General features: G+C 39.7%; 1 protein-coding gene across 1 annotated transcript; it reads left to right on the forward strand.

Annotated features, from left to right (window-relative positions):
- Positions 1-6430: 6430 nt before the first annotated feature.
- MYRFL (myelin regulatory factor like) lies at positions 6431-45342 on the forward strand. Its single transcript, XM_064733536.1, has 25 exons — positions 6431-6476; positions 13046-13136; positions 16087-16154; positions 16244-16502; positions 17297-17388; positions 19228-19375; positions 22521-22716; positions 23175-23251; positions 23761-23871; positions 24442-24532; positions 27307-27507; positions 28514-28622; positions 29080-29189; positions 32596-32759; positions 33363-33426; positions 34140-34225; positions 35009-35080; positions 35203-35249; positions 35361-35525; positions 39923-39997; positions 41532-41619; positions 41887-41961; positions 42928-43036; positions 45088-45162; positions 45256-45342. Exons 1-25 carry the CDS (start codon positions 6431-6433, stop codon positions 45340-45342), a joined length of 2706 nt encoding a protein of 901 aa, XP_064589606.1.
- Positions 45343-72089: the final 26747 nt, after the last annotated feature.

Consider the following 72089-nt stretch of genomic DNA (forward strand, 5'->3'; position numbering starts at 1 on the left):
CTTCGTCCAGCTGCAGAATGCTCTTATCTTCTTTCTCTCGATCTCCTTGGTTACGGCCTTGGAGAAAGCTCCTTATCAGCTTCTTCTTCTTCTTACTTCTTGCTCCTTTAGCTAACAGGCCCGCTGCTAGCCCCTTCCACAATTCCCCCTTTTTTGTTTTTGAACCTGACGTTTAAGAAGTCCGTGAGCTCTTTCAATAATTGCTTGGCCCGTGGGGACATGTGGAATACCTGTTGAATGCTCAATGCCCCAAGCACGAAAGAATGCTTGCATTTTGTGCGAAGCATATGCTGGGCCGTTATCTGTTTTTACATGACACGGAACACCTAGAATAGAAAAGGCATGATAAAAATGACGAATAGCATCTCGAGTTTTTTCTCCTGTGAATGCTGAAGCAACCATTGCATGAGAAAAAGTATCAACTGTAACATGAATATACTTAAAGCGACCAAATTCTGGCATTTTTGTAACATCAGTTTGCCATTCTTCTAATGCAGAAAGACCTCTAGGGTTGGTACCATAATACTGAGTCTTCTAGGGTCTTTTTTGCCGCTGAGGTCAATTGCCTCTCATCAGTGGAGGAAGTGATGCCTGAGAGCAAATCAAACAATGGCTGCATCTGATGATTAGTTATGCCTAAATATGATGGAATCCAACCTAATAAACCAACCAATTTCTATACATCAGTAGCAGTTTTAACATCAATGTCTAACTTTACAGGTTGAGGCATAACTTGAGTGTTGGTCAGCAACATACCTAGGTATTTCCAAGGCATGTGTTCCTGCACTTTCTCTGGAGCAATGATCAAACCAAAGGCTTTCAAATTTGTCACAGCACATTGTCTAAGAGCTGACAACTGTTGCTTGTTGTCAGATGCCAACAAGATATCATCCATGTAATGATAGCAGTAGCAGTTTTTAAATTGCTCCCGCACTTTTGACAAGGCCTGTGCCACAAACCATTGACAAATAGTTGGCGAATTTTTCATGCCTTGTGGGAGTACCTTCCATTGATATCTTTTATCAGGTTCCGCATGATTTATAGAAGGCACCGTAAAAGCGAATTTTTCTTTGTCCTGCTTAGCCAATGGAATAGTGAAGAAACAATCTTTTAGATCAATGACAACTATTTGCCATTCCTGTGGAATCATCGTGGGTGTAGGAAGGCCTGGTTGCAAAGCTCCCATTGTTGCCATTACAGCATTTATCTGCCGTAAATCATGTAAAAGTCTCCATTTTCCCGATTTCTTTTTTATTACAAAAACAGGGGTGTTCCAGGGACTGAATGATTCCTCAATGTGTCCTGCTTGCAATTGTTCTGTAACTAATTCTTGCAGGGCAGTAAGCTTTTCAGTAGTCAGGGGCCACTGGCGAACCCGGACAGGCTTATCTGTCAACCATGTCAGGGGTACAACTGGACGTTCATTGCCCTGCAACACAGTGGCCCCCATTAAAAATCCGTAGTAATTTTGACACCCCATTGAGATAAACAATCTCGTCCCCACAAACTTTGAGGAGCATCGGCAACATAGGGTCTGATGTTAGCTTGTTGGCCATCAGGATGTTTTACATTCATTACAATGGCTGACAGGCCACCTGTTGTAGCACCACCCAATCCCAGGAGTCCAAAACTTGCATGAGTAAGAGGCCAGGATTGAGGCCAGCAAAGTCGTGAGAGTATTGTGACATCTGCTCCAGTGTCAATCAAACCTGTTACTGATATAGTTCCTGGATAACATCCACTGGCGGTGAGAGTGCATGTCTTTTCTGGACGGCTCTCTGTTACTTTCTCAGTCCAAAACACTTGAGGTTCTCCTGTCGATCCAAAGCTTCCTGTGCCGCGACTTCGGTCCACTGTATTTGGAACAGAACTCAAAAAGGTACAAGTTGAGCAATACAAGTTCCTTTCTGAATAGTAACAGGAGGGTCATCAATGGATACCATAGCATGAATCTGCCCTAAATAATCAGCATCAATAAACCCTAGATGCACATGAATACCTCTAAGTGTAGTACTTGATCTCCCTATCAAAAACGCACTCAATCCCCGTCCTATCGGACCATAGGCATCAAGAGGCACTTTACATATTTCTTTTGTTAAAATGGTTACTGTGTCAGCGGTGGGTATATCAATCCCTGCGGACCCGCTTGTTGCCCCTGAGAATTGTTCGCAAATGGGTAGCTTTGCAGGGCTGGGAAGACCCGCACTTGCTGTTGTGGTTGTTGGGGTATTTGTTTCCCCACGCGCCCCTTCGCGCTCCTCTTTGGGTTTCCCGGCAATAGCTGACCATTTGCATGATATTTGCTCCTGCATTGCTTAGCATAGTGCCCAGATTTAGCACAACGGTTGCATACAACATCACTGCTTGCACTTGGCCTAAATGTTGTTTTCTGGACAGTACACTGTGACTTTACGTGCCCTTGTTGTCCACAATTATAACACTTCGCTGAAGGTCTTAACACTGCAGCAAGAGCTGCCATTTTATGTTCAACTGAACCAACTTTTGAGCAAGCAGTAACCATTTCAGACAAGGTGGGTTCCCCAGGCAAAGTGTCAATAATCTTTCTGCAGTCTGGGTTTGCATTTTCTTTAGCCAATTGTACACACAATTTCTCTCGCAAAGTTTCATCATCTACCTGTTTCTCAATAGCGGCAGCAAGTTTTTCTGCAAACTGCAAAAATGGTTCTCTCGTCCCTTGTTGTATAGTAACATATTTCTGCTTTGGAGCTGCCATTTCCATTGTTTTAGTTAAGGCAGTCATGCCAATTTGCTGAGCTTCTGCCAAAATCGAAGGATCCCACCTTGCCTGTAAATCTGGATTAGCAAAAGGCCCAGAGCCCAGTAGGGCATCAACACCCACAGCATGACGAGGGTCATGTTGAGGCAACTGCATATTTGTTAAAGCCGTGCGCTCAGCCACTCGCCTCCAAGTTTCTTGAAATACACCATATTGTACTGGCTGGAATAGAATTGTAGCAAGATGAGTGATATCATAAGGTGCAAGCAAATCTGCATTAATCACACGTATTAACTGCATTACCTCTGAGGAATTAATACCATACTGAGCTACTTTTGATTGGAGGTCTTGCACAACCCCCCAGGCGAAGATGTGATGACTGTCATTCTGTCCTGCTCCAGGAGCTGCTTTGAAAACTGGAAAAGCCATAGGGTTATCACAAGCAACATTTGCATTGGCACTGTTCTCCTGAGGTACTCTTGGAGCACCTAACCTTTCTATGATGTCCCAATTCTTTTCTTCAACTGCTTTCCTCCTAACAAATTCCCAAAACTCCTGAGGGTGTCGAGGAAGCACAGTGACTTGGCATGGAGGCAAAGTCCATGGGGCAGTAAGGCTAGAGCTCTTAGAAGATGAAGGGACCAGAGCTCCTTGCCCCAACACAGGTGTTACTGCGGGAGACTCATCACTTGACTCGCTGTTGCTGTCACTGTCAGGTAAAGGAGGATACATCCTTGCAGGTTGTCCAAGCATCTCAGAGGGGAGCGGGGGGGCAGACGGCTGGGTTTTTCTCTCTGCTAGAGACATTTCAGCTAACTGGCGTAGCGGTGTAGTATATACAGGCACCATCGCGAGCTGCTGCGCAGGTGTGAGATAAGGAGGCTTAGGGGTCTGATAAGAAGAGGCTAGGGCAGGTTGCCCAGAAGTTTTGGCAGCTTTCCCAGAAGATTTGGTAGCGTGCCAGGTAACTCCCATGGCGCCCGAACTTTCTTCACCAAGTTCCCCATCAGAGCCCCCTTCTACCTCAGAGGCCCCCTCTGCCTCAGCCCCCCCGTCAGGTTCTGTTATCAGCCCCGACTCTTCGTCCGCATCTTGCTCCGTTTCTCTCTCTACTTTCCATTCTTTTAAAGCCTCAAAGAGCGAGTTCCAGGTTACTGCTAAATCAACAGCTGTTTTATCTCCCGCTCGAATAACTTGCCAAAGTCTGTCCCCGACTTTCTTCCATGCCTTAACACTAAATGCTGTGTCGGGATCAGTGCCAAAATTCTGTGATTTAGCCCACAGCAATATATTACGAAGCGCATAGTCTGACGTATTAATTCCCTTATTTCTTAACAAAACTTTCCAGGTAGACAAAACACTTTCTTCCTCTTTAGATAAATTTTGTCCCATTATTACTAGTTGGTGGCTCACCTACTTCCAGGTGTCTTGATTGGAGGGAATCAGGTCCGGACCTCCTTGTGGCTTCCACCTGCCACTCTCAGCTGCACCAACGCCGCCTCCCCCACTACGTCCCAGTGGGTCACGGTTGCCAATTGCTAGGACCCCGTATGGGCCCCCACCGACTATGTTCTTATCACGTCGGCGTCACCAAAATGTCGCAGTCGAGGCGGTCACGACATAAAGCAGAGACCACAAGTAGTCTCAGTTGGTAACACTTGGCAACAGTTTATTAATGAAAATGGCTGATCTTTTATACACTTTCCAGTTGTTTACCCTTCTTCTACCTTAGCTATTGGCCACAATAATTCAATATCATGCCATTGGTGAAAAGTTACTCTGACTCCACCTAACTTTCTAAAATCGCTTCGTCCAGCTGCAGAATGCTCTTATCTTCTTTCTCTCGATCTCCTTGGTTACGGCCTTGGAGAAAGCTCCTTATCAGCTTCTTCTTCTTCTTACTTCTTGCTCCTTTAGCTAACAGGCCCGCTGCTAGCCCCTTCCACAGTTGTGGGTATGAACTGAACTTGCCTTTTTGGAAAAACATTGGATCTCAGTCCTGGCAACTATTTATCAGTTGCACACAAGATTAAAACTTTGACAGGTAAACTGACTAGAAGGTGAGCTTTATACAGGTTTTTTTTCTAACAAGCATAATCTCAGTGGATCTCTTTGGTGTTGAACAAAACCAACACTATTTGTCATTGTCTCGCTGCAATGTTCTCTGTTTTCATAAGCGTCAATAGAATGGGCAGGGAAATTTAATACCATGCTTGTGTTGCTTGTATATACAGGAAAACACTTTGCAAGTGTTGGCTTTGACCAGACATTTCAATGCTAAGATAAAAACAAACAACTGAACCTAGATATTATTAGTAATGGAGTATGTAGGTCCAAGCTGGGCAATTTTAGTACTGAGGGAATACTCCCATCACTGGCTACTACTTGCTGTTGTAGAAACCTGGAATATTTCTACCAGCAGTTGTTTATCCATTCAATAATGCTAAGGAAGTCTGGCTTTACTCAGTCTTAGAAAGCAAGCTGTGTTTATTGGTATTAATTTTTTATGTTAGGCTCATAAATGCTTCCTAAATGCTTGTTAATCCTTAGTTTATATAATGAGATAGAATGGTTTCCATCATTAGCAAACAGTAGGCAAATGGTAGCCAGTAGCTACCATTTGGACTTACTATAAAACAAAATCCTGTTGCATAGTTAAGCAGAGAGAAGGGGCCTTTTTATACATGTTGGTATCTAAAATGTACTATGCTGAGGTGGTTTTCTTGTACAAAGGTGTGCCCCATGTAGTGCATCTCACTAGTAATGACTGACTCAATTACATCAACATCTTGTAAATGCTGACTGACTTCTGTCTTCATGTCCTAATCCAAAATTATTTTCTATATTTTTCACATGAGCAGTTTATCATGAGAAACCTGTGTCACTGTGAGTGCCTGAGGCTTGTAAAAATTGGACAACTATTTGTCTAATGAATATAATTGCTTCCAAAAATGTCATAATGTCAGACTTTATTGGAACTTCTGTTCATAACCAAATGCCTTTTTTTGATGTCTGCTCAAAACACTTGAGTATTTCTCTCCTGTTTGCTTAGTGGTGACAGAATGGGCAGTTTTCAGTGTTTAAAGATGAACTAAGAGAAAGTGTAGTAGAGTTTGCTGCTGGCCTTAAAAGAGCTTTGTTCCATGTTCTGCTTTCCCATATGTTTTCCACTGTTACCTTAGACAAACAGGCTAATGTGTGATTTAGTTTTTTATATAATGGTAACAGCATAGAAGTTCTACTTCCCTACCAGTGATGGCTTTGCTCTTGCATTTTTGATTACTGTTGCTTCTATTGGTAGTACTAATTACATGACCTATGTGAAAGTACAAAGACAAGATAAGTAATTTTTATTGCTGCATTTTTTGCGCATGTGTAATTAGTACTGGGACCAAAGGTCCTTAAAACGAGAACATTAGACTTACTGACAGGCTAGATAGAACCCATATCATATTGCCTCAAAAGCCTTGTTAGATTCTCCTTTTTTGTAGTTTAAGTCCTTTACATAAAGCCTAAGTATAACCCTGAATCTAGTTACAGAGGAATGAAATCAGCTGAGACAGAGTCATTGAAATCCCTGACAAAATCATGATGTATTCCTTGGCATATTCATAATCATCTGGAGGAGACTACATTTGTCCCAGTGGGAGCTCTTCAAGTAGTAGGAAAGCAAAACACTTCTACTGGCTTTTCATGGATGTGGTGGGAGAAAATGAGGCCTTGCAGCAGTTCTTTGAAGGTAAGACTAGTTTCAAGAGAAGCCTTAACAATTTTTAGTGTCAGCAAAACCAATAATTGTTTGGGGGTAACTGAGGAAGAAAGGAGGAAGAAAAAATGCTCTGAAACCCAAAGCTGTGTTTACACTAAGTTATTGTGGAAGACAGTAGCAGAATGATTACAAATAGTACAGATGTGGTGCAGTGCCTTTTTCTTTGTGCTCTGGCCAGAATACCAAAGGGAAGGCACACCCAGCAAAATCTGCAGTATGGCTCGTTGCAGTGTAACACTTCTGAAATCTTAGTGATTTTCATGTGGTTAGAGATCTCACTTCCTCCTCAGTTTTGGCATGTCACGTAAGAGGGTTTTCTTTCCACCAACTGAAATGGCCTGGTTGTAACTGGTAAAATGTTAATTGTGTCAGTATCCTCAGGACCCTCCTGAGGAGTTAAACCTGGATATTTTTGTCTTTTGGCTGGGATCACCTGTCCTGCCTTTTTCTCCAAGACATTTTCTATTCAAGCTCGTCCAATTAGTTTCATCATTTTCTCTTACTACACAATTCACTTCCTAATAGATCCCACAATAAAACTGCATTTTTATTATTATTATATTTATTTTATTATTTATTATTATTATTATCTCTGATAATGTGTTCAAAGGCTTTTTACTTTTGATTTTTTTACTATTTTTTTCTCTCTCTCCAGTTTGCTTTTTGTTTTTAATATGTCAACTGTTCTATTCCAAGCTGCTTTTGTTGTATTTGTTTTCAAATGCAGGTATTCACTGATCTCAAAGTACCTTGGGAAACTACCAAGTTAACTACTTGGGAAAATCACTCTTGTGATTTGCTTTCTGTGTTATTCTTTTCCCTGCTTCTCTGTTGGCCTGGGTGAGAGGTGGCAACTGTAACTTTTAAATTTTAATTTCAAGCTAAGATATTAAAAAATTGATCAAAGAAATATATTTAAGCCAAGAAATTTAAATGGGTGAGCTACAGTCTAGAGCTGCTAGCAAGCAAATGTGTTGTTTTTAGGTGGTAGGAAATTCATACCATGTTCCTTAAGTTTAGTTTACGTCACAGAGTTGAAAGGCTAACAAACTTTTTTGGCTTTGCTTTCAGCAGCATAATACTTGTTTTTATCATGATTTTTTTTTTCAATTTTTTTTCCAACTGTTTCATTGCATACCAGTTAAATATCTAAATAGCGTTGAATACAAATTATATTACAAAAAAGCACATTTTTAATGAATTCTCTTGGAAAACATGGCTTTCTAGGGAAGTATAGGTTAGATTCTGTTGACTTTTGTGACAATGATACTTTGATGGTAGAAGGTGTGGCAGGGATTTTAGCTGTATAAGCTCTTTAATGAGAATTACTATTTTGAATTATATGATTATTACCTCAGCTCTTTTTTAGAAGGTCTTTTGGTGGTGTGTGCCAGGGTGAGAAGCCCTGTTTAATTACAGGAAAACCAAAACATCTTGGGATGTGATGACCTTCCGTAATATGTGATTGTGCTGTGTTCCATTGGAATGTGACAGAGGTCTGCTGAGGCCATACAGCACACAGCGATGCTGTTAGATGGCTGAATTTCATTATCTGGACACGGATATGTGTCAAGGCTGCAAGAGCCAATCATTCATTCAGTGTGGAATAGGTTCTCTTGCTTTTGTAAACCATAGGTAAGTCTGAAAAGGGAACAAACTGAAGTAGAGAGGTGGTTAGCCCTCTTTTCCAGCAGAGATTGTGTTTTCTGAGCACAAAGTCAGTTTCAAGTAGTGGCATCTCTGCAGCTTAGCACTACAGCTTGTGGGCTGGCTTTGTAACACCTCAATGAGGCAAAAGCTCATGAAGCAAGAGTCAGAAATTGCTAGTGTTGATTTGGTGGTCTCTGTGATTAGTCATAGCAGTGTTAGAACATGTTTCTCATGGCTAAGAAGAACTAGATCTTGTGATATCAAGTGGAGAATGGTGCTAGGGTTCCTCAGTGGTTCAGTTGTGCAGTATGCATCAGCTGGCAGTTGATGAATCTGTAGATCTGCTTGGTAAAATTATTTGAAATTCATGAACGAAAAGAGTCCCCTCTGCCTTGTGCTTTAGCTCCTTACACTCCATATTTGTTTAGACACTCACTAGTAAGACAAAATTGCATCTGCCGTATTGTGAGGGGACAGTCTGAAACAGGATTTTTTCTCAGGGAAAGTGAGATAATGTTTGTTTTCCTGGCAATCACTTCTTTGTATAGTTGACAGAACTTTTAGATTAGATATGACTCTGGGATTTGACCATGGCTTTTTCTCATTCAAGTAAATGGCTTTTGTCTAGTGTTGCTGGGAAGTTTTCACTTTTTTCTGTTTCATTTCACTTGCACATTAGAGATCTCATCTTTGATGCAAGTTTTTTTCCTATTATTCTTGTTGAAATGAATATTTATAATTAAAACATTCTGCATTTTAGAGTCTGTAAGTTCCTATTTGTCAAGGGAAGGTCAGAGCTCCTGATTAGTTCTTCCACCTGTGTGTGGCAGAACAATCTGTTCTTGCTGATGTTATCAATGAGAGAGATCTGGTAGAAGGTCAGCCTAGTTACTGTTGAACTTGGTGTTTTCTGTTGTAAGGTACTCTGAGGTGTCTGAAATGCATGTGCTTTGTCTGTGATCCAAAGAAATATCTTCTTTAGTGGAATCATCAGCTCTCTCTCTATACTCATACTTCTGCATGGGTAACGTGGAACATGGATTAGAGTTTGTGGTAAATAATGAAGCCACTGAAAAAACATGCCCTTAAAATACAAAACACTAAAACCTCAGGGGTGCCACATATAATTTTAAGGATGAGAGTTTGGAACAGGAATAAAAGATTAAATGAAATATATAAAATATTGATGGTAAGATTTTTTTCTATAGAAAATGTTACTTTGGGGGAAAAAGTGTATCTTAACACAAACTCGCTCCTTACAATTTGGAGTAACAGGTCCTTCTGAAGTTGAATAACCTAGGCTGTGATACCTCCTGGCTGGCTGCATCTGGTTTATACTTAGAACCTGTAGCTCTGCAGCTTGTGTCAATGACACCAGGTCTGTTCCAGTCATATTGAGCTGGACTTTTGTACACAATTTAAATGCCAACCAATCTTGGAGTCCATTACCATGAAAGAAGGGCCTATAAGCCCTATAAGTAATACTTACCTCAGTGTCAATGAGGTTCAGCTGGGCCATTAAGCCTGTACAATGGAGCTCATAAAGTGCTGAAGCTTCTTTTTGTAAAAAAATACTTATTTCATGGTAAAGCGTCTTAAGCTGGAAATCAGTTATTATTTCTCAAGCAGAAACATATCCCTCAAGTTGCAAGGCTTTGTAAAAGCAAGCTTGAATTTATCTGTTCAACAAGCATTGCTGAACACTGCCCATGTTCTCTGTGCTGTTTTTACCCCTTGAGCTGGTATATAAGGATTGTTTCATGTGTAAAGCAGGTGATATTTTAACACTGATTTACTATGGATAGCTGGACTTGGCCAGGAGCTTCCTGGCATCCTCTTCTAATGTCAGGAAATTATTAGTTTAGTATTGATTTTTAGTCAGTACTATTTCTCTGTCCCCCATCCTTCACTTTCCATTTAGATACCAGTGAAAAGGAGGCAGCTGATTTAAATGCAGATATACATAAGGCTACATGAAAGTATTCAGAGAATTGATCAAGGTAGGTTTTCAAGGATTGAGACTTGGTCACAGGACCATAGAGTCAAGCTGAGGAGCCAGGTGATGAGAGCCTCATGTCTGGAGGAAAGAAGGGGATGTCTGCCAAAGAGTAACTGCCAAATTAATAGGCTGAAATTCATATTTCTCCTTGGGAGCCTGTGGCTGGGTATTAGGGACAGGCTAGGTAAGAATGGACAGGAAACAGAAGACAGTGGTGCTACTGGCAGGTTTTAGACTTGGGGACAAAACAACAGAAGTACCAAGCTTAAAAAGAAATGAGAAAAATATATAATCATATGCATGCTGTGACTGCAGTGTGTGTTCTGCAAACATCTGTGTGTGAACCCCCTGCCATGGCACTGCTTTGTCCTTTCACCTTCATCTGTTGGTTGGGTAGCTGGTAGTGCTCTGCACAGTAACACCAAAGTTGAATGTGTCACTCAGTGCAGACTCTTCCAGAGACTTCTGGGCATATTGCAGCATAAACTAAACTGCAAGCAGAGCCAAGCTGATGATTGAGGCTGCTGACTCCATATATCCTCCAGCAGCTCTTAGCCAGGCACATGGTTCTGTGCTTCCCAGAGGCCTCACAGGGCTTGTCCTGCCACATACACACAGTTAGTTCCCTGCTCTCACAAGCATGTAACATCCAGGCGAGTGACTGTCTTGCATGGTGCCCATATCTGTAAGTACTTACTGTGATCAAATGCCTGTGAAATGGATGCCACCATTTAAAATAAATTTGCATATGATCCAAGAGGTCCTCCTCTGCTGGAACAGATGCTAGTACATGATGCCTCTGACTTGGAAAGTACACTAACAGAGTTCTACAGGGCAGCAAAATGTGCCCACTCTTCCGTGTACCTGCGTCACAAACATTCATTAGTGGTGGCCTGTCTTCCTGGTGTGTACTTCCTTCCTCTCCCAGCACTGCTTATTCTTTCATTCTCCTCCTCACCATTTAGCTGTTCATGCAAAGTGGAGAGATTAAGCAGAAATTATAGATATTTCTGTTATCATCACTTAGCAACAGAGCTAATATCTGAACTGTGGGATGTCCACTTGAAAAGCCTTGTCCATATTTGATTTAGAGCTGTATTCTTTGATTCAAAAGAACCTGTCTCTGATCTTGGTCAAAATAAAGGACTCTTGGTTGTATGGTACAGGAAAAACATTTTGTATTTGACTTCTGGCCTCAAGTTAGTAATCAAAGTATATCATTCTTGATGAGGGTTTGGTGGTTTGAACAGGAAAAACAGGTGGGGTAAAATAAGGAGAAGAGAATCATTTTCCTGTGGACGATGTTAGTAAAAGGAGAAAGGTTTATAATTCTAGGTAGGGGGACCCTACATTCAGACATAAAGAATGAAAGTATAAGAATCCAACAGGTTTGAGGAAGGCTGCTAAGGAAACCCAATCCCTTTTGCACTCTCTAGCTGGTTTTGCAGAGTGATCTGCTGCTGCTTCCAGAAGTTGTGTGTTCCAGGTTTGCTGAGATAAGCTAGTGGGCTGCACCTATTGAATCTGTTCTCTGGTGTGCGTGGGACAGTTTTGTTTCTATCATCAATAAATTGAGATGCAAGGATCTATCAGTAGCGCACCTCCAAGCTGCTATCCCCCAGTGAAAGGCAGTCAAAATTAAGGTTACAACACCAAGTAAACAGTACCTAGATTAATCTACAACCACAAAGCAATTTGGGAAATGTTTAGTAGCAATGTGGATTTATGTATTGAGGGAATCCTGTGCAAGGTGGTGGATTTTTAGATTCTGCTTGCATGAATGTCCTTTCTAAACACTGGATCAAGACGGAGCAGTATCAGACAAAGACACCAGAGAAGGAACTGAAGATATATTAGGGTAAGTGTCCTTTGCAAGGTAGTACAGTGAGAAGACAGCAAATGCACCAAAGGCAGTGACTACTCCTTGGCTCAGAGGCAGAGATTAACCTTTTGTGTTTTCACATGCTGCTGCCGAGCTGGGGGGACATGGTTGGTGTCAGACTCTAGGCTGAGCCTCACATCTCTGACTGTGTGGGATGGTCCATTTTGTCGTGTGTGAGTTGGGACAGAAGCACTTGCAGCTCAAGCAGGAATGTCAAGGCCCTTATCTTGTTTGCATTCTGACTGGCCACACCTGTATTTATGGAAGGCTTGCTGCAGAGGTGGGGAGCCTGCAGAGTAGGGCTCCATGGCTGGGTTTTTTAATGAGTGCCCGTTGACTTTCTACAAAAGTTGTCATGAATTCCGGAAACTTTATAATCATAAAATCTGTTTATAGCCTGCAGTTACTAAGCAACACAGGACAAAGTACTGAACTTTTCTATTCGCTAATACATTTAACATGTTAGTGGGCCGGTATTTTTACAATAAAAGGAAGCTACCAATCAAACATTTTAAAAGCTTTATTTGGACTTTATTTAAACTCAGATGGTGGATTTTCAAATGGAATTTTAGATCAGAAATTCATTGCAGTACCTGCGATTACTAATGCACCAAGTGGATCTGTGTAATATCTGAGCTTCTATTCAAAAAACTGTTTAGACCTCAATGTAAAGAAGTTGGAAACTATCTGCAAAACCCTTTTTCTCAGTTGCAGACTGGGGTTGTTCATCCTCCTGCTGTAGTAATTCCCTGAAGCCTTAATGCCATGCATTCCGTGGTATTTGCCTGGTGCTGCACTGTCATCTGCAGTGCCCCTGCACATTGTTAATTACTCTGCAATTTCTCATCATCCTTTTTCCCAGAGTAACTAAACCAGAAGAATAACACTTTTGTTACACGAGACAGGACAGATTTGGTTTTCCTTTGTGTAGGACCATTGGTAGCATCACTTATTCTAAAACACTGACAATGCCCTCTAAATTTCTGCCCTTTTTACTTTTAACCTTAGGGCAAGATGTCCATGGAGCCTTGGAAAATCCCATGGTGGATACAAGCCTGTTGGAAGAATTCATTAGTAGTGACGTAGAGTTTGGAACTTTGTAAGTATTATAGCAAAATGTACTTCCTCTCCTTAGCCACAGCTGTTGAATTGTTTTATTAGTAGATAAAAACAATTTATCTATGCCATGATGCAATCTGAGTTTCAAGAGGATTGTGCCTATCTTGGCATAGGTTCTTGAAGCTGCATAGGAGGACTTAGAAAAAATGAACTACAGCCAGTAATGGAAATATGGTAGTCTTCTGGTTCAATGGAATGAGTGATAATAAAGTCTGAGTTGATTCACAACTGTCGAGCTAATTGTGACATTAAATGCAGAGCTGTTACTTTAACTTTCCTGTAAGTGATAATTTACTGTTTATGTACAGAATAAGTGATAAAAGTGAGACTACTGTATAGTAAATTGAGAGAATAACAGAAGTCCCCCAGTCTGAAGGAAGCAGAGCTACTGTTTTCACCCTAATTCTTAGTTAGAACAGAAACTGTCCATCAGTCACTTTTGAGACTAAAACTATCAAAGGATACATAGGGTGAAGGCTTATGGTCTGGGGTGGAAAATTATGTAGTATAGATCTATCAAAGACTTAAACACCAAATCTTTCATCTAGACAACTGTCAGATGATTGTTGTTCAAGGCAAAGTACTATTAATAGGGTGACACTCGCACTTGCCAAGAAGCAGAGCAAGAAGGGATGTTTTAAAAATAATTAAACATTGAAGTTTTCATTCTAGACAGATTCAGCAGCACGTTTACTTAAAGTGAGCCAAATAGGCTCCTACCTGCTCTAAATAATGAATAATGAATTGATTCTCTTTGCCCACAGTATTAAAGTAAAGAAGAACGAAGAGAAGATTGTATGTAAATATCAATAACTTTTATTTTTAGAGTGACTAAATGTGTTTTAGGTTAATAAGATTATTGAACTCCTGTATGACAACTTAAAAATGCTATTATTTTGTTTTTATACATAAAGTATATCCAAAATGTAAATGTGTATATATATATATGCTATTATGTAGATTAAGTAAGTTAGATATTATAGTTACAGTGCTACAAAGTACTTACATGCAAGAAAACCATCTGTAAAACTATTATGTTTTCAAGGCTGAACAAGATTTTACGCTTACACTGGAGTTCTATTTTGTTACTTATGGGATTAAGAACATTTACTGAATCATTAGATCTGTACAGGTCAAATTATTAAGCATTTGTCTGTAGTGCAGAAAATTTGTGCATAAACAGAATAGAATATCATAAAGGGACATGTCAAAATACTTCAAAGGAGAAAAATATTAAAAGCCTCCATATATACATACAAAATGCAGAACTCCATAATACCATATGCAATGAAAAGGGTGCTGTTACCACCAAGGTCTTGGGTGTACCTTGAAATTTCCATTAAAGATCATCTTGCATCAGAAAGGGCATCAGCATTACATTTATTCTTCTGTTACATTACATGTGAAGCACCATGTGATTTCCTCATCTTTTGCCACATTATCAGTGAAAGGAGAAAAAGGGTTGCCATGTCCTTTGCTGAGTGGGCATTTCATTGATATACTATGTTTGTAATGTAGAATCATTTAAACTACAGATTATTTTCTTTTCCTTCAAAAAGCACAGTATCAGTTTCAGTAAAATTCTAACTTGGAGATATATCCCTGCTACCTATTTACTTCATAAATACTTTCTCCTAGAAGCATCTCTCTATTTTACTGAAATAATGTACCTTAAAGCAGAAATCAAGTACCAAGGCAACATTTGAAGCCAGAATATGAACTGAATGTGCAGAAGGGAAGTTTTTTAGACTTTTATGTATGTATCTTTTAAAATTTTACAAAGCAAATTGGAATTCAGTATATATGGATCTAATATCCCACAGGAAATAGAAAAAGGAAATATTTACTAACTATTCAAAGCTGAAAACAAGGTTTAGAGTGTTGTAGTCATGATATTTAAAAGCATCAGAGAATCTATTTTGAACGAATTTAAAGAATATTCTAATGTGGAATTTTAAAATTGATTTTTAAAGAGGAGCCATGTGGTTGAAGCTAACCCAAAATGCAGACTTGTGGACATAACATGTTAGAAGACCAGTAGCAATACCATTAAGAAATACTCAAGCAGATGTCAAAAGTAATAGGCAGTAGCCAAAAATGAAACTGCTCTCTTTAATTCTATCCAAACTGAGAAATATAAAACCTGCAGTAGAAACAATAGAGTGAAAATTTTCCATTGATGCTTGAAAATATTTGCTCTGTGTGTGTGATCATGCCTTTTATACATATGAGAGTGTCTCTTCAAGGAATTTTATTTTATTCAGCTTCTGAGAGAACACTCAGCTTTGGTACAGGAGCTGTTTCTCATTAGATTTCTGTTATCCTTCCTCTGCTGCTGCATTTTTAGCCTAACAAGCACCTTAAGACTTGTGTTTCAGATCAGGCTTCAGAGCAGTGTTTGAGCTGACAGTTCATAGGAAAGGATTGAGAATCCATTTCTTGAACCTCCATCTACTCCTAATTGTAACAGAGGAAGCCTCTGTAGCTCCTCTGAATGGCAGCAAGATGGCATAGGATTTTCTCTTCCTTAAGAGGGATGGAGATGCCACAGATTTTTAACCATTAGTTTAGAGAGAATGGGGCTTAAATCCCTTGTGAGGGCCATATGTTGAGAGTCACTGACGTGCCTGGATGTAACTGAAGAACCACTCATGGGAAGGAGGATTGAAACGAGCAGGTTGTGAAGGGGGATTTGGGTGAGAAGGGATGGGGATTGGGTCTTCCTTCATGGCAGAGAGCCACAGGAGATGGTCTGATGAAGTCTAGGTGACATTTCTCCTGTAAGAAGGGGCAGCAAACGTGGTGAGCAATGCTTCCTGATGACCCTTGTCAGTAGCCTGGTGGTCCCTCTCCACTTGCTTTCAGCATTTGCTGTTGTTGTCTTCTGTGTCTTGTTCCAGAAGAAATTAAAATATCTTTTTCATCCCCAGGCAAAGCCAGTTGCCAGACTCCCCACCGGACTCTGGCTCAGAACCGTGTTCCCCACCACAGCTACAAAGTAGGTGAATGAATTTGGCCTCTCCCAAGCCTGTAGAAGATCTCCAGCTGCTCTTCCTTGTTCTTATGTTGTCTGTTTATTTCTCTCAGCCCCATGGTGTGATGCTGTGTGGCCCAGTGGGCTGCAGCCTCCTCTCCCATGCCCATCTGTCAGGGCACCCAGCAAGCTTCCCTGCAGGTTCATGGAGACCTATCCTGACTCCAGTGCCACGGGGTATCCTTGCACCATCTCCCAAGGCTCCTGCCTGAAGACAGAAAATGCTGTGCCTCCATGGAATCACTCCACATCCTCCAGCTGTTCGGGTTTTAATTATTCATACTTCCAGCCTAATGCATCTCAGATTTCTGGGTAAATGATAGATCTTTTATGCAAGGGGTGAGACATGCAAAAACCAGTATAACTGGTTTAAGACTGGTTTTAAGTCCCTGTGGATGCAGGATTTTCCACAGGATGGCAGTGTTTAGACATTTTTGAGACACTTGTGATTGAGGGTCCTTTAAAATACCTTGATTGAAGTTTAGGTTGTAAGTAGTAGTGCATTTCAATTTTTAAAACAATAGAAGGCTAATGAGAAATCAAAGAGTTTTTCATAACTGGATTATAAAAATATTGAGGTGCTTTGCAATACCGGTTGTAGAGATTTGTGCATGAGGATCTTGTAAGTGTTCTAGGAAATAGCATAAGAGAAAGGAGTTTTCATATCTACGTAAGCAAGTGAAGCAGCAATCATATACTATGTGCCATATTAACCCACCAACGTGTTCTGCATGCTCAATTATTTTAAATGTTTTGGTATTTTAACATTAACTAGAAAAAAGGAAAATTATTCAAGATAAAAACTGTAATTTTAATGCAAAATGTCACGAAACTAAAGCCCTACCACCGATGCACTGTATAAATTTTAAAATTGAATCAGCTTCTTTATTCATGTGAAATAAAAAAAAGAAGATATTTTGGAAGGAAAAAATTGGATCATTCTGTTTTAAAAACCCACCAACAGTCTCCTCCCTCAGCAAATCAGAATTTGCATGACAGTGCAGTTATAATGAGATAAGAGGTACCTGGGTATTCTTTTGTTGTGATTCTATAATATCTGTGTTTAAACTTATAAAGGAGTAATGCAACATGTGTTTTCACAAAAGTATTTCTGCAGCATCAAGCAAAAAAAGGAAGCTCTCCCAATTACTAGGAGATGGGATTGATTCTCCAGTGCAATCTCAGGATTCCAGACAAGGTGAGCAAGTGTGTGAAGAGGACATTTAGTGTTTTATGCCATAGACGAGTGCATACTTGAGGAGCCCAGCTCCTGCTGGCTGAGAAAATGTAATGGTATTATTGGTCTGTACTCCACTACCCAGTTTGGAGGAATTTACCTTTTTGGAGAACCAGAATTTATTTCTATTTGGCCAAGAGAAAAGAGCTTTAGAGGTTCATGTTTCCTGAGGCTTTTCTTGATAGAACATTCTGCCTGTTTCCATATGTGAACCTCCACTACAGAGATGGTAATATATTTGGCTTACTTTACTTGGCACTAACTTGACTGGGCAAATAAACGATTTTGGGTCAGCTGAACAGGGAATTAGTGGGGTGCATGAGAAAAGAAATTGCCATTTCCCACTATCTGCTTCACTCCATGTTTAGTTTTCTACAAAGTGTGTGCATAAGCAAGCTTGGTAAAAGCAGCATGCTCTTTCCCACCTTGCCCATATTGCTTTTGTTCTTTGTTTTATCAAGATAAAAAAATAAGCTCATACTGATTGATACAAAAAACCTTATTAGGTATGTACAGAAATGAATGAGCTTCTGTGAAGTGTGAGGCTCTCTCTGAATGAACAGTTTGTAATGACCAATTTACCTGAGGAATTTTACCCATGTCTGTTAGTGAAAAATCTGAGTGGCTTGTTATTTCTTCAGAGTAAGTTATTTGTCAGGATTAAATCAATCTTTTGGAACACGTTTAATAAGTATCAACTGGATTTAGTAAGTTGCTTTTTCTTTGATATTTTTGTTTAAAGATTTTTGATTTTGTTTAATCAGTGTTTCTTGATTGTGACTAGTCCTCTAAGTAAACTGCTGAAAATAGAAGACAAGCAGACACTTCTATATCTGAAATTGCTCTTGCTGTTTTTAATACTGAAATATATAGCTTTGAAATAAGCTTTCTTTGGGTGTTGTTCTTAATAAAATCTCACTGACACATGCATTGGAAAAAGAACAGAGATATGGGTGAAAATGGCATGGGGATAATTTAGAAGTGAGGTGAGAATTTCTTTACTGTGGTGTTTTTCTATCTCTCTCTCTCTCTCTATCTCTCTCTCTTTGCTATATGTCAGAAGCAGGGACTTGCAAATGAAGCTTGGGCCTGAAGTGATTCTGAAGACTCTTTTACTGTGCTGTTGCTGGCTGTGGATGGATCTTAGTTATATGCTCAATGACAGATTTTCTTCTATCCTTACTGCACTCTATTTATCTGTCTCTCTTATCACATTCTCCTCTGTCTTCATAAAATGTATAATATCTCAGAGAATTAGGATTGGCCCTGTCTGTCAAAGAATTCTCTGATGTCTAGGCAGAAAGCAGTCAGGAGATTGACCAGACGTAGTGGTGAATGTGCTTGCTATTGGAAAACTGTTCCTCCTGTAGTATATTCTTCAATTCAAACTTGTGGTAGAGGGAATGGGAAACAAATGCAATTATTTTGCTTAATTGCTTCTTGCAGTGTTGCAGGTGTACAGTAGAATTCTAAGCTTTCGTTCTCTTCCTGCTCTCCCCCTCCCCTGAAGGAAACTATTCATCCTTTTGGAGAGAATAAAAAATAGAAAGTACTACTTGTCATGTCAATCAAACATTTGTTTTGCAAATCAGGAAGGCTGAAAAATTTATTTCCTAAAGCAAGAGAATATAACACAATTTTGTGGAATAACTGCAAAGGTTAATCACATTTAAATATACATGCAATGCATTTGTGATTTATATATATGTGCATTTGTGTAAATGTATTTGTAAAAACGTCTGTGCAGGATTTTTTGCTAGTCCCAAAAGAAATAACTGAATTATCACAATCTATCTACAGCAACTGTAAAGGACTATGCTGCTGAAGTGCAAGAATATGACAGTGATGGACAGAATGCAGCTTTGGAAAAATGCTGTCAAGCTCTTACATGGCAACCATATCAAACTTCTCAGTGGAACAGCTTATTTGACTCTAATTATGAAAAACTGTAAGCACTGATGTTTGCACTTGAAAAAAAATAGTTTCTTCTGCCTTTTTCCCCCCTTTTTTATCTGTTGTAGTTTTGTAGGAATAAATGATACATTTGGCATCCCTCGTTTTTATTGGAAATAAGAACAGAGAAGGAAGTATAGCAGGTATGATGAAATATGAACTTGCAGGTATATCAGATAAATTGAATTTGAAACACTGGTTGAAATTAATGCCAGTTTTTCTGATTTCCCTTCAGGGATTTAGAGGCAAATGAAAAATGAGTTAAGATGCCTGGTAACTTTTGTTTATTTTGTCAAATGCACTGGGGCAAGTAATTACAAAGCGTATGGTACTTTTCCCTCTAGTGGTCTAAAATATTAAAGGAAAACATTAGAAGTTATCAGTACTACTTCTGAGCTCATACAACTTAAGTCTTAATAATTATAGATATGTGGGTGACATGCAGCTGTTCAGTCAGAGATTTAGATTTTTGCTGTTTTAATCAAACTGTAAATAATTTTTTTTTTTGGCACATGATCTGGAAAAGGTAATTCCAAATTCACTTTACATCCCTGATTTTTTCCATTCTACTATTTAGCATATGAACCCTTTAAACAAATTAACCCTCTTCTACAGCATCTGGTTAGTTCTTCAGGATTGGTGCAAAATATTTGTCACTGTCTACATAGGACTTACATAGCACAGTAAATTTTAATGCTCCTTTCACCTAACCTGCCAAAATGTCCCATGGGATCTGGGTGTGTATCAGTGTCATTGCTGGACACGGATGTTCCCTGTTTGCACAGGGGCATAGGGGCATTGCACATCTTACCATGCCCCACACAACCCTTCTCCTCAGGTTGTGATTGACACGACAGGAGAGCAGACCTTTACACTCCTTGGGAGTGTATGGATGGACCCAGAAACCTCCAGCAGAATTTGTGATATGAGCATTCACTCTAAATGAAGGCTTCCAACTCCTGGCTGCACTTTCAGTCAATGACTGCATGAGGGCTGTGTGCTGATGGTGGGAGATTGGTGTTCTGCCACTACCCAGTTACTTGTTGCTTCCCATACACCTAAAATTAAGGTTCCAGACACATATCTTTGTGAACAAAGATTTTGTGATGCTTAGCAATAGAATATCCCAGTACACACTCTGTTGCCATTATTGTGAGAGTGGACTGAGGTGTTATTTGCAGAGGAAGTCAGTATTTCTTCTAAGTGAGGTCAATGGCAGTGCTCATGTTCCAAGATGCAGCACATTGCACAGATTTTCTGAGTAGGGATCCTGTATTCTGTTGGCCTCAAAACACTCACATGCTTCTCATTCCTTAGTGTAGATGAATTGATCCCATGCCTTCAAATTGCTGTACCCATTTGAAGGGTATTTCTCAGGTTAATTATTATTTTCCATTTTATTCATACAGTACTTGAACATTTTAGTTATTTCATTTTCACAACAAAAATGCTGTTAGCTGAGGTGGATTAATTAGGAAAGGTTACTCTACCATTAATTCTGCCATTCATTTTGTCTGCTTGGCACATTCTTGGCCCCTGATATTGGTAGTGCTCTGTCCCATAGGTGTCTGAAGATTAAATTCTGAATAGAAAGAGGAATTTGAAGCATATTTCTAGTAGGGATGCTTGTGTGACAGGAATATCTATTACAACATAAAAATTATTCCAAATTTCAATGTACTGCTTGGTCTGACTCATCATTCTTTGTGGACTAGGAATAAAATATATGTTTGTTCTTATTTACTATAAATGACACACTTAGAAAGTTATAATATGAAATTGCTCTTTGGGAGTCATTGGTCCAAACCCTGCAACTTGTGGAGATGTGGGCATTTGTAATTTTGCTTCTCAAGCTGTTTGTTTCCTGTGTGTAGGAAAATAGTCTGAAATTGCATAAAGAATATCAGCTAATGACCTTGCTGACACCTAAATATGAAAAACTACTCCTTTCCCTACTATTTCCTATATAAATAAATTAAAAAATACCCATTGTAGGAAAAACTCAGAAAGTTTTACTTCTTTAATGGTGATGATTTGAGGAGATGGTAGGAATCTTCATTATAATTTTAAATATGAAGTAACACATAATTTAGTAGTTTTGAGGTAGTTGCAAGGTAATTCCAAAGTAGTTTTCTCTTTATTCCCTGTCCCAGGTAATCGATAGTTGTTTGAAAGGGGACTTCTGTTCATAATTTATAAAACAATAATAAGGTCTGTATATATCCTATGAAGTTGGTACATTTTGATTTTTCCAAATAATAATGGAAGAGTAATGAAAATCCATCTTCAGTAGTTGTGTTAATGAGAGGTTCTCAGTAGCATCATACAAGATTATCATAATCAAACTTTCATTAACAAAAAAGAGCCAATGTCTATATAAGAGAACCTTGCCATGTAGTTACTGCAGAATTATCCATCACTTAAGTCAGAGGACTAGAAGCATTGTTGGGATGGTGAGTTCGCTGTCTCTAATAGAAAGACCTTTTGATACCTTTCCTTTACTGTGAATCACAGGCACACAATTCTCTTTCTCTTTGGGTGAAAAATTGGCCTTTGAAGAAATAAAATAGAGTTGCTTTAGCCGGAGTAGGATGGACAACTTGAAGTCAGGCTGTAGGGTTGGTACTGATGGCTTTTCTTTTAGCTTAAGTAATGCCTCATTCGAATCCCAGAAGCTTCTACAGAAGCACTTGCTGTGGGAATTTGTGAACAGCAAATTCCCACAGCAAAAATTCCCACTCCCCAAACAAAAAGTGGGGAGTCTTGCTGGCTCATTAGCTCATTGTTGTCTGGAGCACTAGCTGCAGACTGTGGTTTGCAGCACTGTTGTAATGAATGATTGAATACACTAAAAGGTTGGTTTGTGCTCTTAGGTGCACAGAGTTCCTTTATATCAGGTTTGTAATTGAGGATTATGCAAGCCTCTCAACCTCTAGTTTCCAAACATTTGGATTTCAGACTAGAATTAGGAGACATTTTATACCTTTGACAGTCTAAGAAGAAAATACTGTAGAACTGGTGATTGTAACATTGTATTTTTAGTCCAGGTTTGGCACTAAAAATCAGATGGAAAGGAGCTCAAGATATCACTTAAGTATGTCAGTACTTAAAGTTGCCATTCCTTCTCCTTGTTTTTGTAGACCTGCTGTAGGATATCACATTGTCACAGATAAAGGATTTAATTTTTCAACAACAGATGATGCCTTTGTGTGCCAAAAGAAAAATCATTTCCAAATCACAGTTCATATTAGAATCACTGGACATCCAAAATATGTCAAAACTCAGCAGGGGAGGAAACCAATAGAAAAGTATTACTTGAAAGCTTATGGAATTAAGGCAAGTGTGACTTCTCTTTGAGATTATTACTTTTAATTATCCATGTAATGACGTAAATAATTGAAGTGAACTCTTTTCTTAGTAATTTTTTGACAAAAACATCTAACAACCTTATGTAGGTTCTATTCTCCCATTGAATATCTGCACTTATACTTGAGCATGGAATGAGCTAATAACAGTCTGGATTCAGAAAGCGTTTTTTTCTTTTGTAAATTAATGCACTTTCATTTTTTTTCTCTTTCAAATTACATCTGCAGAAAGACTTGGGCCTTCAGATTAGATGTCAATTATCAATTGATCAGCAGTCAGTTCCTCTATTGATTTCTATGTCTTTCCATTAGAAATGAATGCATTTTCACTGTTTTAGGCACAATTTGCCTATTAATATCTATTTCAATTTTTATGTGTTGAAAAATTTTATATTCTTGTCATTTTTGAAAATTATGTTTGTTTTATAGGTGGAAGCTCCAAATGAAACAATTGCTATTGAACAGTCTCAATCAGATAGAAGCAAAAAAACTTTTCCTCCTGTAAAGTAAGATTTTTGAGAAAATTATTCCATTTTGTTTCAATGTGTATGATTGGTTTGAAATATGAAGTAGTTGTTTCTTGAAATCTTACAGTAGCTCTAAGCCAGTTTTCTGATTTTTATCCAGATTTCATTGTGGTTGCACACATAAAATCACAGTAGTAATATATACCTGGTCACAATTCATTAAGAGAAATTTTCTATAGCTTTACAGGTGTGTTAAGTATGGCTATCCAAAATATTTATATTCATCTAGAAACACTCTTTTACACTGCTTAGAGCTGTATGACAGATGCATTTTCAGTCTTAAAAAAATGGCAGAATGTTCCTGCCCTATATGAGCATGAGATACATTTACAGTGCTTTTTAAGGGGGAGTGCCTCTCAGAAACACTCATGCAGCATCTCTCTGGAGCTCTGCCATTCTTGAGCTTTTAACTCACTGGCAGAACCAATGTTTGTTCTTCTGATCTCCAAATATTAACTTCCCTGATCTTGTTTTCTTTTCTGTTTTAGAGTTGATCTGCCAGGGGACCAGATAACTAAAGTAACACTGGGACGGCTGCATTTCAGTGAAACAACAGCAAATAATATGAGAAAAAAGGGGAAACCTAATCCTGATCAGAGGTATTGCTATAGCTGGCTGTGTGTTAGAAGTGGAAAAGAGAAGGTCTGCTTTAGAAAGGAGCCAATGTTTGGGAAAAATCTCTGCTATCAGATCTGTGGGTTTTTTTCCAATTCTGTAATACTTTTGTAACACTTGGTATGTTCTTGAAAGCCTCTTTCTCTGCAGTCACAGAATGATATGCGAATAAAATACCCCTAATTTTATCCTTGTGGTTAGAGATAGTTTCAGGAAATCATAGCTAGAATAATGGCTGACAAAATCAGGAAGGAAAAAATCCCAAATAATGACCATTTTCTTCTGAGGCAGGAAAGGCTTTCATCTTTGAAGCTTCATTACTTAAATTTGTTAATTTAAATTATTGTATTCTTTGCTAATTTGTAGTCATTGTGGGATTTGTAAGAACATATTTCTCAAGAGTGAAGGAAATATTTTTTATTTTATATTGAAAGAAACACATTTAAAAAACATGGTCTTTTTCTGTATCAATAATAACAGCTGTATTTAAAACATTTTTTCTGTGAGAAAGAATTACTTCAATTATTGTCTTGATTAAATCAATTTTAAATTAGATACTTCATGCTGGTGGTTGGACTGTATGCTGTATCTCAGGACCAGTTCTACTTACTATCTGCAAATGTCTCTGAAAAGATCATTGTGAGGGTAGGTATAAATTTGGATTGCTTTCATGTACAAGTATTTACTGTTTTGATATTCACAGGAGATTGAGGGGTCATGATTCTTGGGGATAAAAGTTACCACTGAGTAAAAAGGATTAAGGAAAAAATCTACAGTTGCATATTGTATGAGTATGTTATCTTTTAATTATCAGAAATTAAACATGTTATATGTAGTGCTATAGAAGGATTTTAAAATAAAGCTTGTTATGAGTTCCAATACAAAATATCTTGATTTTTTTCCAGATTTTTTATTTGCAGTGAAACAATTTACTTCACTTCCCAGGAATTTTGTAAAAGCTTTCATTAGCTAGAGTCTTCAGTTTCCAAGGAGGATGAGAAGGAAAAAGAAATTAAGGAAAGAAGGTCAAGCAGCTCTAGGAAGTTTAAGACCCATAGCTTCACTTTTCCAGTGTGTTTCCACAGTGTCCCACCTCTCAATTTGATGGTAGTAATATAGGATTCAAATTAGCAAAAATGGAAGAATAATCTCTTTTCCTCTTAACTGTTATTTTTCACTTGCCTGGTTCACAGAAATTTTTTCTTTTAGTGCTCAGCTTTAGCCTACAGTTAGACTCAGAAAAGAGAAAAACCCCAGATCTGTAGTGTAACAAGAGCTATGGAGAATTGGAGTTAGGAGAGAAAACACAGACTCCCAAAATGAGTGGGATTGCAAGGTGACTGCCAAGAGAAGGTGGGAGCTGCTGAAAGCTTTCAGTCCTGGCCTCTTTTCCTTGTCCTCAGCAGGTGGTGGCTAATGTTTGAACTGGGCATAGTCTGGAGTTATAGTTATTTCTAGAGTGAGTATTAAGTTTACAACTTAGGAAGATGGGAAATATGTAAGGTGCCGTGTGGTGGGGCTGCAAAAGATGGAGAGGGCCTCTGGAAGATTGCAGTCCATGGAACTTTTTCATGTGGGTCTGTTTAAGAGCTGCTTCTTGTTTGCACGGACTCTTTCTAGCCCTCGGCTTATGGAGAGGAGCAGGCTTAGCATTTTGGCTTGGAGTCAAGCAAAGCTCTGGTGTATTAAGTGGAGCTGGGAAGATGCTTCTAAAGAAATTTGAGGGCTGTCAAGAGCTCTTGGTCCTGGCATTGTTTTGTGCAGGCCTTGCTTGCATCCTTTTTGGCAGCCCATCATCTGCTTAGGCTTACGACTGTGGTCTGGTTTAGCATTTGGGTTTGGGGAGAGCAAAAAGGCAAATTTCCAGCATGTGGGGTGTTGCTCAGGGGTTTCCAAAGGAAGATGGGGGCTTTCAGATGGTTTTAGTCCTGGTCCTTCATCTGAGCATCCTCTTGTGCCATAAACCCTCTTTCTGTAGTTATAGCTAGGTTTTGGGGGGTGTTATGGCCTGGAACTCCTTTCTGGGTGGAGCTGTGAAGAGACCTTGAAAACAATGTGTGGAGTTCAGCAGTTTTCTGCATGGCTGAGAAGTTTTATCATCCTGGCTGCTGCTGTGGTGTTTTTGCTTCAGCTGGATGCTGAAGCAGTGTGTTTGCATCATTCCTGCATATATAGTTATTTTCCTTTATTTGTCCATTAATTTCCACAATCCTGTTTTCATCTGATTTTCTTTTTCTGGATCTGACAGTGTTACAGATATCACATCATTAATAATTTGGGGACACTGTTGAATTCTCACAATGGTCTCATTCTTGTTACTTTACAAGATACATATTTTTATGTAAGATTTAGAAATTTACATTTTCCCACAATTTTTAATATTAGATTCTTTTGAAATTTCAATGAAGAGGGCTCCTTCAATGCATGTGAGACATGTTTTGAACAGGAATTCATGGAATGAAATTTTTCAAACCTGGCCACTATTTCAAACAGAGGAAAAAGAAGGCAGTAAGTCAGAAAGATCAAGAGGGACGGGTCTGAAGTGATGAAAATATCAACAGGAAAGATGGAATGGAAAAAAAGAAATTTTCTAGCTGTCTAACAGGGCTTCAGTGGCAGGGTAGAGCAAATCAGCCACTGGCTACCTTAAGGTGGCAAAGCCATGCAAGTGCACTGTGAGGAAAAGCAGCTCATCTTCTGGCCCTTTATACACTCCAGCACAACAAAGCTACCAGCTGAGTGGTGCTTGTCAGGCTTATCAGATCATGCTCTAATTGTGACAAACAGTGGTGAGTACACAGTGCCAGGCCCTGTAGCTGGCAAAGCCTTGTGAAAGCCTGGCTTCTTTTTATCATGATTGTTGGCCTGAATTCAAATTAAAAAAAAAAAAACAACCCAGAACAACAAACAACCCAAAATGAACTATTGGAATAAAATGCCTTTTCTTGTTATACTCATTCTGTTGTTTTATTGGTGTTCTTTAAAAGTTTCCTTAACATGAAATTTTCAATATGCTATGAAATTTTCAATAATTTAAAACGTTACAGAGGATTTTATGAATCACATATGAATCACTCTTTTCTGATTTCCAGTCTCAGCTAAAATTTAGTGGTAGATAAAGAATGGTTATGTGGTATAATGTTAAAATTAAAATTTGGAAAGCTTTGGACATTGCCAATTTAGCTTAAGGTGCTAATAAAGTGGAATTCAAAGCAAAAAAAAGCACGAAGCTGGTGCAGTGTGAGCAGAAATCCTTAGAAATAACTCCACTCTGTTTTTTTCTGTTAGTGTGTTAAAAACTTCTTGAATACAATTTCAATTGTTAAGATCTGGCTTTTCATTTTCCTTGTATATCTAATAGAATAAACAATAGTGCATCTATGCTATACTGTATCTTTGATTAAAACATTTCCTTGCAGGCATCCAACCCAGGGCAATTTGAGCACGACAGCGATGTGCTGTGGCAGCGAGGAGCCGCTCCAGAGACCATAGCGTATCACGGCCGCGTCGGGATTAACACAGACGCGCCGGACGAAGCGCTGGTGGTCTGCGGGAACGCCAAAGTGATGGGCAGAGTCATGCACCCCTCTGACAGCCGAGCCAAGCAGAACATCCGCGAGGTGAGGCAGGGCAGCCTTTAGGGCACCTCTGTGCGCTCTGCAGCACTGGGATGGGTCCCTGTTCCACACACGGAGCTGTCAGGATCTCTCGCTGGTCAGAGTGACCCCGAGAAAAGTTGGAAAGTCTCTTTCCCCAGCCCAGGGCTTGAAGAAAGAGTCAGGGCTCTTCATTTCTTGGCCTCAAGGTTGTCTATTGTATCTTATCTATAAAATTCTTTCTCCTGTCCTGCCAAGGTCCGCTCAGCACAACAGTCAGAGGCATTCTGCCTGCCCCTGGGGCGGTGTTATCTTTTTATACTAAATACTATGTATACAATGTTTACAATTACTTTCCAATACCTATCACCTATGTTAGACAGTGAGCTTCTACTCTAAACCAATCTAAAAGTGCCAACATCGCAGCAGAAGATGGAGGCCAAGAAGGAGAAAGGCAGGACATGCCCAGATCCCTCCATCTTGCCCCCTGAACCTCCATTCTAGAAAACCCCAAAATCTACTTTTTCACCTTGTGATGAATTCACTATCATTGTACTTAATTTTTCATGGCTTGCAGATCTTCATCTAAGGCTGGTAACTTGCTCCACGGGTCATAATCAAAACCACAGGCATTTTGGGCTCTATGCCAGGGTCTCTGAAACCCCTGGCAGGGGTCTTGGCTGCTCAGGACAGCCAGCGGGATGTCCTGGGTCCTGACAGAGCAGCTCTGTATCCTGGCTGTGCTGAAATGCTGGCCTAAAGAGGGCAGATGTGCCATTGTGCTCTGAGAACCATCCAAAGAACAGACCTTGGAGAAGGCTCTCTGTGGAAGCTGGGAGTTGTCAAACAGAGGTGTAACTGGCAGTACAAATGCAAATGGCGCTCTGGTAGAGGGGAATGGGAAGATTGTCTGTATTTTTCTATGTGATGATTGGCCAAATGACTGTGTCAGGCCAGTTGCTCTCTCAGTGGTGTCCTAGATGTCATGCTTAATGTTTCAACACACAAATCTTGGTATTTTTCCAACTAGGTCGACACAAATGAGCAGTTGAAAAGAATAGCACAAATGAGGCTGGTGGAATATGACTACAAGCCTGAATTTGCATCTGTTATGGGAATAAAAGATACCCATGAAACAGGTATAAAATCAGCTCTCTTCCCATTTTTCATTAATATCTACTGATATTTATTGGGCCATAGTGTCTCTTAATATCCTGCTATTCCGTCCTCATTTTTTAGTTTACTGCAATTTCCCACTGTTGTGTATCTCTTGTGGTGTAGAAATGCCAAAATTAGGTATTGCTTGTAATTTTATAATGTCTGTTTCAATTCTTAAAGATGGGAAGTTTATTTTCCAGAAGTTTAATGAGAATGAAGTATGTGCTTACAAACTATTTTGTTCTCTCTGCAGAAAATGAGAGTTCTAAAGGCTCCTGGGGTTTTTTTGTGGAATGGAGAAAGAAACCAGAAACCCTGGATTTTCTTACCACAGAGAAATTCTAGATAGTTTTTTTTTGCTTTGCCTGTAGTTTTTAGAATGGTAAGCAGGTATGCCAGTGTGTTTCCTGACATTAGTTTTTCTGAACTCCTGAACAGGAATAATAGCCCAGGAAGTGAAGAGTCTTTTACCTGAAGCTGTTAGAGAAGTTGGAGATGTTGCTTGTCATGATGGTGAAAAAATAGAAAACTTCCTCATGGTTGACAAGGTATGGTCTTGAGGGAGAAAGTGGGGATATGTATTCAGACTATTCTTTCCTGTGGGGAGCTGTGAACACATGCTGTGCCCCATAAAAAGCTGTAGCCCCCCACATGTGTTACAGAAATGGTGTTCAGTGAATCATTGAGAAAAACTGAACCACCAGCTGTTAGTAAAGGGCTGAATCTTTTAATAACAAGAAATATCTATATTAAAAACTGATTACAATACTATATACACATACAGTTAAAAAGTAAAAGCCCTAACTTTTCTGAATAGAAGTGGATAGTGATTTCATAGCATTGGTTCAACAAGTGCTACTCCAAAACATTATTTTGTGCTTAAGCATTTCAGTTAATTAAGTGTTCCACAAGTGAATGAGCAATGATGGCATTCAATTTGTTAAATAAAAATTTCCTGACTCTAATCCTGGTATAACCTCTGCATAGCAAATACAAGTGCTAGCTCTGTGTGTGGGGTTTTTTTTTGGGCAATCTGAAATGCTTTTTATAGGTTCAAAATCATATGCTATGAAGTAGCACACAAAATAGTTACCATGCTCATAGGCTGGAAACACTGCTGAGGTACTGTCCTGTGCTCTCTTCTCCTCCTTTTCCTGTGGAAATACAACTGCAAGGGACTGTCAGTCACAGAGTCCAGTCACACAAGACTGCAGACAGCACTTGTCTGAAGGCAGCCCCTCTGCTGAGTGCTGGTTCATGCCAAAGACCATTTCCCAGCTTTTTCCCACTTGCAGGTGATAATGAGAAGAGAGAGGTTTTAGAGAAAGGTGACCTTGTCTTGTCTGGATGATACCATGAACACAATCCTGCATTCATTGTCATAATGCATTCTTTCATTTTTCTATAGAAAACACAGGTTTACACCACCAAACTTGGAGAAAATATCTACAAAAATATTGCAGGTCACTTGTCATCTTTTGATAGGCTATAAATAATTGAAATTAAATATTCTAGGTCTTGTATTCCATATAAAAGAAGTACGAATTAGATACCTTAAATAAAACTGTGGAAAGAGTATTTCTGGAGATACTGTGGAAAAGGAGACTTCTAGAAAATTTGCTCTATTTGGTCAGGGTTCCCGCCTGTAGTTGTTTTCTATGCTAGTAGAAGAGCAGTGTTGGTAGGTGACTCCAAGTTAAATTTGCCCTTTAGGCCTTCCAATTATATGGTATGACACCTGTAGCATCATTTGCATTTTTGAATGCCTCCAAAATTTCTTTGGGGTAGCCTGGTTTTTCACCTGGCAGAAGTTTAGGTTGGAGAATTGAGCTTTTGATTGATATCTCTTCCTTGCTGAAATATCATACAAAACACCAACTCAAGCAGTGCCTCACAGCGCTGCCATTTGTGCCCATCGTGTTCCCTTTCTTCTCTGTACCTTGGGTCTCTGGAGGGTGCTTGCCAGTGCTTCCAGGGATGTGATCTACAAATGGAGAATGCCTACTTTCTATTCATGCCTGTAGGGTGTGATTCTGCTGTGTCTGTGGCCCAAGCAGGAGTGGATTGTTACAGCAATGGCTTACTTGCTGCTTATCATTTTCTTGACTACCTGTCTAGATCTGGGTCTGAGATTACTTCACAGGCACTTTGGTGTTTTAGTATGGTCAGGTGAATCTGTGCTTTCTCCTCTTTCTCCTAACAGTTGTGGTAGAGCATATGAAGGTCAATTCCATGACCTTTGGGGTGACAGGATCAAGAGAGATCTGTGTCTAACAGTTTAAGATGTATATTGAATGCAGGGATTTGTAAGGTGTTCAAGGTGTTCCATCTTGTTCAGGTGGAACATCTGATTTAAATTTCTGAAGCTCCCAGCTCCAGAATAGCTCAGCAGCTTGAATAGAAAATGGACAGTGCTTCATTTTCTTTTTTTTTCAATTTGGCAGGTGATGAGACCTTAAACTTTGTTATCTCATATTCCAAGTTTATATCCAGATAAGTACGGTGTTGGCTGGTGTTGTGTCTCTTTGTCAGGTTGGAGCTGTTGATCTCTGTAAAACTAATTGATTACATTACATTTGAACCAGGGTCTGCTGCTTTCTAGAGAAATGTCTCAACTATATGCAATTTGTTTTTTTGAGACAGAATCTTTTCTTCTCAGTCACACTGTGCTCAGTACTTTGTCACTAGAGGGGCAGTAAAACTCTGATCAGGTTTTTTCCTTCAAATAGAGTGTTCCTTCATTTTGTGAGAAGAGCAATTTTCTCAGCTAGTTGGAGCAATTCATACTTGATTTGAAGACATTGGAAAGGGCAGCTGCTGTGTATCATTGATACAAGCATCCATATAAGTGATTTCACAGTTCTAGTTACAAGAGATTATTTTGAAGTCACTTTTTATTTAAATGGGCTCTTGGTATTCTGGCAATAGGGAAGCTTGTGATTTGCCACTGATAGTGTTCTCTGACTCTGATTGCATGAAATGCTGTCTGATTTTGTGGAATGCAGTCACCTTTAAAAGAAAGGTGTGCATGGCTTTTACAATGTGAAAGGCAAAAGTGCTTTCATCTTCTGCATAACTTGACTTGACTGGAACACAGCAACATTAACTGCAGAAATAGCTTCATCCAATGGCACCAGTCTGGTTGGACTTTAGAATGAGAAAGCCATTCTTTCACACAGCAAACAAAGTACTTTTATACTATTCTCCTGCAGTGGATCAGTAACCATTTTTGACTCAGAAATGAATAACATGCTACCTGGATGATTATACTGAGAGCATTTCCAGCAGCAGATTGATACCTAGATGATAAGAATGGGTAGGAGAATAAGAAGCTTTTCCTGGGGAAAATATCCAGAAAGAGTAAATGGAGGATGTCTAAACTGTTTTAATTGCAGAGATGATCATGTTATTAGGACCTACAAGATTCCTGTAAGAGACTGGAGAGGCTGAAGGGGAGAGCAAAACTTTACACAATCACAGCTTGATATCTGGTTTGGTTTTTAATCTGTGTCACTTATGTCTGTGTGATTAATATTATATGTAAAACATGGATAGAAACTCTGATTTGTCTGAGCCTACCTAATGCGGTAGGAAGATGGTTGGATGTACATTTTGCTAAGGGATTCTAAAATCTATGTTCAGCTAAAGCACTGAAAATCAAGTAGTAGATGTCTGTTGGAACAGTTTTAAGGTTCCAACATAGTATGAAGGTAAAATACAGTTTAAATTCTTGGTACAAAAAGCCCTTTGACTTCAAATTTTTCTGCAAGTCCTCATTTTCAATTTACTGCAAATTAAATGTCTAGCAAAAGGGTTTTCTGGTCATACATCCATCCCATCTACAGTGAGATAACTTGTGTTTATATAGGTGAATTCTGCACTAATTTCTGCTTGTTACACCTGATTGATGAATATACTATGTATCTACTAATTTTGTCATTATTTTCTTCTCAGGATCAGATCTTTATGGAGAATGTCGGTGCTGTAAAGCAGCTTTGTAAGCTAACAAACAATCTTGAAGTCAGAATAGAAGAATTGGAACAGTGGAATAGGAAACTGGCCAGGCAGAAACGGATCAACAGTTTAAAGTCAACAGTCAGTGAAGAGAGCAAAGTCAGGTACCTCTGCCTGGGATGTTCTCTAATCGTTGTCACACAAGTTGTTAAAGGGATCTCTAAAGTGATAGAAGGGAAAACCAATTTTGCTTGACAGTAGGGTTCAGCTATTTTCCAGTATTTAAGTCATGCAAAAGACCCCAAATGTCTCAAATTGTTTTTAATCACTGATGAAATTAATCTTTGAAATGGCTGTTAAATTGCAGTAATTTTTGTAATAACTTCTGTTGCATAAAGTAAAGGGTAGATTATGTCCAGTTACAGCTCTGGGACTTAGAAAATTGCTTCTAAAGCAAATCTGCAGAGCTTCTTCTAGAAGAAAGAATCTTCACTGATGCTTCAGTGGAAGTGATGAGTTTTTCCTGTTTCTAAGCAATTTTCCCAAGTTTTCTTTCTTTCCAAATCAAATGTAGCATTTAAGAGCATTCACCTGAATGAGTTAACTGGAACCTTTATCCTTGAAAATGAATCTGCTAACACTTCTGCCTTTCCCTTTATAAATGTTAAAATTGCAAAAGCAAGTGACATTAACACGTTAAAAATGTCTTTTCTTCATTAATTACTTGCTGAAGCATTTGAATGTTAAAGAGATCTTGTCTCCTATAGCAGGTATAGTCGAGCTAATAGTCTCTTGCCATCAATAAAATCAGTCCCACTAAAATCCAGGAAGGTGAGTGAAATGAAATCCTTGTCTGAGTCATTCACTGTGATTTGCTTTCACTTTCTCTTGCCTGTATCGTGGTATGGGAAGTGGATACCCCTTTTCAAAGGGATCGTATGAGTGAAGAAATACATATATTGACCTTTTTCAAGACAGACGTCCTGGGGTGCCAAGCCCTGTCCTTTAATGTGAACCAATGCTCATTTGACTACTTTGCTTTTGCCAGTGCTAAAGAGTAAGAGAAAATAATAGGTCAAATGTGCTTTATACCATAATGACAGTCAAATGCTCCATCACCTAAGATTATCCTACTTGTTTGGAAAGTGCCTTTCTTCTGTATTTGTACCAGTCCTGCTTTAACGTGGTCTGAGCACATACTGAAACCTGCTGAGCTTTTAGTTCTGGACACTTACTGAGTTCTTTATTTGATTTTGAAATATTTCAAAAGTATGAAAAATGGCAGGAAGAAAGGACAAGGAACTGTTATTTTTAGCTATCTTTTCTTCCTCTATGTTTGTGCCCCCAAACTATCAACAATGCACAGTGACTGACAGTCTTAGAGACCTTTTAATTTTCTCTCTGTAGATGTTGACCCCCATATAAGGGTGATCATGAAAGAAACGAGGATGATGTAAAGTCAACCCAGTGTAGTATTTCTTAATCTACAAGTAGTTGCTTAGACATGTGCCACTTGAATTAACCAAACTCTTTTTTTACCATAGGTTTGTTTATCAAAGACCAAAGAATCTTGCTCCGTGAAGATTTTCCGGGTGACTATAATAGCTTTGATTGCTATTATGGCACTATGGTAAAAATTAATTAACAACAATTTGACTTGTTTCTCCCTTCCCCTTTCTACTTATCTGAAAGACTATAGCACTTTTTCTTCTTCTTTTCCCTTCCTACTTGAAGAACACAATGTATTAAAATTAACAATTAATATCCTTGGTTGCATTGTAAAGTTGAAACCATTGTATAAAAGTAAGGTACTCATGGGATGGACACCCAACTGATCTCTCTCCGTGTCACAATGTATGGTGCACCTTGAGTTTACCTCAGTGGCTTGTACTACAGGTGCTAAACTGGACTCTGCATGTTTTGTCCAATCATTCTGTGTCTAAGTATAATTTCTGATGTACAGAGTGATTCTGTTGTGTGAAATGAAGTTGAAACTGTTCCCACTGTGGTGGGCAGTTATGTGACTGAAGTTCAACTTGTGACATTGGACTTGTGGAAAGGAAAGTGTGCTCTGGACTCCTGAGATTGCTATTTTCTGTCTCCAGTCCAAAAACTTGTGGCTTACAATCAATCTCTTTGTGACCTGAGTACTTTGAACTGGTAGTGTGATTCTATTTAGGTTGGAAAGTGGCTGTATTTTGTGTTGAATACAAGTATAATGAACGCAATACTGTATACAAGTATCTGATCTAAACCCCATTAAATTCAGCTGAAATTTTTCCCACTAAAGGGAAAATAATCAGATAGTTAATACTTGCATCACCGCATTTCCCCACAATGCTGTCAAGGTGTTATTCTTTTTGTGTTGCATAAAAGATGGATGTAAATCTGCAGAACAATTCTCTTTCTACAGTGCTTTGGCAATATGGAGCCTATATTTACTTAGCATTCACGACAGACGTTTTGAAAAACATCCAGTTTACAGGCAAGTAGTTAAATTACCATTAGTGAATTCAGATTAGTAGAATCAGTAATAGACTGTGGATCAATTTGTTTTGGTCCTCAGCTCTAATGTCCATTTCTTAATGAATTGTTTTTCTTCCTCAGCAGCACCTCAAGTCCTGTTCCAGTCTCTCCCTCTACTACCACAGCAGGTACTGTGTCTCTGCTGGTCTGCCTACACATAATTGGCTATTATAAAATGCCAGTATGCAGCCTTTGTGAGAATTATATTTTGGTTTTTTGTTGTTGTTTGCTTTTTTTAGCATTACAGAGTGAGAGCACAGTTTCTCAGACCACACAGCCCATCAGCAGGATCCCTGAAGTGAATTTCTGTGGCATTTTACCTTGTGACAAGGTCTATTGTTGTCCAATTCACCAACCAAAAGTCAAATCTCTAAGCTATGAAAAAAATAATGCAAAGGGAAAACGTAAGTTGAAAATATAATTCTTTATAATTTGAGCAGAGACTGTATGGAAAGTATGGGGAAAGGGGCAAGAATCTTTAAAGGTAGGTAGCTTTCTACAAAAGAGCTCATTCCAGAGGATTTAAAAAATCTTGATATAACTAATCATCACTGCAGTCAATATGTTTTTGAAAAATCCAGTCTGGTTACCCTTAAGAATTCGGGGCCCTAAGATGTCCTGTCTGCTGTCACTGTTTTTCCTGGCCATTCTTGGTAAATGATTTGATGTGAACTGGAATATCACTAATCCATTTAATTGACCTTTGGCCACGGCTGGATGTGAGTTGATTAGGGGTAGTAGAGAATTGATTAACAGATGCAAAAACCCCCAAAAATGGAATTGTGTCACAATGTGGTGGTACTACATCTTTTCCATGGGCAGAGACAAAATGCCAACTGCCTGGAAACATAAAACTTGCAGTTAAAACTCTGATTATTAAGGCAGGAGTTTTGAACAGTAGTATTTGAAGGCAGAGCTCTATAAAATAAAATACTTTTACTGGAATTAATTATTTTACTGATACTGTCTGCCAGGTGTTGTATGCATAGTGTCTGTGAAGATGCATTGTTTACAACTTTTACAATATTTATAAGAAAGGGTTAATGCATAAAGGTATTAATAACTTGTGGGAATCTATATTCCTCTCTCCCAGTCCTTAACACATCCAGTGTCTGGAAGCAAGTGTTAATGTTACTAAACCAGCATTCACACTCTTCCTATCTTGGCCTTGGGAGCAATTCTTGCAGCACAGTTGACAAAGTGAAGTGAAACTGGGGCTGGATGCAGTTCAGCCTCTGAAGTACAAATGTCTGCCAGGGCAGGCTTTACCAATTGCCGTGACACTGTGAGCATGAACTGTTTCAGTGGGGCTCGCCCACTGGCCATTCTGTACTCTGCAGACAAGCTGTATTGAGTGGCCCTTGTGATTCTTGTGATCAGTGCTGCAGTAAGCCCTGTGGCAGATAAAACCCAGCACAGCTTTCAAGAGGTCATACCTGAGTGATTTGTATTGCTCTGAAGCTTGAAAGAGTGTTGATTAATTAAGAAGACATTAATCTCATTTATAAATAAGGGAATTGTAGATGGATGAAAATGAAATATGAAAACCTTCTGTCCTCAGCTGGCTGCTTCTGATATTAGGTGGAAAGAGAAGATAAGAATAAACACAAAGCATTACCTTCTCAAGGTTTTATGCTCCAAATAGCATTAAGAGTGGATCCAAGAGTGAAAAATCAGCACAGTACACATGCTACTGAAAGATTTCAGTTCTGCACAAGTTTAATGAACCTGAATATATTCCCAGATGGAAGGTAACAATGTCAATATGAAATCCAAACAGAAGGAAAACCACAAGCTGTTTAATGTAGCTGTAGCCAAGAAAAATGAAAAGGAAAATGTTTTCAGAAAAAAAGCTAAGCATTAAACATGGGGAATAATCATGATAAAAAGTGGATGCTTTAGAATCAGCTGATTAGTCTGATTCATGGAAAGGTAGAGCTGTTTGAAATTGCAATTAAATTAAATACTAATTTAGGATTTACTACAGACCTTTTGCTGCTCCACATGCAATACTTGAATTCTGTGGGTGCAGGCTACTGCATTCATTGTAGTTCCTAATCCTTTGCATCCCAGAGCTGTTGATGAAAAGGCTGTTTGGAAAGCTCAAGTGGAAGCAAAAGCAGAAAAATTATTAAACAAGAACTCAGCACATCTTTATGTCACCTAGCTTAATGTGACCTTTCTTCCTCATATTTTTTTTTTAAACTGATTTCTCTGAAGGGTTTAGGCTTCAGAACTTCCATTGGTTTCAGTGGGATTGAGGAATGTGAATACCCTTCAGTGTTTTGGCCTTTTCTGCTCTCTGCTTCCATGCCATTAGTGCTCACTGCTCTCCCCTTAATGTTAAGTGCCACCAATAACCAGGAGCTGTCCTTACTTGTTGTTTCTCCCCAGAGTCTCTCCCCTCACAATAAAAGGTTGGTGAGAGCTCCTGCTGGACTTTGGTCAGCCTCAGGCATTCCCATTTATTGCCTTCAGAGGGCAGTTAACAGATTCATAGGAACGTACCACCACCATGAGAAACCATCAGTAGATTTTTCCTGCGCTGCTTATGGAATATTAACAATCACTTGAATTAAAACCATAGAGTATTTGAGGAGAGAAAAAAAGATACTGCATTTATTGGATGAGTTTTTCTTAATCTTATATGAAGATGATGGTTTTCCTCATTATATTCTTGCCATGCTTGTAGTTCTATATTTGTTATTGAATTGGATCTTCACAGCCCACATGGGCCTTTGAGAAAGCCCTCAGTGTTACTATATGTGAAAGAGTGGAATTTTATTTACAATTTATTTAAGGTTGCTGTGGTGCTTTGTGGTAGTTCTTGGTGTTCTCAATTGGCACCTTGTATTCAAAATTTAGATTGCAATATCTGAAAGAACAATGAAATGGTAATTCTATGATGAGTAAAAACTCAAGTGAAAATAAAGTTCTATGCTGGTTACCGACTTGGTCTAAAATCTTAGTGAAGTAAATCTGTCTTTGTCCTGGTTTTTGTACAAAATTCTGATACTGCTTAATGCCTTCTTCCAACACCTGCAAAAGAATCACAATTTTAAGTGTTTACTAATTCCAAGTTTTAATAAATCTTCCTACCAACACTTGCATGGGCTGGACAATTTTATCTCCATAGAGCAATCTTTTACCTCCACTAGGGGATATAGGTTTTCTACAGAATAGCTGTCTCTTAATGAAAATTTAAAATTACAGTGTTTAATGCATTGCTAGCATAACTGGACTATTAAGAGAAGTCAGGAGAAAATGAATGTGTGACTTAGTTTGTGAGTTAATGGGAGGAATGAGAGAATGAACAGGCTTTTATTAGATCTGCCCCAAGATGACTGTACTGTATAAGTGATTGCATGTGTTCAGTAGCCATTTTACTAGGTGTGTGGAACTGTACAATGAAATGGGACAGCAGATGACTGCTAAATGCAGCAGTTACCACCACATCTGGCAGAACCTGTAGATCCGTATGATGAGTTAGTAAATAGGAAATGAATTCAAGGAATAGCTGGCAGCAGTATGAGAGTTTTATAAAAAAACACAAGACAGATTAAAATCCCAAAGATGATTTTGTATTACATTGCTTCTGGGCCTTTGGATTCCATTTCTTAATGTTGCTCCATGCTCTTGGTAACCTACTAGCATGAGAAAAGTCTGGATTTTCTTATTTCCCAATACTGAAATGAAATCCAAATCTGGAGTGAAGAAGAAAACAAAATGGTCAATCCAGCTGTCTTGCTTCAATCTCAGTAATAATGCATTTTGATCCCTGCTTCCTATCATGAAACAGTCATTCTGAAATCAGAAAATTTCCTTTGGAAAACATAGTAATGGAATATTTTGGTATTCTAGAAACGACATTCGATGGAGCATGTTAATTTAGGCAATATCAGGATTTCCCAGTGCCAGTTTCCTGGTAACATGTCTGAACAGATTCTTAGCTGGCAAGCTGTGTAGAGGCACAGGAATAGCATTAGACCATTACCCAAGGGCCTGAAGGGCCATTTGCCTTCCCCAGGTTGTACTATATGATGGTTATTCAAAAGATCTTTAAAATTCACTTTTCTAGGCAAGTGTTGAGCAAATTAATAGAATTACAATTAAAAACAGAAGTCATCAGCTTATATTACACAGCCTAGTTCCATGTTTGAAGTTACAGAGGTGATATCAGTGAACATGGGGATCATGCTGTTAGAGACATGTATTAGCTTTTTAAATTTGGTTATGCATCTTCTCTCTGTAGTACTGGCTCAGTCCTCAGTATCTTTACAACACACATTCAAAAATCTAAGTTGTTCCCTCAGCCTGTATTTAGGCATACCAGATGCCTAAATACAGCCTGTATTTAGGAATTATAGGCATACCAGATGCCTATAATTCCTAACACTATTTTCTCACTAACAAGAAAGATGTGACTTTATGTTCAGATTTGTGCTGAAGTGCCTGGCTGCATATTGACTTTCAGCTTGGCTCTCTGTTATAGAAATTGGTGATGTTCTCTGTGTGTGATGAAGTCTTTTCTATTAGGCTGTGATTTGGAAATGTTTTTGATATTCTGTAGATTTCAAAAACTTGTTTCTTGTTATCTGAAACTTATTTTAACTGTGTATATCTTCTTCTGAATGGAGGTGCTTTGTATTTCAAAGATCTCTCTCATGGTTATGCATATCTATTCAAGAGATAATTAACAAAATTATCTTCTGGTTATGTATGGTATACTTTGGAATATACTTTGCTGTTACAATTGTGCAAGGCTGATTTTGGTAATGTTTGTACGTTCACCCTTTCACAGAAAACAAAAGTGACATGTTACCCAAACGAGATTCCATCAAAAAACCTCTTGGAAGACCTGATCTTGGAAATGACTGTAAGTTCTATATTTAAATGAAAAAATAAAAGTTTACATGTATAACTTTCAAGATCTACTTTTAGGCTTTGAATTCTGCTTCTGGAATTTAGGGAAGTTTCAGCTGTAATTCATCATTTAGAGAATTACCACTTGTGAGTCTACTTCCTGTGAACAGCAGGAAACCTGTGATTCACTATAATTTTCAGTTTATTCTTACATCTTCATTAGATTTTTATAGACAGTCTGACTGCCCTCTCTAGAGAGTTTTTAGGCTTGGCTTCAGATACAATAAAATGACAAGTGGCATTTTCCTTGACAGGAGCTAAAATCTTGTGCTTAAGGATATGAATGTGATATTCATGTGCAGGAAACTCATGATACAGTGTGAAGGAAGTGCTTGGGGTTTGCCTCATCTCACCTAAGGAATTAAAATGTCAGCTGCTCAAAGGGGCCATCCCTACCTTCAGATCCTTACACTGCCTTCAGAGGAGATGAAATTAAGTTCCTTGACACAGAAAATTTGGCTTGATTTCAGGTTCCCCTTTTAGTGACTGTGCACTGCTGTCAGAGCCAGTCTGGGCTGAAAATATTGATTCTTTTATGTAAAGATGAGTATCTGCTGACTACATATGTTATAACAGCATGCTCTGGCATTCATTCAGTATGAGCAGGATTATGCCTTGTGTCTTTTCGGTTTATGTGGATCCTCTGTTTTAAGGCTTGGTTGTTTTTGGTTTTGGTTTTTTAAAATAAATATTTGATTAAAGAATAGGCAATATTTGGATGATAAAACATCTAGACTTAGACATCTAGACCATGCACTTAAAGCAGGTGAGGAATAGAACACAGATTCTGCTTGTTGCTGGGATGTACCCCAGTGGGATGATCTGGGAAAAAATCATTCCCCTTCTGATTTTTTGCATGTGTACACACACCTCAGATGAGTTCAGCAAGGATTTGGACAGCACTCTCAGACACATGGTGTCTACCCAAGGGAAAAACAATGTTACCATGGCTATATTCATCATGTATCTGCAGTATATTACAAATCTCTTGCAAAAAACTAAGTTCTTGCAAGTTCAAGGCAACATTATATGAAGAAATTATAATTTTCATTTAAGTTGGGTAATTTTCTTCCGCAGGGAATTAGAAAAAATTTTTGTTGCATTCCATATTATTCCTCTCAACAAAGATGAGGTTTTTCAACTTTATGGTTACTTGAATGGGTATGACTTCTAGCACATGAAAATGAATATTGACACATTTGAGTTTTACTTGGGTTGCCATCAAAGTAGCCTTCAACACCTGTGCAAAAGAAAATGGTGCAATGTTAGGTTCCCAGGATATTTGTCCTTGCAAACTGAACAAGGTTCTTATCTGCCATGGCACAATGATGGTAATCAACCAGAGGCTTTTAACCGAGTGCTAATTTGGACCTGGAGCAAGTCCTGTAGTGGCAATCAAGGCAGTAGACTAACTGCAGTTTTACTATGCTCTTATCTATTATTTCTGAAATAATCAAGAAAAAAATTATTCTTCTTAATATTTTTAGGGATTGATACAACAGTCAGTTCCATACAGATTTTGCAAACTCAGCAAAGCATTGACAACCGCTATTGTAGTAAAAATCTGCAGTGCAGGTAGGAGAAATTTTAATAATTATTATTTTATTATTCAATAAAATAATAAAAATAATTGTTTTATTTTGCTGTAGTAGGATAAAAGACCTAATATTTTTGTGGTCTGGCTGCCTGGCTGGCTTCTGCTCACAGTTATTTCCTCTTGGATGCAGTAGTCTTTGACATTTTTAAATTTTTTTTCTGTTTAAATTTAAATTCAATTTCCATGTTTTGAGGAAGATACTGTGTATATCAAAATCCCATGTGTATTAATACATCCTTTTTCAGCTCTGGAAACTACAGCTATGTTATTCCTATTAACAAATACACGCCCATGGATGTAGAAATCTCACTGGAAATAAAGTAAGTACAATTAAAAGGAATACATGCAAAAGACAATGGTGGTTCTTCATTTGATAGAAATTCTTGCCTGATGCTTATTGCTACACAAATCCATCCTGTTCAGAGGAGTGGGAAAAATGTAGTGCACAACTAAATTGTTAATGTAGACCTTTTGGGTAGATTCCTTGCTGTTGCATAGGTCCAATACAACTCTCAGCTCAAGGAAGATTTCACGTGATGTTGCAGGTATTGAAATCCAGAAGTCTTGAGCTTCACTCCTAATAAGCATTTGGACAGACACATATGTCTGTGTTGGCAGGATTGTGGTCTCTGGCCTAGGGATCAGAGTTTTCTTTTGTTGTAGAGAAACGTTATTAGGAACATAACATGAGTAACTCCAGAGAGTGCCTTCTTGGGGCTGTTGTGCCAACACTGTGAAAGGGGGGTTCTTGTGCAGGAACTTCTGGTGTTGCATAGAATTGCGACTTACAGCAGGGAAAAGCAGCAGACTTATTCCTTTCAGCAGCTTTTTCTCCTCAAAAGCTCATCTCCACCATGTTGTCCCAGAGGGAACAAGTAATTTAATTTGGAGTTTTATTCTGAGAAAGGCCAGCACTAACCAGAACAGCTGCCAAACAATCTGCTTCACAACAGTTCATGACTTCCATGTCTGCAACAAAGGACTTGTCCAGTCTTGGACAAGTTGATCTTCAATGTTATCCCTGTAAACATCTGCATTTTTCAGATAAGATGAAATATAACAGTACCCCTGAAGTGTCTACTTGTTTTGTACAGCCACTGAAAATTTGTCTTTTAAATGCATGCCGTTATAATCCAATAGTATAGCACTCTCATGTAGGGATTAATACATCATATTCAGAGTTTCACTGAGCATGACTGTATTTTGAATATTGGTTTGTGATTTGGGAGCAACTGATTTTATTTTTAATAAAGTCATTTATCCATATTTTTCTCTGTTTCTTGAAGCACCACAGAACCATTAATTATATTTCTCTGCAAAGTCACATTTGGAAATTTTTGCTCCCATTATTCTTCCAGCCAAAACAGTAGGAAGAATTTCCAAGAAACCACACAGGTAAGACTTGTATAGCAATACTCTGGGGTTTGGGAAAAATTGTTATGAAATTAATGGCTGCAAAATTCTGATCTTTGTTGAAGTGCTAGAAATCCAAATGCTGGTACTTTGAGTCTGTCAGTCATGGCTGGCTTTGGCATGACCATAATGAGATGCAGTCTTTTTGTTGGAGTCAGTTTTCTGCTGACTTTTATAAAAACCTGTCCAATAATTCTCTGAAAGAACAGTTTTGATTCTACTTCAGACTAAGCCACCACTACAACTCATTATAACTCCAGAGAAATGGAGTAATTTATCACTCAGAGCTTTAGGAAAGTCCTCCAGCCTCTCATCTACTTTATGGCTTCTATTATTATTTTATGTGTAATTAATTCCAGTTTTAAAGTCTAGAATTTGCTGGTAACAATGGTAGTGTTCTGCTTTATTTCTGTGTGAACAGGAGCTTAAAGGTAAATCCCTTAGGGAAAATTCTTCATTTTAAAAGCAAAATTGTTTATGTGTCATTCTCTGGATTCCCTCAATGGGGATAAAATCTGGTGAAACAGGGTGGCTTTTCCCAATAAAAAATATTTAGTGACCAGGTCTTGCAAATCTTGAAGCACCTCCAGTAAAGTGATGAAGGCTTTAAACTTTCTTCAGGTTCCCTGAACATACAGGCCTCCTTCAAGGCCCTCATTTGTCAATGTTTGTTTAGAAATGTCTATTCTGTCTAAAACAGTAGGAAAGGCAGAAGCAATGATAAATAGCATTTCTGAACACATTGTAGCAGAAACATCTCTGAATTTGGAAGTAATTTCCAAGTTCTTCTGGAGAAGAGTCTTCAGAATTCTGATCTATGATCCCATACATAACATGTTTTTAATTGATTTTGTTTGTTTGTTTGTTTTTTGTTTTTTTTGTGCTTAGTCAGATTACAGCACTTGAGATACCTCCAGCTGACTTTTTGCTCAACTTTTCAAATGTCTTTGCAAAAAGTTTCAGGATTCTTTGTAACAGTGGCATAGTCATCCAAAAGTTAAAATTTTCCAAGTTTTGACCTGTCTGCTGTAATTTCAACAGAATTGAAATTAAGTCAGACCTAGAGAGTTTCACAATGCAGAAATGTCCTTGAAGCTTACTGACAAAACTGGCCAAAGAGATTTCCTGAAATCCATATCAAAAGACTAAAGCTAACTAGCATCCAGCAGCAGTGAGCTTTCAGATTTGATGTGACTCAGAATAGAAATGCTGCCTTGTTGGAGAGGTTTCTTTTAAGAAAATTTTTCTAGGGATGGGAAGGCTTATTCCCTACCAAAAGGCAGAACAGCAATCATTTGGACTCACCAGTCCCACATAAGTTTTGTCATGTGAACATATTGTCTCCAGCAGAGAGCATGTGTCAGAAAGTGAAGTGAGGAGAGAAAGATGAAGGAGTTGAGACACTAGGAATATAAATTACCATGGATCATTAGGTGAAAGAGAGGTGAGGATTGAATTTTGTTTCATTCAATTTAGCATAAACATTTCAGGTACAAAATATGTTGTTTCACTTTTGCATGGCAGAACACTGTAATAAAAAATAGCATGAAACCTTGCAGGTATCTGCTTTTGAAATAGTGACTGAAGACTCTACCTGTATCTTTAGAATATATGGAGGAAATTCTGTCTACTGAGCACTGCTAAAGTTCCGGTCCCAAAATCAGCAGAACTGCCATTTGCTAGTATTGCAAATTAAAGCTCTCGGGTCACCTGGCATATCAGGAACAATCCCTATTTTTGGGGCATTTGCTTAGAAAATGAGTGAGGGAATCCATTTATTCAGAGCCAGCTGAGTGTCGCTGGGAGTCAGATGCCTACCAGTTCTCCTCCATGTGGAGCTGATCAGAGTAAACCACATTTGCAGGTTTTAAAGTCAGCACTTGATCTTTAAATGCATTTGCCTGTAGTTATCACGTCTTGATATCATGATTACCTTGTGCTGCATTTGTCAATGAAACATTTCCAGAGTCTGTCCTTCTCTCCAGTTTCCCCTGGAATGAGGTTGTCTGATCTGTGTCTCATTTGTCCCCTAGGGACGGCAGCACATTTGGGCTCTCCCCGTAGCTAAGCTGTATGACAGCGCATACTCTTTCCGCGTGGCCGTGCCGGTAAGCCTTTCCAAATGGCAACGTGGCAAAAGACAAATAGCATTTGAACTGAAAGAAGTTCCTCTATCAACCTCCTTTATTTTTCTTTTGCAGGGTTTTGCTAGCTGCTCAACAGACCGTTACTTTGCTGGAATGTTTTTTACTGATTATTACTTCTACTTTTATCGGCAGTGTAATTAAAATGTTGCCAAATATTCTGTTCTTTGGGGAAAAGATGAGGAAATGCTTAATATGAAAAAGAGACGTGAAAATAATCCTGGATATTTTTTAAAACTCTTTCTGGGTTGTATGGGACTTTCTTGGGTTTTTTCACTTTTAAATTAAAAAAAAAAGTAGAAAAATAAAGTGTTAACAACAACCATAGCTCTGCAGTTCCAGAAACTGTTTCTAAAAAGACACGAGGTAATGGAGTATATGATGTTGTTGTGGGTGGAGTAGGAGCTTCAAAGCTTATTCGAGAAGCCTTCCCATTGACTCACAGGGTGCAGAATGACCTCTGGTTTTCTAAACTCCTCAGAGAGGAGTCTGGGTGTGGTTGGATCCAATCTTTGCCCCAGACTTGTTTAATGGTTTAAATCTAAGGAATTACATGTGTGATTGAACCTTTGTACAATTTTGTCATGCAGAATTAAGGATAGCAAGCCAGATGTATCAAAATGAATGATTTATTACAATAAATGATTAGACAAAAAGATCTTAATCAGAATTACTACATGGTATGAAAGCTAACACTGCTAGTATAGTATATGATAATATATTATATTAAAGCAACAGTATTAAAGTCATCAAAAAAGAAACAATTATTGAGTAGAGATCAATGTTACTCACCCATACCAATGATGGTGGGCAAACATCTTTAGCTCACCTTAAGAGGCATCCCCACCCAAGGGAGGAATCTCCATACATGCTTCAAGAAGGAGTGTGCTAAAAATCCCTGCCATTTGGCACTTTTATAGTATATATATAAGCGGTACTCTTATAGTATAAAGTGGCTCACTGTCAGCCATATGTCTCCATATGGTTATGGCGAAGTCAGCTCAGCTCAGTGTCAGCTCAGCATCTTTAGATAAGGATACTTTACATATCTGCCACACCTTTACCTCACTATCAGGATGTTTAACTTTGGAATTGATGAGTCAGATTTGGTTTTGTGTAATTTTGCAGCAAAAGCTGCATGACACCTCCACTCAGTTCACCAGTGATAGCTTTGAAATGTTGCATTGCTCAAATCTTCACTGCATCCCAGACAGAGCATCCTGCTACAGGTGTGTAAATAAAATTATTGTATGGATCATAGAGAAGTTCTATGATATTGTATGTACAGCAGACAAGAGCAAATGGGTAGGAACAGCTGAGCTGAGATGCCCTTAAGTTTTCAGAAAATGGGAAGATTATTAAATTACTTTTTAAAAAAATATTATTCCTTTGCAATAAGGAAACCTGCTTCTGTCCTATAGGCATGCACCTTCTTTTATTATCTGCTGCCCTTTTTTAGATATAAATCCTTTTTTTTTTGCTAACAGAACCAAAACCAACCAAAACTCTAAAAGAGAAATGTAGCACTCTGCAAATGCCCTCTAAAATAAGTGTAAGTTAGGGAACAACAGTTCAGTTCAGTTGTCTAATGTTTCCATTTCAGAAAGCAGTCCCATCATTACCACCACAGCTGTGTGATTTCACAATGCTACTGCTATTTCAATGAGTTTTTTTCCCCCTCTCAAACAGGAATGAACTATTTACTACTAAATTCAGGTCATATTTTTTCTGGGTGTTTGTGATTTGTGTTAGATTGATAAAAGAATAGAAATATTGAAAAGAAGAATGTCTTGCCTTCATGGATTTCTACGTTGCGTATGTATACACACCTGCATGGGAAAATTCTTTCTATTTATATCTTGGAAATACATTTTTAAGGAAGAGCTATTCAAATGAAATTTTACATTAGTTGCTCAGAAAGAAATCAGATATAATAATCAGCCAAAGTGTAAATAGTGTTGTAGGGTATGTTTAGATCAATACTTTTTTGTGTAGAGAAGAGAAAGTAAATATAATAGACTGACTGTAGGCTTTTAAAGATTTATAGTATGAAAGCTACATTTGAACAAGTGTCCTCTGAATGAAATTATTTAGCAGTGAAAGGGAAACATTAGGAAGAAAAATTAATGTCTAAAAAAGACCTTGCCACAGTCTTTGTAAACACCAGTGTGCCTTAATTATGTATTTATTGCCTGACAATGTGATGGGAGAGTTTAATTTGTTTCTCTGCCTTGATTTGGCATTTCTTTTGTTGCTATTTTGGGATTTCCTTTAAGAATCTCCTTCTCACTGAATTTTTTTTTAGATGCATGTGCTTAGTTGGGGTCAATTGCAATGTCTGGCTTCTTTTCCTTAAATAACTAATTTGTAGGTGTAAGGGTTTTTCTGTGGTGTGGACTTTTTTTTTCCTGAGAAGAATTTGTGGTGTAAACCAGTGTTCTATAATATTCCAGAGACTAACTGGTGTTGGAACCGTAGATACAATATAATCTGAAATTTGTGCCTTTAATTTTTTGTAGTCCATACTGGAGGGTAGAGTCAACTTGTCACAGATGATAACGTGCACTTTGAACAGAAACTCTTCATTTTAGGCCCGCCTGGTTTTCATCACACTATTGTAATTCCCTTCCCAGTGGCTCAGAGCACTGCAGGAGAATATAAACTCTTAAGTGTTTCCTGTCTTTAAATGGCTTTCTGTAATTAGTCTAGGGTGAGGTGCATGTGGGATAGCAACTATTTTCTTTCTTAAAAAGCTTGTGGTGATTTAATTACACATCAGTTTGCCCATTTAAGAATTTCCAACTAGTTCTCTAGTCCTGTCATTTGTTTGTAGCAAAGTACTGTTGAAGATTTCATTCAGGTTTAAGGTGTGGCTGTATGAAGGCTGTGTTCTAACACATCTGAGATGAAAAACATCAATCTTGCCAAAAGCTAGGGAAGGCCTAGAAGAAATTAAATACTTGGTGTTTAAAGAACCGTGGCTGGGTGATGTTTAGCTGCTTACTGGGGTTAGACTGTGACACAGCCCCACCAGAAACTCAGTGAGTGACTGACCTTCGTGACCAGATTTTGATCCATTTTGGACTGGAAATATAGAAGCTCTAGAAATGATTCTCACTCCCCTAACTGCCAAGCCTTCACTTTATGTGTTTGGGGAAGCGGAACACATCTTGACAGCACTGGACTGGTGACATTCTTGGCCTCCTGCTGTCCTTCTCCCTTGTATGGCATTGAACTAGAACTACCAGAGACAAGAATACCACAGGGAAAATATGACCAGCAGCATTTTCCATCCTGTACCAACAAAGGAAGTATGGATTGACCTTTCCAAATAAATAGGTCTGTTGCTTTTTTGGTTTGGGGTTTTTTTTTCTCATTTCTGTGTCCTCAGTAACAAAATTACAACATTTTTTAATAGTGGTCATTCTAAGTTGAAAGAATTTTTGTGAATGCTGAATAATGAATTATTAATGGTTTACGTAAATTTTAGTTGGAACAGGAAATTCTCTTTCCCTTAGCTATTTTTACCACAATGTGGTTGTAAGAGACCTTCAGATATCCATCACTGGAATATGTCTGCCTAATTTAAGAGGGAGCTGAGGCAAGGCAAACTGCCAGGCTGGGTGAAAGTCACAGCTGTAAGTTGCAGAAGGCAAATGCAGGGCTAGAATGGGGTGATCTTGTGCCATCTGATCTGGCTTTCAAACCGTGCTGTGCATACCACATACATGATGTGGCACTTCATGTTTTTACTTGACTCTAACACAGATTACTTCACTGTGCTTTTTCTGAGTTTGATCTAGCAGTGGCAGCAGAATTTGAAGTAAGAGTCAGAGATCACTTCAAAGCCCAGTGCATTGAGCCAAGAAAAGGCAGAAAATCCTGCATGGCCACGTCATGGAAACCAAGGACAAGACAGAGGAGCAGAATGAGCGGTTCTGAGGTGTGAGTTTGCAGCTGGAATTGCTGGTGGCCTTTGGCACATCTGTGGACAGCTGTGAGCAGAGGCATTTTGGTCTCTTACCACAGCTCAGTTCGAGTGACTCTTTTGTTCAGAAGATGCCTGGTAGGTAGTGAGGAGGCTGCCTGGGGAGAGGATGTGAGCCCACCCTGAGAAGTCAGCAATCCCAAAACTGGGTTTGCAGTCCTGCACAGCACAGGTCTGAAGGAAGACCTGGGTGTGAGTTTTTATTTTGTCCTGATTGTCTACATTTTTCTAGGATTTTAGATTGCTTTATAAAATCAGAAAAATACTTTCATTAAGATTTGCTGTTGGGTTAAATTCTGCTCACAGTACAAGCAGTCCCTCACTCAGGAGTCACTGACTTCTTGATCTGTTGCACAGAACCTGGGCCAATGTATCTGCAAAATGCAAACCTGATTTTGAGTGCTACAGTGTGTTTTGAATAAGCCGGTTCATTTTAGGTATAGAAACTACTTTCAAAATACACAAAAAAATAATAAATATTTTTCAGTTGCAGTGCTGTAAGACTTTTATATGATATGTAGTGTTATATGAAGACATGGCTTTTATATGTGACATTATAGTATACTTGGAAGCTTTGAACAACGGATGGAAACTCATGATAACGAATCATTTACTCTATTAATGTCCCAGATAAATTGTGCTACAGAGAAATAACGTGTTTCAGATTTGTGTCCTGTATCACTGATAGTCTGTCACTGCTAAAATCCCAGCTGCTATGTTGGCTTTTGTGGATTGCTCCTCCTCAAGATGTTTGCTTCCTCCCTTGTTCCCTGCATGTTGGACAAGGCTTTGATTTGAGCTTTTCTCACACTGATGGTGTATAACGGGATGCTCCCTCACTCAGGGATTTCTTACTAGCCTTTGGAAATATTCAATTGTTCCTGTTTCTTTCTGTGGGCACAAGTTTTGTATTTTTCAGCTTCCTGGCTTCAGATTTTCTTGCATCCTAAAGAAACATAATTTGGCTGAACCTTTTTCAAATTTGATTGTAATTGGACAACACCTTAAAATTATTAGTAAGCAGAATAGTGAAGCTGATCATATCAGCTTGTGAATTTGATGTTGGGTTAAAAGCCAGGATTTAGTTCATTCCAGACAAAAGAATCTTGAGTAATGTCTCCCAGGTTTCTCAAGGGAGATGCTTCTTTTTGAAACAGGATATCTGGGAAGTTTTAGTTCATAGCTCCAAAGCTTTGGATAACATCTGTGGCACAAGGAGGCTGGGATGCAGTCCTGCTCTTCTGTAGACTTGGGACCACTGATGAAGCCTTCATGCCTCCATTGCTCACTAATAAAACTTTGCTAATTGTGTTTTTACTTCATGAAGGAGGAGAGGATTTGGAAGTGAGTCAGTGTTGTAAGGGTAAATGAATCAGGCGCATTGAGATGCTCAGATGTGTCAGGATTATGTATGTCTTGCACTAATCAAACAGGTCCTGTTTTGTTAAAACCATGTGCTCAGCACTTCAGAAAAATCAGGCCCAGTGAGGAGTGCACTAGGTCTAGATTTAGCTTTTCAGCTTTGAATGCTTGGATTCTGCCATGTTAATTCAATATCTTTCTTAAGCTACAGAAATATTTCTCCAGAAAAAGTATGAAAGGTTTTTTCTGTATGGTGGGGATCAACTAATTGAAAGAAACTGTTTCACTGTTACACTTCCACACCATATGCTTATGCATGCATAGTACTTGTGAAATTCTTCTAATATGGACATATTAGAATAATTTTAATTAACATCTGCAAACCATCACATAATACCTGGAGTGGCAATTGCTGGCTATGAGTCATACATTTAGCAGAAAGAACTGTGCTTTCTAAGGAAAGGCCAAGGCATAAGTATGTCCCAGTCCTAGATCACATATATTTGTGATCCAGTGACTTGCTTCTCCTCCTGCTTTTTTTCTGGGCCATGCTGGCAGGTGGTCAGGAGCAGCCTGGCTGATGCACCCAGGGCACTGTGGGTATTGCCTGGAACCTCAGTGAAATTCAAGATGTGTAATGGCACTTCAGTTAGTCCTAGTGTGTCTTGTCCAGGTATAGTGCCAGTAAAAAAAGAAAAAGTCATGCACTCACAGCACTTTGGACACTGATTTCCTCATAAGCAGTTTCCTCTCCCCTCTTCAGCTTCACCAAACAGCATGTTTTCTGTCAAAACAGCACATGAATGAACATTTTCAGTGCCAAGCCTATGTTCAAAGAGCAGGTTTTGCACTGGCAGTCCTGACCCAATTTTAGCTCTGGTTGCTATGGTGCTCTGCGGGCTGGGTGGCCAGCGGGGCAGGACGATGTGGGGATGGCACACAAGCCTTTTGTTGCTCCTTGGCCAGGGTCCAGCCAGCTTGTTTCCCCCCTTCTCCCTCCACCCCACAGCAGCTGGCAGCAGCCTGCATCTGCTGATGAGGAGCAGTGGTCAGGCTGCAGCCTCTGAGGCCTCTCTTGGTCTGTGTCCTGGAGGAGGCACCTTCTCCCAGGCACCCAGAGCTGCTCCTCTGCAGACCAGAAATCCCATCCTTTGGCTGCATGCCCCTCTATTGGATAAGCCTTCATCTTCCTGCTCCTGGCTTTTAAGCAGGCTCCCTCTCCTCATCCCTCATTTGCTGCTTTCCAGACATCCTGTGTCCTGCTTTACCCCCTCCAGAAAGGGAACTCATCTCAATACTTTTAAAGGATGAGATCTAAAATAGGTCATATTCTTAGTAACTGGTGGAAACTGACTTCTATGAACAGGATTTGAAACAAAACTCATTATTTTAAAGGCAGATTTAAAAAATTTCTGGTTGATGTTAAATGTATCACAATTGCCTACATGCAGTAATATAAGCACAGGATTTGCAAATATGAGTTTAATGTTAATTTAGCTGGTAGGTAGTCTGCAGGGTAATCAGTGCTTTGCATTTTTCATTTGATCTTAATGTTACACTTTGCCTTCTACAACATAATCCAAACCACAGACCAGCTGGCTGTGTTGATTAAAATCCTTTTTCTGCTTTTTATTAATCTTCATGGTTTTGCCCTGGAATTATGATAGACCAGGTCATGGTCTATCAAGAAGGAAATCTGCTGGGCCAGAATGCAATATTTGCAAGTTGAGATTTCTGCCTAAAGCATATTGCTGATTCCTAAAATAAGTTGTGTCCTGACTACTTTGTTATATCTGCAGAGCTTGACATGAATTTGGAACAAAGCTCTTTGGTAAATGACTTACAAATAATTTGTTACGCATTTGAATGACACATTTTCTCACTGAAAACCTAGATTAAGAGAATATCATTGGGGGGGTGAGGGTGACAGAGGACTTTTGTTGTCAGTAGGCCCAATCCTGCATTTTGGAGGCACAGAGTCATGTAAGCTTTTCCTGTGGACCCTCACGACCTTTTCATTGATGACAGAGGGAGAATGGTTGAGGTCAGGGTTGTGCTGCAAGGGGGACTATGAGAGGTCCTTCAGGATGCACAGCAAAGGGACATGAGCAATTTTCAAACTGGAAGTGATGGAGCAGCAGGAAGGACACTCCCAAAATTAGCCCAAAAACTGCTGGGACATTGTTTTGATCTTCCTTCCTCTGTAAAAGTCATTGCACAAAGGATGCTAGTTCAGACTTGGTGAGATAGGCCCCAAACAAGTAATGTGCTCTGTGTGTTGTTGCTTTTTTGTAAAAAACTATTTGATTTGATCGCAGCAAATTTAATTTTTAACAAATTTGATGTGATGATTAGGCAATCACTTTAGCACGTATTTTTTCAATTATCTCTTGTTAACAAAATGAGGCAGTAGCTAAACATGATCTATATTTTCTGAATTCTCACAGTGTTAATTAGAGACTGAATATTCTTGCCGATGTGATTGGATGTTTTTACATCTAGTGGTGGTTATAAAGGTTATATGGTTAATAGTTAAGTGTAGGGTCTTGGTCCACCCATGCATGGACCAAGAGCCTACACTTAAGGGTGCTACTCTGAGGATGTTGCACAGGGAGACAGATGTGCTTTCAGGGCTTTGCTGCACTCTTCCCTTCGCTGCTCTGTTGCTGCTGGGGACTGTGTCAGTGCATACCTTTGGGGCAGAAAGAACACATTGTGATAATGCTCATAAACAATGCCTACTAATACTTCAGGGTTTTGCTGCAGGGAGTTCAGTTTTGTGTTAGGCTTTACTCTTTTATTCCTCTAGTTGCATTTAACTGCAAACACCCATTTTTACTACTCAGAGTAAATTTCCTTTTGGATTTTGTACCATTGCTATCTGCTTTGAGCCTTAGCAAGGGGATGTGAGATGTGCAGGTTGAAGAGTCTAGGCCCCAGATTTTTCTAGAAGGTTTTCTTTCACTCTGAGGAATGATATGCTTCAGCTCAGCATGTCTCTCACCAGTGCAGGGGTATCCACCCTACAGAAGAGTAGGACAGAGATGGGCCAGGAACACATGAAATTGCTGCAGCCATGGCCTGCCAGATACCAGGGTGAATGAAGTTTCCTCTGAGCCAGGTCTGCTCTGAGCACAAGCTCTATCTGTGAATGGAGTTGTTCTCTACATTATTGCAGGTGTTGTAAGCCTTTATTGGGCACCCTTTCTGCAAACTCATGATTCGCAGTTTCTAGGCTGCTTGGGAGTCTGCTGCAGCCTTATGATTTTGCAATTTTAAACTTTAAGAAGCAATTTCTTTTTCTTCCTTTGGATGGTCTTGGCTGCAAAAAAGTGACTGTCATCCCAATTTACTTTGGTCAATGTTTTTAGGAAGTGATAATAGTTTTCTGATTTATCCAGGCAAAAAAACTTGCACTAGCAACATGTTGAGGTAATCTCATTGCTGGTAGGGTGCTGGTGAGCATTGCTTGGCTGGCTGCTGAAGCCTCATGGGCACTACTTAAAAAATAAACTATGAAAGCTATTGCATGGAACAGGTTAATTGCCTTGTTTTTACCCTCATGACTGCACAGCACTTACTTTCACTGGACTTTTGCCATCTCAGATATTTTCTTTACTAAAGTGCACATAACAGCTGGGCTCTGGCTGCAGAAGTGACTGTAGTGCTATACAGTTCCTTCTCTCCCCCTGTAGCTTCCTGTGTTCCCATCTAGCTCTCCCCTACAGTACCATGGCTGAAACGGTACCAGTTATCCTCTTGCCAGTTGTTTTTTCACTTTCCTGGGTGATCTACTTCCTTTAAGGATCTGACTATTGGCTTGTCTCTTGGTAACTATAATCCCAAAATTAAAATTCTTACCTTTATCTTCCAGAAATGTTCAATGGGCTTGGGATCTCTCTGCTGGCTTTTGTGTTTCTCCATCACTTTTGTCCCTACACTTTCTCGTGTAAATCCCTCTTTCAGGTCACTATTTCCTACAAATACTAACCTGTACTATACTATAATACTATACCAGCCATGCTACCAAATATGTACTTTGTGAACTTTCATACCACAGTTTTGTTTTTCTGACATTTTCTCTGTGCTTGTGATGATCTTATTGACTTCAGCCTGTGCTCCAGGCAGCAGTGATGGGCCTCTGGGAACATATAGCAGAACTCCAGGTGCTTTGTCTGCACCTGCTCCTGGGCACAGGGCACAAGCTGGACACTTCACAAGCAGAAAATACAAAAAAATAAAAAAAAGAATAGAAGTGCTTAACAAAAAGAATGGAAACTGTGTTTCTGATTCACTTTACTGTCCCTTATGGATTTATTTTTGCATTAAATCGTGTGGTTATATGTGTTTTTCAAGACAACAAAGAGTGACATGGGGGATCTCATTTAATCCATCTGTCTTGGCAAGGTTTAGTTTCCTCGCTTCTGTTCAGACAGCTACCAAGAACCATATCCCCTGTGTTTACTTATTTAAACTGAATTAGGTATGATGGTTATACAAATCTAAATAAAAATGGTCTAGGTATACAAGAAGCAACAATGCTCTGTTTCTGGAATAAGATATATGTAGAATTTTTTTTTCGAAGTAGAAGTAATTTAAAAAATTTGAATCTGTCAAAGTCAAGCATTCTAAAGCAGATGGCTGAAAGAAGACCCATATGCTGTACACAGCATACGATTTTCTTTCTCTTCCGTGTCTGCCCTCTGAGAGATGAAAAACTACAAGGGCTGATACTGAAAGCATCATTAAATGTTAATCTGCTGGGGCTTCCTTAGTGCTAGCGAGGTCAAGCTCTGCAGCAGAGCGCGGTGACAGATGGAGCATCCTCTGTGAAATCCCTGCGTGCTGCCAAACGCGGCGCAGAGCCGCGCCCTCCATCCCCGTGGCCGCGCTCCCCGGCAGCTCCCGGGGCTGGAGGCGCTCCCAGGGCCCTTGTGCACGGACACGGCGGCACGGACGGGTCGTGCCGACACCGAGCCAGGCAGGATGGCCTCTAGATTGGGGCCGGTAATGAGCTTTCTGCCTCTGTGAGCATATTGTAACCTGCAGGCAGGAAAATGCGGTGCTTGGAAGTGGTTTGCCCTGGCGTAGTGCTGAGCTGGGGATCTCTAAATCCCTCTGAAGGGCAATGTCCCTGCTGAGCCTGGTCACTGCATTTTTCATCACCTTGTATTAGAAAGGCTCAAGTCTTGGAGACTTATCATGCTTGCAAAATTAAGTTGAAAGCTGAGTGACAGCCTTAAGGGATTTTCACATAAACACATAAAGCTACGTGCAGCTTTGGCAGAAGAATAGGGTTTTGCTTGGTCTCCAGATACACCTGCTCGTGACCAGGCTGCCTGCGTTGCTGCACTTTTGGCATCACCACTTTGTAACTCACTGGCTAATTTAGTCATGAAGCTGCTGACAGGAAAACTAACCAGCTGAGTTCCTCCCTGAAGCTTTGGCTCAGCAGAAATGGAAACAATACCAAAATCAATGCCTGCCCCAGCTGCTTTTTGCCAAAGTCCTTCGCAGTGGAGAAGCTGAGACTGCTCCCCGGGGCTGCCATGGCAGACACAGTGCATTAGGTTCTGTCTGCTCTCGTTCAGCAGGGAGATAACATGAGCACCAGTTCAATGTGACCTCCCCCAGTGTCACTGCACACAGCTGTCTGCAAGCCTCATCCTCTGTTAAACTCTGCTGCAGTGTAAACCTGTGCCCTAAGAGTGAGTGTTCAGCTCCCTGGTGCTTTCCAGGGAGAAGTGGACGCGCCGGCTAGAAGCCCCCTCCAAAATTTTAGCAAGGTCTCTACAAATATTGCTGATGAGCAGTGTAACTAGTGAGCCCTGAGAAATTGTAAAAACTCTCCTAGCATTTCTATCAAGGATTAGGGAAAGAAGAACAGCCCTCTTGACTCCTTAGCAGAGGTCTTCTGACATCCACTGCAGGTTAGTGGTGGTCCTTATCACAGTTTCTGTAAGTATGAGTTTCACTTTTGGGAATCTGGGCAGGACAGCTTATGTCAGCCCGAGTATTGAATGCAATCACGTATCATTTTCCAAGCTAAACATCAGTTCCCACACCGTTAAGTGGCTCATTGGAGTTTTTCTTCTTGCTTGCATTGCCTGCATCTGAGCTCTGAGACAGAGAGTGCATCAAGGTGACTTCTGTGGGGCACAAGGGCCACTGGGAGCCACCTCAATCCTCCGTGAGAAAAGCCATTCCCAATACTGACCCTCAGCCTTGCCTGTGAGGAACAGCAACTCTTCTCTGTTTTCAATGTTGTTGGTGCTTTTTCCTTTGTTAATAAGAATTGGTGTTGTGTTATTTTGACCCATTCTTTGTTGCTTTTCTTAATGAGTTCCTCTAAGAAACCTTGTTTGGGCAAACAAAATTTGAAGTGTAAACTTTAGAAACATCTAACACACATGTATTTTTGGCAGGACTGAAGCCCAGAAAAGAGGGAACAGATAAACTGACAGATGGAAAGAGATGCATCTGAAGGAATTTATCCATGAAGGGGCCTCTTTAATGTATGAGGCTGCTTTGTACTCATTACCTTTGCTTTCATTTGGATTATAATGTCAAAATAGCTAAAATACCCGAAGCACAGACAGTCATACTTAAAGGAAATGACACATTTATGACAAATTTACCATTTCCCTACTTGAGGAGAAAGTACCTTAGGCACAAGCTAGATGGTGCTAGAGCATATGGCTAAGATGCTCTTCACCTAACAGCTGTGTGAATTTAAAATATGATAATCAAAACGGACTTCACTAAGGGAGCCTCTGCAGTGTTAGAGGCTTTTTAACACCTGGTTTTGTCTGCTGCTTTTGTTCTGACTATATAAAAGTTGTTTCTGCATCCCTGAGCCTCTCAAAATGCCCTGTCAAATATATCAACTTACAGAAAACGCTCTTTGATATTCTTATTTTGAACTGATTAATACGGACAACCCTGCTCTGTGATTTGAAGTAAGGTTGGTTTTGTCTCTCTCTTTCACTTCTCTATTTGCATTACATCAGGAGGGCAGTCAGACATTCTGCCAAAGGGCAGTGCTGCTCGGCATGGAGCTTGCAAAGAAGGATGGGCATTGTGGAGTAAGTGTTCAAAAGCATTTGTGGGACTGAAGGGCATAATTCCCATTGAAAACCAGTGGGAGCTGTACTTAGGAGTTTCCCTGCTGCAGAGCTTTCCCCAGCATGCTTATGTCTGTACATCCCCTATGCAAACTTCGGGAAAAAAATGCCCATGGCTGTGATTTAAATGATTACATGATTTTAGAAGTTTTGATATGCTTAAAATATGAATTAGTTTGACCTGAGGAATGAAAGAATGTCACTATTTCAACTGGAACTATAGTCAAAAATTTGTGACCATAAATGTAGTCAGAGGATCTAATCATGCCCCTGGAGCTTGTGTTGCTGCTGTGCATTTTGATAGCAATTCAGGGTGATTTACCCCATGCAACAGAGCCCAGAGTGCCATTGATTGGAAGCATGCATTTGCTGCAGAGCAGAAAGGAAAGGGAAAAAGTACCATGCAAGTTGAACAATTACATTTTTAAAAATATTTTTTAATTTATAATTTTTTTTAAAAAATTAAAAAAATCTTAAATTTATTTTTTATTTTTCATTTATTTCTTTATTTATTTTAATTTTAAATTTTTAAAAAATGGTTTTAAATTTGTTTCATTTATTTATTTAGGGGTTTTCTATTTCTAAAAGTTTTACTTTTATTTTTTATTTTTTATTTTTTGTTTTTACTTTTCAAATTTATTTTTTACTTTTTATAATTTTTATTTTGATTTTTAAATTTTTTTACTTTTTAATTTATTTTTAAATCATTTATTATAATTTATTTATCTTTATTTTTTCTAATTTTAATTTTAATTCTCTATTTTTAATTTTTTAATTAATTTAAATTTTAATTTAACAATTTCTGTTTTTAAAATTTATTTATTTTTATTTATTTATATTTATTGATATTTATTCTATTAATTTAAACAATTTATTTTTAATTTTAAAAATGTTTCTATTATTTTTAAATTTTTTAAATGTTATTTTTAAAATTCTTTTTATTTTATTTTTATTTTAATTTTTCTTTTAGTTTTTTATTTTAAATTTTTTTATTTTTTAATCTATTTTATCTATTTTTAATTTTTTTTTTTACAGATTTTGAAATGCAAGATCTTTGCACTTTTTAAAGTGAGACTGATGAAGCGTTTAAGGTGCATACTTCTACTTCATCCATGTAAGAAGCTGGAGAGAAAACCAAGATGATTTACTTAGGTAAAAATCCCACATGATTTAAGATTTCATACTTACTACCTTTGTTTGTAGCTGTGTGTGAGACCCAGCAATGTCCCTACACTGTAATGTGATGTGATGGACAGAGCACTGTATGGTGAGTCAGGAGGTGTTTCTCCAGGCTCTTCCCTTGACTTGCCATAAGATATTCTGCAGGAGTTAGTGTCTGCTATTCTTCACTTACAAAACGTTATAAAAATGTTTTCCTAGCCACATAGAGTGCTGTGACATGTATGGGTCACTGAGTGTAGCAAAAGGGGTAAAGCTGGAAAAGCTGAGTATGTTCGATGCATGCAAATACGCCTGGAGGTTAATAATTTAATTGGCAGAGTGCCCTATTTTTCTGGCTAATGGGCCTGTTCAGTGAGCTCCTGCAGTGCCTGACATACTGGCCTGCTGCTGTTCAGACACAGCTGTACATCTGGTGAACTGTGCTGTGCTGCTTCATGTCTCCAACCGCTTTTGGGAGCATGTCAGAACTGAGGTGATGCCTAAATTCTCATCCAAAGAGCTGTGCTTTTGTCTGAGGCCTGAGGTCGTGCAGGAAGTGGTCCTTTTTGCAGTGTTCAAGGTGATGGGTGGGCACAGTGGGAAGCTGCTGTGATGTGGGGAAGAAATGGTGCTTGCAGAGCACTGATGCTCCTCTGTGAGGAGTACATGTGGGAATATAGGTCAGTGAAACATCCAGAGGGGCTGCACAGCTGCAAAGGGCATATTTACACACGCAGGGTACAGATGGCAGGCTTGAGCTAGACAAGCTGCTGCTGAGCAGCCTGGTGTGTCCCTGGGGAGGGAATGTCAACACTCCCTGTCCAAGCCTGGCCCTCACAAATAGCTATGGTGCTTTGGTCCAGAGCAGCCCTCAGGCTGGCAGGACTATTTTGTCTCTGGAGTGGAGTGTCATCTGTGACACAGGACTGTGGGGCATTAGAATTGCCCAGGTCCCATGGCTGCCCTGCAAGTCCTGGCAGGCCCATGTGCCTGGTTCTTGGAACCTCACTGAGCTTCGCCACAGTGAATGTGAGCAAGGTGAGGCTTGGGGGTCAGAGCAGCTATTGTGTCTGTGTTTTCCAGCTGTATCAATGGATCTGGCAGACATGGGCTTGGATCCACAAACACTATTTCATGCCTGAAGCAGTGGCAGCCAGTTTTGCTCTTATGCAAGCCAAAACACCTTCACTTGCATCAGCTGGTGAAGTATTTACAAGTTTGTACTATGAGGTGTCCCAAGTTTCATGGTCCTTTCCTGCTTACATTTGTGTGCAGCTTCTTTAAGAGTAAAGATTAAAACTTCTTTACTCTTTGCTGCTTGTGTTTATTTGACTGCCATGATTACCCTGGTACCAATAGAAGCTGATGGATGAAGGGATTGAGAGTAGCCCTGTGGAGAAGGGCTTGTGGGGGGCTGGTGGATGAGAGGTGGGATATGGGCCAACCATGTGTGCCCAAAGCCCCAAAAGCCAAATCTATCCTGGACTGCATCCAAAGAAGCATAGCCAGCAGGGTCAGGGAAGGCATTCTGCCCCTCTGTTCTGCTCCGTATGGTGAGACCCCACCTAGAACACTGGGGTCCTGTTAGAGGAAGTTGAGGCTACAGCCATGAAAATGATCAGAGGGCTGGAGCAGCTCTGCTATGAGGAAAAGCTGAGAGAGCTGGAGTTGTTCATCTGGGACAAAAGAAGCCTCCAAAGTCCAGGGAGACCTAATTGCAGCTCTGCAATACCAATAGAGAGCTTATAAGGAAGATGGGGACAAACTGGTAGGACCTGTAGTGATAGGACAAGGTGTAATGGTTTTAAAGTGTGGAGGAAGAGGGTCTTTATGAAGAGGTGGTGAAACACTAGAACAGAGCCCCTGTTGCCCAAGTTTGGAAGGCACATTCAGCTCGATAGGGAGTCCCTCTGTCTCTTAAGACTGTTGAAAGATTTTGGTTTGAATATTATGTGACATCACCCAAGCAGACAAACTTGCCTTACTCTGTTGTTGTGTCCTTGGCAAAAACATGGAAAACACAGTAGCTTGCATCTTTCTGGAGGAGAAATTGAGGCTGTGGGGAAAAGAGTTTGCTGATCATGGAAGCCAGATGTTCTCACTTGTCATTCAATGTGTCTCCCTGTCCATCTCAGAGTGAAGCTGCAAGGTTGTGTTCAGTGGCAGCCCTTCTGAGTTTGTTGCCTGTTCTGGTTTATGAAATAAGTTCAATAAAACCTATTCCATGTTTATTTTACCAGAAAACCTATTTGTTTGTGATATCACAACTGAGCATGTTCATGATTATTTAATCCTGTCCAGGATAAGGCAAAGATTTGCTCTACAGGGAATTTGAAGTCTAATGTTAGTTCTGCCTTAGCCTGGATTATGCAAGTGCTGACAAAAATTAATTTGGTCGTTTATTCCTGCTGAACAACTCAGGGTTTTCCTTTAGGGATTCTAAGATTGTTCTTACCTAGTAATTAATTAAATCTTAATTATGTTTTTGCCAAAAGCAGCATATTTGTCTTGCAAGTGGGGAGATCCCTCTGTATCTGTCTGTCCCCCTTCCTCCTCCCAGTCATGTTTGCCTTCTCAGTTTTTCAATCTCTGACTCTGCAAACTGATACCTGAATCCGCTGTGCTTGAACAGTCCCTGTGCCACATCCTGCCAGGAGTGATTCTCTTTTGCTCCCCTGGCATGCAGAGGAGGTTTTCCTGCCCGGGAATGACAGCTTTCCCTGCCAGGAGCCACAGATGCACAGTGGGACTGGCACAGGGCCATCGTGTGCAGTACCTGCCTGCTGCCCAGCAGGGACGTGTGGCTGACATCAAAGGGCTCCAGGCAGGGGGCCCTGCAGAGAGAGCTCCTGCTTTTCATCCTTCCTGAGGGATTTCCTGGCACAGTTACCTAAATGTCTTCTGTCCTTGTAATAACCAGTCTGGAAAATTGTATGTGTATGAGAGAGCAGGAAAACTTGCTAGATTTAGAAAAAGATAGTATGTAATGCAGTGTGCAGATGTATTTGTGTATATTGTCCTGTTGTGTAATTAATCCCATATGGATCCTAATCTGGATTCTGGTATCATATTTGTCTTTCCAGGACTTGAGTCCTTTCTTTGTTCTCCCCAAACCCACAGAATCACAGAATCAATAAGGTTAGAAAAGACCTTTGAGATCATCAAGTCCAACATATGACATCACATGACCTTGTCAAAAAGACCATGGCACTGAGTGCCATATCCAGTCTTTTCTTAAACACCCCAGGGATGATGACTCCACCACCTCCCTGGACAGCACATTCCAATGCCCAGTCACCCTTTCTGTGAAGAATTTCTTCCTGATCTTCAAGCTAAACCTCCTGTGGTGCGGCTTAAGACTGTGTCCTCTTGTCCTGTTGTCTTGCTGGTTGCCTGGGAGAAGAGACCAACTCCCACCTGGATACAACCTCCTGTCAGGTGGGTGTAGAGAGTGGTAAGATCTCCCCTGACCCTCCTCTTCTTCAGGCTAAACAACCCCAGCTCCCTCAGAGGCTCCTCATAGGACATGTGCTCCAGCCTTGGAGCCTCAAGGCTTGTTTCACTAGCCTTGTCCTTCTCTGGACATGCTCCAGCATCTCAACATGCTTTAAGTGTCCTTTAGTGTTATTCTGAAAGAATTCTGCATTCTTCTCAAATGCCATGTTACTGTTATTATTTTGTTTCTAGAAATGCTCATAAAAGCTGTGTGTTCTTTCAGGAAGGGAAATGGTTATCTTACTGATTTTCAACATCACTGCCATCATCAAAACAATGCTCTGTGTTACTGGCTCTGTCATGATAATCTTCAAGAGCATGAAGTCAGTAAGTTCTATAAAACCTTTTGTACAAAGAGTTAAGTGTGTAGATGGATTAACTACTATGAAAAAAGCAACACCAGAAAAAGTAACAAAATCTGATCGCCTTTCCTGTCTGTTGCTCAGACTACTACATATAGATGTCCTAATGACAAATCTTTAAAATTAAACATGGATTTGCTTTCAGCTAAGGACAAACTTTGACAATAGTCTATTGGAGTGCAGTTTTCTTTTAATTGTTTTCATTCTGGAACCATATTCTGGACTATGGGGCTTTCCAATTTAATGTACAAATATTTTTTTTCCCAGGCAAGAGTCAAACAGACATGTATATGTATCATAATGCTCATTTTACTTTTGGGAGTATGCATAAATGTTGCTAGATGTGAAATATTTAGAGCATGTAGAGCTGAAAAATTGGGTTATATCACCTAGCTTTATCACAGCTTTGTCTTTTGCATGGCTCAAGGACTTACTCTGCTGTGAAAATTGCATGCATATTCTTGGATAAACCTTTTCCTTTTTTTGTTTTGCTTACTTTCACAGACATAGTCTCCATGATGGTGATAAAAAGTAAGCCTCTGTCGAGTTTTCCCAGGAAGAATATTGGGATACTTTCCCATTCTTCTCTTGTTTGTCTTAGAGAACTCGAATTTGGTTTGGTTCTGGTTGCCAGTGACATGTGCATTGCAGATGCCAGAAAGACCTCCAGAAGACACAGACACTGTCATGCAGGAGCTACTAGTAGTGACAACTGCATGTGATTTAGAGAAGATATTCAGTAATTCTTCCTGTTCTTCTCACGTGAGTTTGTGAAAATGGACCAAAATGGTGGTTTCCACTGCTCAAACCAGTGATCAGTGTAAAGGAGTAAAGCTTTTTTTTCTGTGAGTCAAATTGTCTGCAGCACATGCCAGTGTTTAGAGTCATGGCACCACAGCCAGATCATTTCAGTATGGAGCATGTTGCAAAGAGAAGTTTTTGTCACCCATTCTAAAAGATCAAAAGACTTCAAGATGTGTGTGTGTTTCACAGTCAGCAGTAAATGGTTTAATGTCAAGCCTTGGTATGAGATTGGGTTTGGATTTCGTCTATCTGAAGTAACACAGCAGTTAAGATTTACCTGGCTTATAGTGTTAAGAATTGCATTCAGAGTGATTTACTGAATGACTAGTACCAGAATTAGTTTCCTTCATGCACTCTTGTTGGGCAAATGCACTGAAAAAGGAGTTGCTGCCTCCACTTCACCAGTGGTAGGGTCCATACCCTATTGTCTAGCTTGGATAAGCTTCCTTACCTTGTAGGGCATTCAACTTTCAGTGCCATTAAAAATGGAAGTATTGTGACAACATAATGTGATGCCCTTAGGTGTGTCAGAGTTTTCTCTGGATTTTCACTCTGAGCAACCTGCCTTCCTCCTCTCTCACCCACAGACCATCAGAGCATTCTTCAGTCCTCCTCTTCCCACATTTCCCTATCTTCCTCTGGCTGCCAGGTGCCATCTCCAGCTGCTGCCCTCCCAGTACCTTGCCAGTAGCAGAAGCCAAGTAAGCTGCAGCTGGTTTGACTCCATGGTTTTGCTCCCATTTTGTGTTCTCCAGGTTGCACTCCAGGCTCTGCCCCTAGTGCAGCACTGCACTGCCTTGCACTCTGTTCAGCAGGAGAATTAGTGCCATTTAAGAGAGTCTGGTCTTTTTCCTGGTGATTAAAGAGACAGAAGTTGAAGGGTAGCCAGTAAAATCCCCACTGGTCAGTGCCAATACCCCAGAGAGAACCCAGGCAATGCCATTACATCCCTAGTGGATTCCCTTCGAGTCAGCCATGAATGCACAAGGATAAAGCCGGGATTCAGTTCTCCATTCAGTCCAGCACTGGAAATCCAGCTAAAGACTTTTTTGTGGAGGGTGGGTGTTGGATTCAAGCACCAGCAGGTCTTGAAACCACAAAAGGCACTCAGTCTTGCTGGTGCCTTCTGTGCATTTGTGAAAGTCAGGCTCCTCTGGGGTAATGTGGAAGGCATTTTGAGGGATAATGTAGGGAGTATGTGAGCTTGTGAAGAGAATATTGCCTGCTTATGCAAGTGTCCTGTTTTCACTGCCTCCAGTTTTCATCTGTGCTGTTCTTAGGTGAGGATGAGGAGAAGACAAAGTCAAGGCTCTTCATGTTGATTACGCTTAGGCAGCGGATTGCTCCAGTATTACTGATGCGATGGAGCAGTGGCAGCAGGACGGATGGGAGTTAACTGCTCCTGCCTGGTTTCCTGCCTCTAAGGATAAATCTACTGCTTAGGTTTTTTTCTGCAGCCTTCATGCTGACATTGATGTCAGTCTGTGCTGACTTGTTTTTTCACTGTGAACGCAAACAGCACTTGATGTGCATATTGTCATTTTCACAGCCCATAAGATCTTCTCAGGTTCCTCAGGTGCTTGGGAGAAAGGGGTTATTCAGCAGCAGCTTTAATTCATGGCACCTTGAGGAGTCAGAGATGGTCCTCAGCAAGGGCAAGCAGCCTCTGTCTAGGATGGTCTGGTTGGCAGTGTGGAACATGGGAGCATTGGTAATGTGGAGCATGGGAGTAATTTAAGAAAAAAATGAACATCCCTGAGAAAGGACCAGTTCCTGAAGTTACTGTCAAACTGCATGTCTACAAGGGAGCCCAGCTGGGTCTTTGGGGCTGTAGACTTTAACATCCACATGAAGGTGGAGCTGGTTGTCCAGAGGAAAAGGCAATGAAGTGCAAAAGTTTCAAAGGCTTCAGCTATTGTTTTTATTTCTACCTGCGGTCAACTCCCTTAGAAGTGAGACTTTCTGGATAAATGAGCCTTGGAGACACGGGAATTTCTGCCAGTACAGAGAAGCTGGGTAATCAGTCACATTAATTTGGGCTAAGCGAAGCATGAATGAGGCCTTTACTATTCATTCAATGTTAATCATATTGTTAGCTAGAATAACAAAACTGACTCTGTAGAAATCCAGTCTAATTTCCTTTTGTTGTAAAGTTAATCCAACCATGTTGTTATTGCATAGAAATTCCGTCTTCCTGAAAGATCTTTGACATTGCCTTAACATCTCTTTCACAAGCTCAATTCTCCCAATTGAATATTGTTTTGGTATTTAGTAGAGAAAACCACTCCACATACTTTGTGGAAATAAACTTTTAATCATTTGTATACCCTTGAAATGGGAGACTACCAAACATGCATCCAGGCAGGGTATGATAACTCTGAAATAATATGGAATAATCAGGTGAAAAATCATAATATAAATAGGGACATAGACATTTTCCAAAAGGTAAAATCACACGAGAAATATTAAGTAAATCTCCCTCCAGAGATGAGACAGACAGCTATGTGTTTATACTTATTTCAGGGGTGAGAGAAAACAAGGCTTGGAAAAGATGTCTTAATCAATGTTATTTAATCTGTATTTTGACTCAATTAATAATTAGATCATATATATTGCCAAAACTTTGACTAATGATAGTTGTTCCTTAATATGTCCTTAAAATACACACAGAAGAAAAGGTTTAGGTCAGTTAATCGAAACAATCCCAACCTTGATTTTTTTGATGATGACATAATCAAATAAGTTAAAAAATACAATTAAATCCTATTTTCAAGTCTGACTTTTGAATGTGCCTTGTGCCCTCTACTTAAAATATTGCCTCCAGATATCCTTGCATACTTTATAAACAAAGGCATAATAAATATGCATACAAAGACACAAACTAAAATTCACTGGCAGCCAATGCACCTAACTTTCAGCCAAGTGCACTTGTGTGGTGCTTGTTCTTAGTGATTTAGTGCTTTTGTTTCAAATTCATAAAATGTTAAGTTTTCATCACAGAAGCAATGAGGTCATATTCAACTGGTTGCTCAGATCAATGTAGAGAATGCTACTGAGACATACCAAGTGGCAGTATAACCATCTTCTCCAATAACCATCTTCACAAATCTACCTTGACATGCTTAAGCTGAGTTTAGAGTGCAGGGGATGGCTGGGTCTGCCCTTTCCACCTGGCACTCGCCTCTGTGGGTGTCAGTAGCTGCACTAGGGTGCCGCTGAGGGGTACATTTGTGCAGGCTGAGAACACACTGAGACCTGATACATCAAATGAGTGGGCTGAGGTTAATGCCTGGTCAGACCCATGAGCTGATCTGACCCCCTGTGCGGCAGCAGCACCCCCAGCCCTGCCTGAGTGACTATGGGAACATGACATGGGCATGACTGAGGTGCCAAGCCCACACTGAAAGGAGGTGGTGTTTTCCTCTTAGGCAGAAAGGAGCACCAAGAAAGGACACCCCAAATTCCACCACCCTTGGAAACTGGGGAGGATGTACTATTTCACTCATGGCAGTCCTGAAGATTCATTACCTGGAGGTTCTGGTTGTTATCAGCACAATGTCGTTGTCTCTGCCTGCAGGGTGGGGCCATAAACTGCCACCAGGGAAGAACTTTCCCTGGTATTTGTTCTCTCTTGGCTTCGTGTGTCATAAAACAATTAACAGATGTCCGTGAGAGATTCTCAGTAATGGGTGGTTGTCACTGTTTTGTGGATGTAGGAGCTGCCTTCCAGGATAATCCCAGGCCCACACCTAGGTCAGCGTCCTATGTTCCGTACTGGTCAATGTTGCTGGGAAAAATGCCCATAAATGCTGTAATAACATGTTGCCCATATGTTCCCCTTAGCCTATGTGTGATGCCTGAGTACCAACAGAGCTTTTATCTTTTTCTCCAGTGTGTTAAAGAAAATGAGAACATTTTTGTAGGTTGCATTTTAGGGAAAGTGTCCTGAGGACTTTCTAATGCTCCCGAGGTTTCTGAGTGCTACAAAAATATGACATATTTATAGGCACATTTCAGTTGTAATGCTAAGCAACTAAGGCTGACATCCTGCATTTTGTCAGGGAAGACTTTCAATCCTACAGTGCTTTTTAAAGTTGTTTTCCTGCATGCATCTATTACTAGGCTTATTGCCTGCTACATGGTCCCCAGTACTCCCAGTACTGGGATTTTCGTGTGTGTGAGGGGCAATTTCTGACTGGGTGGGCAGGGGATCTCTGCATCCTCATCTTCAGGTGCTCCTGGTGAGACTGCAGCTCCAGCCCTGTGAATGCGAAGGGTGTGAGGTGGCTATGGAGTTCTGCAGCCCAGCAGCAGAGCCATGAGCCCCCCCAGACAGATATATCTCTATCTATCTCTATCTCTAATTGTCCATCAGGTGCTTTAGCAGGCAAAGGTAAGTACGAGGTCAGATGGTTTCCAGATCTTGACTGTTGGAATTATTGCTTAGATGTTGCAAATTTTATTGTTAGCTGGTATTAATTTGCCTGCTTGTGTTCCAGAAGTATTTTAATTTGCTATTTCAAAGTCCCCTAAGTGACAATTTTAGTTGCCATATCCTTCATATCCTTTTCCTGGCCATGACATCTTATTTCTCCTCTTCTCTTTGACTTCAGATTTTTTTTTAATGGATCTTTTTGGTTTTGCACCTCAGTGCACAGAGTATAATGGCCCACTGGGAATTATTTTTCTGCAGCAGAGGCTGGGAGATCATTGTTCACCTCTGGAGAGGTCGTGGCTGGGGGAAGGCCAGTAGACATGACCAGCATCTTATCACACTATCCTGGAACAGTCTCATGTGACAGAGGTGACCTCCTTTGTCCCTCAGGAGAAATCTGGCTTCTTCTAACCCATTCTCATTTAGCAAGGAGCTGGGGACAGAAACTGTCCTCAAGAAATTTTGTTACGGAAATGTAGTTGGGGCTTTGGCTATTTCGTTTAATAGAGTTGTTAACAGATAGAATCAAATGTCCAAAGCTCTTTTAGTTTTGACTGAATGGTATAAGGTTACTTAATTGCCATTGACTTTTGCAAACAATATTGGAGAACAGGAATTATGAAACATAAAATTAGTTGCAAAGTTACCAATCTTCAAAATGATTAATCGTGTGCCTTTTCATTAATCTACAATTGTTGCTTTGTATTTAAACTTGTATTGTGATTACTAAATTCTTTAAATAACAATGTATTATTTAAAATAGAAGAAGGGAAGACAGTCTGCTCTGATAATGTCTTAGTTCAAGCATAGATTTCTGCACCCCTGCCAATGCTAGCCCCATCTGACATCAGTAATATTTTTCTGTCAGGAGAAAGATGCTTCTTCCTGAGATGTAATTAGGCAGTAAATTAGTGTTGGTCACACAAATGATGAAAACTGCAGAGCTCTGGGCTGGTGTGAGCAGTGACACTGCCCCAGGCTGAGGGCAGAGGATGTGCAGGGCTCCACCAGCCCTGCCCAGGGCAGATCCTTGGGGTGTGAGTGTGAGATGGGGAGCCCTCCTGTGCCCACCCTGCTCTCCTTCCAGGGCTGGATGGGGGTGTGCTCCAGCACTGAGGAGTATGGCAAACCCATGGCTGATCTGATGTGGATGCAAAGGCAGTGGAATTGGATGCTGTAGCTCACTGGTTCTTGGTATGTGTCCTTTGACAAGTCTTCTTAGGCAAGCTAACTTTTATGTTTTCATTGGTCAAGATGAATGTGAAAGGGATATAGTGGCTGATACAAACAGGAACAGAGAAATTAGTTGTATCATTAAGGAAGGTTTCAGGTGATACAGGGATGCCCAGCAAGCAGGATTTTGGAGAGGCAGAGCATGAAATTGCACTGAATGAACCATCCTATGCACAGGTTAGGAGAAAAGGTTGCTGCCTCTTAGTTTTCCCCCACAGCTGTCACAGAGGGACACAATATCATGGATGTTATTCTGTGTATTATTCAACCACACTTAAGGAAGCCACTTGCAAAAGCTGGTATTGTACAAGCACTCTGCTGCTCCCCATTTTGGTAGAGAGATCAGGGATGAGAAAAGAGATTTTTTCATGCTCTGAAAGCCACAGCCTTTCCACAGATGTGGAAACACGAAGATGAGTTGGTTTGCAGGAGCTGATGCTGCACTTGTGTCTCTGTAAGGCATCTCTGAATAAAGGAGCACAGCTTCCAGCACTGTCGTTTCAGCACTTTGCCTGCTTCAAACACAATGACAGGTGTTGTTTTGAATTAGTGGCAAAGTAGTCATCATCAAAATTACACTCACAGTATGATGAGCTTTAGCATTTACCAAGAGCTATGTATCTTTGGTATGTTTATCAGTATTTAATCTGCAAGATTGGATCCTCTCAGCAGAAAAGTTGACATTGAACTGCTTCCTGGATTCTCTCAAGCACTGTAAAACACAATTATCTCTACTCAAGCACTCTGTGGATAAACTAGAAAATAAATTATTCTCAAATACTATCCTTACAGTCTTGTAAAAGCACTGAAATAGCTCCTGTAACCTAAAAATCCCAGTGAGAACAATTTTTCTTATTCTACATAGTTACTTGAGGCCAACCCTATATGTTGTTCAGTTGAGCTTCACCTCATTGGTACTCATATTAAAACAAAAAAATTGATCAGAGTATTTTTTCTGTCAGTTTTGCACTCAGCCAGCCAGGCAGGATTACTTTTCCCATGAGGCTGCTGAGGGTCTGTCATGCAGAGCCAATGCTTTGAGGCTTGAAGTGAGTCCAATCTCTCAGTGGTCACCATGTCTCCACTGACTAGCTGTGATGCCTTGAATGGATTGTGGAAATACCTTGGCTCAAAGAAAGGAGGTAGGCAATAGGCAAAGCAAACAGATTTTGCCACCTTTTTCTTCTAATCAGAAGAAAAAGGAGATAATTGGTTTTGAAATTGGCACTGTTCAGCAGGCCAGCACTCCCACCTTCTGTAGGTGAGCCATGGAGTTCTTTGCTCAGAGTATAAATCATCTCAAAAAGGGCTGATAAGACAATAGATCTATAGTTGGTGAATGACACCAAGTATTTAACTTAGAAAAGAAAAAAAAAAGAAAATATGCAAATACTCAATTTATAATTCATTGGCACCAGCTATTTCCCCTTAGAGCAGGCAGAAATTAACTAAGGTCTTTTTTTTTGGTGTGTGTTAGGGGGGAGCAAAACCCTTTCAGGTTACAGCATGCAGTGGAGTAAAAAATATTTCTGTCCCTCTTGGATGATGAATGAGAGCAAGCCCTAACCCTACCTCTTGCTGAGAGACAAAATTTGCTGTTTGTGCCATGGGTGGCCTGGCCTCTGGACAGGACTCAGCCTGGCATGGCACTGAGCAGCTGTGTCCCAGCTGAGGTGACCAAGTCTGGGATCAGTGTTTGCACTGTTGAGCCAGCCAAGACCTTCACAAGCTGCTGACAGGAATGATTTGAACAATGAATTTACCCCAGGGGATGCTGGATTAATTTGCAGATGGGATAGAGGGGAAAAGCTAGATGTGTCTGATGACAGAACACAGAAACCCCCCAGCTGATGTAGTTAGTGATTTAAAAAAAAACAACTCAAGTGCCAGACTGTGTAAGGGACAGAATGGAAAAAAATTACATGGGGTTATTATTTTTCCTTTCGAGGAATTTGCTGTCCACTTTACTAGGAACATGATTTCTGTTCTGTTTGCCTGTTGTTTAGCAGAGCAGAGAGTGGTCTGGACCAGGCAATAAAAATTAATGAGAGCAGGAAAAGATCTCTAGGAAATACAACAGAAAAAATAGATTTTTTCAGCTAGAGTGGAGATGAATGCAGGGATATGTGGAAGGATGTGCATTAACAAACAGTACGCAGAAAGCAAATTGGCCCAACTGACTTTCCTTCTAGTACTAGCATAAGAGGGCATTTTGTAAAATGAATTCATTAATGTAAAATGAAAGACTTGAAAGAAAGTGTTAGTAATCTTAGTAAAAGGAACAAGCCCAATGTATTTCAGAAGCCCTGCATATCCTAAACCATCCAATTATACAGCCTTTGCAGTTATCATATCACTATCACAGTATTGCCATTTTACAAAATATCCCATTGAAATACAGCTTTTTTTTTTTTTTTTTTTTGTGATGGCAGGTTTCAGTAAAGAGTAGGGTGGTTTTATAATTAGAGTAGCCTTAATGTTCCCCATCTCCACTTCAAATATGTAATTGTGCATTTGTTTGACAGCTAGCTAGGGACTAACACTGCTGTATTTTTTGTTCTGCCTTGTAAGAGAAAAGAAATAAAACATGTAGAGAGATTTTGGGCTGAGATGCTGGTGAAATCCAATACTCAGCCCTCAAGAAACAAAGGGGCTTTTGGTGAGGGGCCATGGGGTACGTGACTGATCTGCCAAGGCAGGGCAGGGTTACAGCCCTCATGTGTCTGTGGCCAATAAGCTCCTTCTTCTTGATGCTCACTGGAGAAATCACTTGGGCCTTTGCAGTGATCTGGAAAGGCTGAATCTTGTTTCAGACCTGAGGAGCACTTACTTTGGCATCATCAGAAGAATGCATCAAGTCAGAGGTCCCTCACTCCTTGGTTTTAGTCTCAAGCATTTCACGGTGTCCCCCCTTGGTTACTTGGGGG

The sequence above is a fragment of the Zonotrichia leucophrys genome, chromosome 1A (assembly GCF_028769735.1).
Source record: "Zonotrichia leucophrys gambelii isolate GWCS_2022_RI chromosome 1A, RI_Zleu_2.0, whole genome shotgun sequence".
Classification (NCBI taxonomy): domain Eukaryota; kingdom Metazoa; phylum Chordata; class Aves; order Passeriformes; family Passerellidae; genus Zonotrichia; species Zonotrichia leucophrys.

What these genes read in the sequence shown, in the direction of transcription:
- MYRFL (XM_064733536.1), top strand. Translation starts at nt 6,431, where the DNA reads ATGGATGTGGTGGGAGAAAATGAGGCCTTGCAGCAGTTCTTTGAAG. An exon ending in ATCTCAGGATTCCAGACAAG is followed by an intron (nt 17,389 to 19,227) that starts GTGAGCAAGTGT and finishes ATCTATCTACAG; the next exon opens with CAACTGTAAAGGACTATGCT. An exon ending in TCCCACTAAAATCCAGGAAG is followed by an intron (nt 33,427 to 34,139) that starts GTGAGTGAAATG and finishes TTTTTACCATAG; the next exon opens with GTTTGTTTATCAAAGACCAA.